The sequence below is a fragment of the Epinephelus fuscoguttatus genome, linkage group LG20 (assembly GCF_011397635.1).
Source record: "Epinephelus fuscoguttatus linkage group LG20, E.fuscoguttatus.final_Chr_v1".
NCBI lineage: Eukaryota > Metazoa > Chordata > Actinopteri > Perciformes > Serranidae > Epinephelus > Epinephelus fuscoguttatus.
In genome coordinates this window covers 31,940,542-32,012,630 of record NC_064771.1, presented here as the reverse complement: position 1 = coordinate 32,012,630, position 72,089 = coordinate 31,940,542, and the positions used below count along the sequence as shown (strand labels likewise).

Below are 72,089 nucleotides of genomic sequence, written 5' to 3'. Positions count from 1 at the left end.
CCCCCGTGCACACACACACAGACGACCAGGCAACACATCCACGACGAGTAATACAATGCACACTTCCTCTGTCCTCCGGCTTCACCCTCTGAGTTGTTATCCCATGATGCACGCCGAGCTGTGAGCTTTACACTGCAGCTGAGTGTGATGAGAAATTATTGCTGCTTCGAGGAACAGAAAATATGATTTTTATAATGTTTCTCAGTGTTTAAAGGTACTGTGTGTAATTTTTTTCTTATTCCCAATAGGTAAACAAGATGAAACGTAACTTAAAAACCAAGACTTTTCCCGACTTTCTTGTTTGCCATTAGCAGCCTGTGGACTTCTATACAAAGGACTCGCGCTGAATTATTTATGGAAAAGATGTGACGTTACGCACACTCCCGATTGCCTCTCTTCAGGCTACAACGCTAACAGTGGCAGTGGAGTGTGCTAACTTCAAAAAAAGACAAGCACCCTCCACAACACAGGGTCCACACATGCTACCGAGGTGGCCAATGGAGATGAACCTTCACTTAACACCCTGTAACTCGAATTCAGCCAAAGCAAGATCGAGAGCTGGGGGTCTGATCCCAAACTGCCCTCTCAACCGCCCCAAGTCCACCAGCCCACTGTGAACCCTGGGGCAAAGGTTTGCGCTGGCTGAATTTGAGTCGATACATCTCTAAAGTCTGAGCTACCGTCTGCTGTCCTTCAGGGGAAGTAGTGTCCTAGCAGCAGGGAGTGAGGCGGAGGGTCCTCGGGCTGTGTTAGCTAGCTCATTCTTGAGTGTGTCTCAAATCGTATACTTCCGTTAGCACACTTCAATGTAGTACACTATGTGCACTGTGTACTTCATGTGTGGTAAGTATTTCAACAGGGTAGTGTTGTCTCAAATCATGCACTGCCATTTTGCACTTTCCGCAAGTGACTTTTTTTTTTTAACTGCCTCTTCTTCTTTTTCATCGTCTTTTTAAACGGCAAATTGGAAACTGACAGTGACGCATTATCACCAATATTTGACTGCTGCATCAGCCCACACGTAAACCAAACTTATACCACAACACCACAACATCAGTGCTGGCCGCCGTGGCTAGAAGCAAGTTAGCTAGCAAGCAAGCGAATGCTAATGTTAACTAGCAAAACACCCTGGCGCAGACTATTAACTGGAGTTTGCCAGCGTGTTGCTCATATGGCATTTGAAGATAATTAAAAGTACGGCTTTCGATGTCCGTTTTTATGATCAAGATCTATTTGTAGCTTGTCATCATCTCGTTTTTGTCATGGAAAAAAGGTCGTTGACGACAAATTTTCGTCCCAGTCAACGAAATTAACACCGTCTGTTAGCCATGAGAGATGCAGTAGCAGCCAATAAGATATCCATAACCTGAGCTAATGTTAAGCCTAGTTCACATTACACGATTTTCACCGCAATTTTGACGTCGCAGAGGATCTTGAGAGCCACCTTGGGTCAAAGGTGAGTCGGCAGATAGTCTGCCACAACGAGTCCTCGTGTGTGAACAAGCCTACGAGCAAGTCGCCCCCTCGTCTGTGACTAGGGCTGGATATCTGGCATGTTAGGAAACTGGAGAAGTCTGACACGACTGACAAAGAGCATCAGCCAATGAGAGGCGGGATACGTCCCATGCCAGCACGCAGGAGGACGGAAGAAATGTGAGGAGGACAAGCCGCGGGGTTGCCAGGTCCGCTTATTAGCTGTGACTTGGGCTTGTTTTTTTGTAAAGTCACTTACAAATATTTGTAGTCGGGTTGCGTTTTTTTGGGCTTGTTTCTAAAGTGGAGTTGCTTATTTGGGCTTGCTCTCTAAACGTCACCTTTCTCTCTCTCTTTCTATATATATATATATATATATATATATATATATATCCGTCGCTTCTTTTGGGCTTGTGTCCATAGCCCAGTTTGCTTGTTTCTCTCCCAAGATCTGGCAAAACTGACAAGCCGGCAAGCAACGACAACAATGGCGGCGCTCTGAGGATCACGGGGAGTGCGTTGTGTTTGGACCCAGGCCCTGGAGGCAGTTTGGTGACGTCACCGCATTATCTGGGGCTCTGTCGGCGAGGGCTCGGTGGAGAAATCATGGTCAGACACAGGTCGTAACGCAGTTGGCAACAGAAACACATGTCGCCAGGTATGGACACAGATTACGATAGTCTCCGCGACGCAAGGGTGAAAATTGTGTAATGTGAACTAGCCTTAAGTTGCTAGCCGCCAATGTTTGTATGTGGAGCCCATGTGGGTGGTAAATAAGCTGGGAAAAAAAAGCCATATACAAGGTTGTCCACGGGTTCCATGTTGCGTTATGTCAGTTACCCACATGGGTGGGTTTAGCCAAGTGGGCCCCACATGGATTATGCTAGGGTTATCTGGGTACCAAGTGGATATGGGCCCAAAATGGGCATCTTATCTGGGGGCCACTTGTTAACCCATCCATGTGTGCAATTCGTAAGCTGATAATGTAATTTGCTAACGGTAAGCTACCTATCATGGAGCCAGTGATCCAAATGAAATCTAGGAACCTTGCACACAACAATGTTATCCTATATATGATGGAAATTTATTTTCCAGCTTTCTGTCACCAGGATGATGGTCCTGTGTTTGTCACTGTTTTGGCTGATGCCCTGGTGCTCTGTTACAGTTAGCTCGCAGAGCGCAAGTACCGTAGCAAAAGCAACAGGATGCCGACTGCAGGTCTTGTAACAGCCTCTGAAAGAGGTGACACTAGTAACAAAGAATTTCTGAAAGTTATACCAAAACCTTTAAATAAGCTGGAAAAAATACTACATCTGGGTGCAACAAATATTTAGATACTCTGTGTGTTTTCCTGTTAACCTCCTGCAGATTTTCCACCCAGCTGTTCCAGTCTAAATCCCAGCATGCCCAGATAAAACACAGCTGGTGAATAATGAATGGAATAGCAAATTGTGGCCTCTGCTGCCTTAATACAACTGTATGCAAGTAAAAGCAAGTGCTGCGCTGTAGTTCTCAAATCCTCTGCATCTCCCTAAAATTGCAGCCTGCCCTTGACAGAATGACAGGGTATTTAGTCGCATTCAACTGATGCCTGAGGCGTTCCTTTTCTCCCTTCCTTTTTTTTCCTTACTGTTGCACTCTCTGAGTTTCCATTCAGGTTTAATAAGTTCCTAATGAAAGAGGGCCGGCGGAAGCTGTTTGAGTCAATCTCCTCTGCACAGTTACAGATCATTGGATGTCCCATTTAGGGTGATTTAAATGTGTGCCATGGGACATATTCCAAAAAGCATTCACACAATGGCTTTCCATTTACTTCCCTGCTTCTCCTTGTCTATTATAGTAATGGAAGCGGGGGTGTCTCAGGCAACAGACAAAAGAAAGCACAATGCTTGAGCCCCCCCTCCTTCCTTGTAAATGGCATGATGGTTTTGAGTGTGCACCCTGGTGTCACTGTAAAATAAATATATAAAACTTCACGCTCAGTCGAGTAAGACAAAAACGACTGGTGCCAACTCTGCTGCATTTCACCACATTGCACCATGTGGAAAAATGTTTTCTGCTCTTTCATCAACAATGTACAGCTGGAATCAATGAGGAACGATAGAAAAATATGGAAATAGTTTGACGCTAATGAGTCCTCAGGATCTACAGGACAATATATTCTCTCCTTTGTTACTAACAGAAATAGTTCGTAGATGTAGCCGATACTTTAAGAACACTAAGACGGGGTGATAAAGGTTCAATTTTAGCCTGAGACTCTTTGAGAGTCTGAGGTCTAAAGTTCAATTCTCATACAGGGCTGGTGAATTTTAACCTCTCTAACTCCACTACGTCATCAAACCATGTGATGTTTGGTATTGCCGGATTCAGGAAGCTCTCGACTTTTCAATAATAGACATTGTTTTTCTTGTATTTATTATGTATTTCGCACCAGAGCAGCCTAAACACACAAAGTCCAAAATCGCGATGAGTGGGGACAAGTCATGTCATGCCGTTTTTCGACGGGAAAAGTTAAAGGATTACTCGCGATATTATGTGGAGCTGTTAGCAGGCATGTAGCTGTTTTATAAAAGGTAAGAGTCTCACTCCTACCAACATTTTTGGCTGAGATATACCATCTAGAAAGTGGGATCATAACTTTCACGTTTCATATGGCTTTATTTGGTGATATTTTATGGTGTTTCTGTGTCATAAACAACATCAGCTATCATAATCACACCTGATTTGAATAAGGTACAATGTCTGAAGCTGGCTGAGTGTTGTTTGATCACTGATAGTACTGTTTTGAATGACAAAATGACAAATGACTGACTTGTCATTTGGAGCTCCGCCTGGATCTTTTCATGGAAAAAACACTGTAGAATGGTCATACTTTGAGCAGTCTTCTTCAAATTTGAAACAAATGTTCATTGATAGTGTGCCTACAGTCCCACAGTGTCATTTACCTGCTCAGATGAAGCCACAGACAGTTATTCATCCTGAAAAACATTTTTTATTTTATTTTAGTTAAAATCTTCAGTTTTTTACTGACTTCAGAGGCCCATTACTCTGTCTCTGTATCACCTAGAGTGTTTCTGACACTTTCACAAGAACTTTCAGAGAGTTTTCTTTCTGGCAAGACCTCATGCATGCATGTAGTCAGAGCGGTTCAGAAGCTACAGTCATTTTAATTTGGGTATGTCATTTTAGGCGTTTTCGCTACAAAATGGAGGTGGAGTACAAGAGGTCCAGTGCCCAAATAGAAAGGTTAAATGTGCCCAGAGAAAAGCTTCTAGTGTGAAGGGTGCTTGGTGGCACCAATTAGAGTTTGAATCCTACTTACTACTCCTAATGCTGCACTGCTGCGGATATTTCACTCAAAATTTTATTGAAGCTCTGCTGCTCTTTGCTGCGGCCCTATGGCAGCACTCCACGGCCATGGACTGCCTTGTTGAAGTCCAACAGTCTGGTGTGTTTTGAGGTGCAGCACTCAGAAGAAAGAGGCAAGAACTGTATGATGCAGTATCTCAGGTTGCTGGGGACTAGTTGGAGGTTCAGAGGTTGAGGGTTCAATCCTTATCAAGGTCTACTGAATTTTTCATGTCTTTGTCTAAAGGTGTGAGTGAAAACCTTCAAGGGATAGACCCCAAGAGTCTCCAGCTCATTAGCTCAGGAAGTTAGAGGACGGGTTTGAAGGTTGGAGGATTGGGAATCCATTCTCAGGTGATCAGCTGATGTTTTTTATGAAGCTAATGTCTGAAAAAAAAATTAAAAGGTGTACGTAACAAAAACAAAGTGTCTCCAGCTTGATAGCTCAGGCTGTTAGAGGACAACTTGGAGCTTGTGAATCCAATCTATATATTAAGGCTAGTGTCCAAAGCAGAGTTGCTTGGTCGTTACCCAGGGCTTCCATGCAGGAGTCAGCAAACCAGTGGGTGATGTCACGGTGGCTATGTCCATTATCTTATTCAGTCTACGTTTACATGAAGAACATAGGACCCTGGGAAGAGAGTGATGACATGATTGCTAAAGCAGTCTGACACAAAGTGATGAGCAGACTCATGCTAGTTTCTTTAACTAAAGCATTCACATCAAAAATACATTTCCACTACTCTGCCTTCACATGCTCACATGATGGGAGCTGATGTGGAGACGTATGTTAGTCTCTGCAACTAAAAACAGAACAGCCTTTATATTTAGCCAAAGAAAAGTGTCACAGCATGTAGCCGGGCAGAACTCATAATTAAACTTGTTTACTCACTAATAAAAGGGAGCGAGCCCTCGACACAGTCGCATTAAATGTTACCACAGACTTTAAGTGCATTAAATGTTCCTCTTCTCCTGCTTAACATTTTCACACATAATTTCTTAATCATTTAGCGGGGCATGGGTCTGCACATGCAGGGTGTTACCATCCATTAGCTCTTCTGTCTAGACAGGACTTAAGGCTATTTGTGACCTGCTGGTCTCATACCACCAGTGATTCCTGGCAACACCCCCAGTTTCAGATCTGTATAACAGGATTAGAGCAACGCTGGAGGGACTCTGTGTATGTCACTTATCCACACAGGGGGTCAGTAGACGTGATTAAATAGCCACGGTGTCCTTGATGCTGCATGTACAGCAAGGTTATATAAGATAGAAGGCTGAATGAGATCTGTTATTAGTCTCTGTTTTTTATCGTCAAGTTTTATTCTCAACACACAGAACGAACAGTGAAGTGTTCCAGCACAAACTTAAGTCTAATTCATTCATAAAAACAACACGTATAGAATAGGAAACATGCCAGGTCTGAAAAATGAAGCCAAAGTGCCAAAAACTGCAGTTCCTCTGATGGCCACTTGAGGCTGGCTCCATAAGCGAGTCCCCATAGATACTCATATTAAAATGTCCAACTTAACAGCAGAATTAAACCTGTTTACAGCCTGGTACAAACAGGGTTTTGGTCTTTACAGCTAATTTCCCCAGTCATAACAACAGGGTGAATTTACATTTTATTTAGACTTAAAGTTATGCATAATGAAGGCCATGGCCGCTTTGACCGACAGGTGGTTGCTGTCCACTGACAAGCCACAACCACAACAACAATGTTGTTTAGGTAATGTAACCATGTAATAACCCAAGACTCAGAGTATAGCAGTGGCTGTCGCTACTTTAGTGTGTTTTCAGTCAACGCATTCTCACTCAGACCTCATCACATATCGATTGGTCATGGACTTTCCGCAAGGTACCCTGGGTGTGTTGGTTGTTGACGTTGTGGGATGCTGTGTCAAGTTCTGCCTGTTGCATGCATTGTCTTCTTTCAAAATACACTTCAGTTTTCACTGGAAATTCACCGTTTACATACAGTCTCATTCAAAATAAAAGCACTGTGTCAGTACAACAGCACAAACTGACTTTTTTCCCCCTCTTCAACAACAAACACATGGTTAAGTTGAGGAAAAAAGAACAGGGTTTGGTTTTAGAACCTTATGGGAGCCAACCACCACCTGCCCCACTCAGACTTTCATTGCCTTAACTTTCATCCTTGTCCCACCACATTTCCCCCTGACGCCACCAGGTGCCGTTAAACTATAACAGCAACTACCCGTGTATCATGTCAACTTTAAAGGACGCCTTTTTTAGTTGGTGTCTGACCCCGCAAGTCACTGACCAAACCCAGATTTCGATGACTTCGGAGTGAGACTGAGCTCTTTCAGTTTATGAAAGTTAACTGTAACCTTTTGTTTGCCTAAAAATGTCTTCTTCAGTGTTTGGGTTTACTAAAAGTCCTTCTAAGGAGTCAGATGTTCAGTTTTTCCAGTAAGTACATTTTGTTTTAGTGGCTTTAAGTCTGTTTTTCCAACAGTGAAAATTAGCATTAGCATTATTGCAGTTAACCATAGCTGTAAATGCACCGTGCTAGCCAAGCTAGCAGTTAGTGTTAGGGTTAGCTTTACCCTCACGTCCACATATTGTCACTTCTGGCTCAAAAATCAAAGAATTGAATGTGTTTTTGTTTGTATTTGTATGTAAGTATTACACAGAGTACTTCATACTGTGAACTTTTGCACATCCTCCTCTGCACTTGTAAAGCACCTTTCTAGTCTTCCGACCACTCAAAGTGATTTAATTTAACGCTACGGAGTCACATTCACCCATTCACACACACGGTCACAAACTGATGGCCAAGGCTACCATACAAGGTGCCACTGCTACTCAGTGGCCATTCACATGCACTCACACACTTTGTGGGGACATTTTGGGGTTCAGTATCTTGCCCAAGGATACTTTGACTGAAGGAGCTGGGGACTGAACCGCCGATCCTCCAATTAGTGGACAACGAGTCTACCTCTGAGCCACAGTCACCTCAAAGCAAGATGATGTCTCTTGACTTTTGCACATGTTTATTTGCACCAAAACACCAGGACAAATTCCTTGAAGTGCAAATCTACCTGGCAGTAAAACTGTCTCTGATTCTGATCTCTGCTGTAAAATCTTATTCTGCAAAGTAACTATAGATGTCAAATCAATGCAGTTAAAAGTACAACATTAGCCCCTGGATGTGTAGGGGAGCAGAGATATTGCATGCAAATATTCAAGTACCTGCAAGTACTTTAAAACTGTCCTAAAGGAAAGTACTTGAGTAAATACAGTAGTTTCCTTCCACCACTCCACCACCACATTGTTCCCACTTATGTCGGGAACACTGAGGATGTGATTTCTGACTCATGTGAAAGATCATTTGTATCTTATAAATGTTCTGAACTGTCAGAAGAAAAACTGACACAATCCACCACAAACACCCTCTCTATCTTTAAGGTCGTACTGTCTCTCCCCGCATGGCTTTTTGTTGACACTGCGTCCCGCCTGGCAGATCAAGATCGCAGCTCAGTCCAGTGTGGGGCCGCCGTGCTGTGACTCTCCCCTGGATACAGGACCAGCTGTAAATGGGCCGGTGTTGTTGAAGGTGGTTTTTTTTTTTTCCTTTCTCAGCCTTGTACAGATAGGAAGAACACGTGGGAGTGAGAGTGCACGTGAGCTGTGGAGCTCATGGCCAAACAAATCATCCTGGACTGACTGGTGGTGCTGGGAAGGTTTTTCTCTCTGCCTGGATGCAGTGATCACCGGCAGAGAGCGGCTAGTCATGTGTTTCGGTTTCCTGTTTCTTTTCTGAATTATTAGACAAAGAAGAGGTTTTTTTTAAATTAAATGTTTCACAAGATGTTTTATTATGGAACTACAGGTGCTGAATATTTGTGTGAAATTCAGGACTTGGAGGGAAGGTTGTAGATTCCCTGCAGGGAATTTGTCACTATTTCTATAATTTGGAGCTCGACAGACTTGACTCAAGGTCCTCTTACTTCCCTGTTGTACAGCTTTTGACTGCATCACACAGTCCTCAACTCAGATTGATTTTGCTCTTGGAAGTGTAGCTGTTCAGCATTTTGATGACTCTGAGCACCTCCGGTACTTCTTATCGATATTTTTGCTATGTTTTCTGTGCAACCTCTAACCTGAAATGTTTGAAGTTGAACTGAAATGACCATTAATTCAGTGTCTGTTTTGACTTGTGTGCTTATTTGGTTCAAATTGTACATACAAAAAACAAGAAATATAAGTTTTATGTGTTAGCCAGTGTCAAGTACTTGACTATTTCCCCCCAAAACTGTTGTGAGCATTTTTGAAATGTCCACAAAAGCAGGCTGGTAAAATTCAAAATATGTGTTACTTTTATTATTAGATGTATTCAGGTACATGGTTAAAATATTTTATAGTCTTTTGGTGGCAGCAAAACTTAAAGATTGTGACAGTCTTTGTGTTCCATAGGCCCCTTTATTGCCATTTTTCATCCATCTACCAGATGGAGACGAGCCAGGCCTCCGCAGACGAGCCAGGCCTCCGCAGATTCAATCAATTCAACCAGTGATCGGTGCACAATGCATGTTATGGGGTGCCGTTTGTAAAGCGGCTCACGCTGAAAATAACATCAACATTTTGCCACATTTAGCTTCAAACAATGTTTAAAAAAGTGCTGTGAATTTTTTAACGTCACCTTTTACCACATTTACAGCAATATTTGTTAACTTAGAAATATCAAATCAAATCAAATCAACTTTATTTATATGGCACTTTTCATACAACAGTAACACAAAGTGCCTCACAGAGGTTAAAAACAACAAAGATCCAAACAGAAAACAAAAAGAAAAGAGAAAACCCAACCCTCCCACCCAACAAAAAGTTATTTAGCTCATAAAATTGAGTTAGTAGCTAGGTAAGAATGATCTAAAACAGAGACATAAAATGCATCAAAACTAAAACCTATAGGCTAACTAAAATAACAAAAGATAAAGGTTAAATGAGATAAGAACGTAAAAAGAGGAAGGGTAAGAATATAAAAAATAAATAAAAAATAGATAATAGATGGATAAATCGGTTATAAGAGGAATTTAAAATAGATAAATAAAGAGATCAGTTAAAAGCCTGATTAAAAAGATGAGTCTTGAGCCTCTTTTTAAAAACATCAACAGTCTCTGCAGCATATATTAAATAGTTAAATCTAAATATTAAATGTGGCACCTAAATGTTAAATGTTAAATCTAAATATTAAATCTAAATCTAAATCTAAATGTTAATTCTAAATGCTAAATCTAAATCTAAATGTTAAATGTTAAATCTAAATGTTCTGGGTGAAACTAAATATTTAGCTAATATGCAAATTCACACTGCCGGTTACCGGAAGTACCAAAATAAAAGCTCGAGATGGTCAGACTGTGTTTATAGAATCAAATAACTAATTAAAACCAACTTATCAGGGGAAATGGACACTTGAACATACATTAGCGTGACAATAACTACCGAAAATAACAAAAAACATGTTTGGAGAAATTTTGGAGCAATTTTATTTGACGTGTACTTTGAGTTGTTATTGTCCCTTCGGAGGGAATCGCCTTGTTGTTAACAAATACTTCCGGGTAGAAAACCAGCAGAGTTTAGCTACATATGAATATCTCACATTTTTCACGTCACTATATCAGCGCTTAGACTAATCTGATGTTTGTAAAGTCTATAAACACAGCGATTGAACAAACATTACTATTTCTGTGTGCAGGTTTTGAAATTAATAACATGGTTATCGTAGATTAGCTGTTAGCCCCGTTAGCGGTGTCTGTAATGACTCTTAGTAACAAGACAAAATTGTAACGAAATTGTAAGTACAGTAACTTAAGATCTGAATTTGGTTCATAAACGTGGCTGCTGATTGGGTGACACCTCTGACACACCCGAAAACACTGAGAAAACAGGCTCAATCAAGAGGCTTTGAAAAGACACCTCAGAGCCTGTTGCAAGCTGTTTCAAATGTGTCATTCAACCCAAAAACTGAGGCAAAACCATGCAAAACATTTTGAGACTGAACGTACCTCCTAGCCTTTCTTAACCTAACCATGCATGTTTGGTGACCTCATCCAACCATGCCGCCACAACACAGTATGTGCCACGACAAATCTCTTTTAACGATGTAGGTAGGCTACAAGGCTATGAAGTGTTCCAGCCAGTAACGCACCAAAAATTTGGCACGTCCTCTACCAACACCAGCTCTTAAATACCAGTCAGCTGTTGCCATGGAAAACGCCTCCACACCGGCCTGAAGCTCAGATATCTGTTTACACTAATATGTCCAAAAACAGCTTTGGCTTTGTTTGAAAAATGGAAAAAAAGCTGCAGTATCATCAGACCTCCTTACACACAACGTGAAGACATGTAGAGGAAGATGACAGACTCACTCAGTTCAAGAATATCTGCGTTATGAATGCTCTTTGTGTTTGCACAATGGACTGCAAACTGTATTGTGCAGAAGAACCCAGGAATCTTGACCAAGGTTGTAAAGGGGAACCCATGCGGATCAGATCTGGTATTTGGGGCTTGGTCTCCCAAATGAGGTGCCCATAGTGGCCTTTTTGTTCATCTCCAGTATGCTCCGGTCCTCCACAAGCCGTCACAGCATTCCTTTTGTTGCTTTTTCATGTTATTTTATCAAAGATTTCACTGTTCCAGGGTCTGAAGTTGGCCAGACTGCCAGGCTGGCGCTCCAATCCAGGACCGGCATCATGCTCGGATAAAGAGGAGGGATTTTTTTTATTGAGGGTGAGCTGTTAAATCCCAGTCCTCCAGTGGCCATAACGACACAGGAACCATCAGAGCTGATATGACAACACGGAGTTCATTCCCACAAGGGGATGTGGTCATTCACTTGAGTCTATATCAACGTTAATTTGTTGGCTGTTAAATGATTCGGCACTTTTTCCATTTGCTCATGTTTTGGCCTCAGCTGCACTTTGTCAGCTCGTTTTAGAGTCTGGTGCCACAGCCTGTGCTGGATACTCCCGGTGCTCCTGAGGTAGACTGAGATAATGTTGAATGGACCGGCGACTCTAAAATGCTGGTTTACTTTATTTGACATGGTGGAGAGGAGGTTGTGTGGTCGGACTGTTGGAGTTTGGAGACACCTGCAGCTACCTGATGTCCTCCAGCATCCATTTTCTTCATGTATGTTTATGTTCTATGTATAATTTAGTTACCCTGATCGTCCATACTGTATTATCTTGGCCTATTCTATATTCTGTCCATCCAGGGTGAGGGGTCTCCTCTGTTGCCCCTCCTGAGGCGTCTTCATTTAGCATGCAGTGACTCACCGTCCTGATCTCTGAGTCCATCTTTAACTGCTCTAATTATTTATGTCCCCTGCCACCACATTAGATCATCCCATTACATTAAATCTAGCCCCATAGTCCAGAGTCAGCACATTCCCAGATCCGCCCACTGGCAGGGTGACACAAATAAACAGCTCTGATCTTGATATAGCACCTCACAACACGTCTGATCCACAGCTATCTGGGTTGCAGTTCTGAGGCCTGTCTGGTTTTAAACGGCAGTAATGGTCGGGATTAATCAGAGCTGGTGTTTTGTGGCCACTGGGCACTGATCGTGTAAACCCCCGCTGGCTGGCAAGCGCCAGATGGGTTTGGGGGTAATCCTATCGGGGGTAGACCCAAGATGGCGGTGTGGGAGTACGCTGGATTAATCAGACCAATCATCTGAATAAATGTTGGCATCCTACGCCTTTGCAAAGCATGCATATATTACATTTGTTATCATGAAGTGAATACATTGAAACTTTAACAATGCTGTGGTATAACTACCGTGTAGTTAAGTTTTGGCACAAAAGCCACTTGGTAAGGGTCAGAAAAACATGTTTTGGTTCAAAATACCCTGTTTGGGAGAGCTCAGCAGGAAAAGTAGTGATTGTCTCATGTTCTCATCCAGCTTGTCTCATATGGCCATTTAGTCAGTCGACTTTCAAGTCTACATTTGGCGTGCTAGGTACCTCCTGCATCTGTTGTCGACAACAGAATCAACAGATTCTGCTCCTTAGATGCAAAGTCTCTTTCAACATAAACTTACAATGGAGGTAAAACACCTCAAATTTATGTTTATTTCCTTGTGCAATAAAAGCACGTGGTTAGGTTTACAAAAAAACATATCATGGCCATGCTTAGAGATGATATGATATGTATAAGAGTGTAAAAATGTAACGTATCCGTGGTTTACAGAAGAGTACAATGCGAATCTTTTCTCCTGATGACTAGGCTGAATAATTGGTGCGAAATTACAACAAAAGAAAGTATGTTGTAAAACCTTAACCGGGATTTATATTTCTGTGTCGAATCAACGTCGCACCTACGCCATGCCTTGACGTGCACCTCGCTAGAAATGTTACTACATGTCACAGCGACACAGACCTCCTGTCTGTTTCTGTAAGCTGACACCATTTCCCTCAGTGGAAACAAAGCTTTTATTTACTTTAATTTCACAGATAAGAAACAATAAATTGTGAAGACAATAAAGCCTCCACAAAAATAGCATTTTAAGTCTTGTGTGTGATTTATCCTGGCTTCATATGAGCAGAGGAAATCTCTGCTAGTCACTAGGCTAATTTATACAATGTAAAATGCCATAGGCTTGTGCTAATAACGTTAGCATGTCGTGTTTGTTTGGAAAACATGTTTAGTGTTTTGTCAGTAATCTCTCAAGACAGACTCTGCAATTTACATTGTAGAATCTGTCGGCAGCCCTGTGTGAACTGGGGGGGGGGGGGCTTTGAGTCTGAACGATGCTGCACTTTAGCCAATCACAATGGAGGGGGCGTGACCGAGATACATACAGAAACAGCAAGTTCTGCGTCCATAGCGACCGCTCCACCCAAAACGCTGTTTCGTCAACGTGAAAAAAAAATTTTTTTCCAGTGGATGTCTGAGTTACAACATGATTGAGCTAACTGGAGTAGTTTCATGTCGTAATCCGACAACAGGAGGCTTTTAACAGATGACGTCCTGATGTTGGCTTTGCTAACTGTCACTGTTAGCAGCAGCTACTGATGCTTTCCCATAATTGAATAAATACCACACATATCAACACAAAACTACTTTGCAAACTCAATCATGTTGTAACTAAAATATCCGCTGGAAAAAATATTTTATTCAAGGGCCGTTTATTGAGTTATTACCTTATTTTTATACAGTCTATGGTTATTACAGACACTGCTAACGGCTAACGTTAACAGCTAACGGTTAGCCCAGCTAATCTACGATAACCATGTTAATGTGCACACGGAAATAGTAACGTTTGTTCAATCATTGTGTTTATAGACTTAAAGGGCCAGTGTGTAATATTTGGCATGGTTTATTGTCAAACCTGAATCTGAATCTGAATATTTCAACCATTAATATGTTTATACAAGTGTATAATTGCTATATATATATAGCAAGTGGTCGCCATCTTGCGCCGCCATATATGTACCGAGCGGACAATCCAGCCAGCCAGAGAATGCGTTTTGCGGAAGGAAGAAGGAGGAAACAGCAGAGAGTGTTAGTAGTTCGTCGATAGAGAGTAGTGGAAGTTTTTTTTAGTTATAAAGTTTGCGAATGGACCACACTTACCACGCAACAGGAGAGAATGAAACCGACCTGTCATCTGTGAGGAAAAGAAGACGCAACTTCACTCCTTGTGATGCACTCTCTGCTGCGCTTTTCCTCCTGATGATATATCTCCCCAGGGATGGTAGCAGTAGCACTGAATCCCATTCTGTGCAGCAAAATGGGAGCGAAGGATTCAGCCTCTCTTCTCGCCCGCTCAGTATCCAAGACATGGAGTTCCTCATCTGTATGCTCCGGCTCAAACAGGTATGGCTCTGGGTCTGTGTCCGCTACAAGAAACTCTTTAAAATCGCGTTCAAAGTCGTCCATTGCAGCTACTGTAGTCCGGAGATATCGCTAGGCTAAATAAACAGCTGAGCTCTGTTTACAGGCTACGCTGTCAGTCAGTGTGCGGGCTGGAGGTTGGTGGAGCAGAGAGGGGAGGAGGTACCTGCTAGGTACTGTAAGCGGGTATGTGTGTATGGAGTGTGTGCGTTACGCTAGAAGAGTCAGAGTTTGGGACGGAGTCTTTTACCCCCTGGAGTGTTACCGGGGTTTTTGGAGTGCTCAAATAAACTGGCCTTTTTCTCAAACGCTCCTCTGGTCTCCTGCTCGTGAGGGATTCATTACAATATCATAACATGGTTTAGATTTCTAAATAAACATTCACCTCGTCGCTAGATAGACCTACTCCTGAAAAACATGTTGTTGTTGGCCCTGCAATCTAGAATTTGACCACTGATGTCACTGTTTTCAGCGGTTTTCAACCCATTTTACACACTGGCCCTTTAACAAACATCAGATTAGTCTACACGGTGGTATATAGCTCAACTCTGCTGGTTTTCTACCCAAAGTATTTGTAAACAACACAGCGATTCCCTGGGGGCACCGCCGGAAGTGAAGGGCATGAGGCCCCTGCACTTCCGTCAGTCAAAAAACTCCGGGCTGTGCCTCCAGAGGTAAAGGAAGACATTTTTTTTTTTTACCAGTGGATTTCCAGATTGTTTTGTCGGTGAACCTTGTGAGTTGTAATGGAGCCAAACTTTGTAACGTTAGCTTTGTTAAATGTTGCTGTTGTCCCTGGCTTTATATGAGGAGAGGAAATGTCTGCTAGCTGCTAGGCTAATTTATACAATGTAAAATGCCATAGGCTTGTGCTAATAACGTTAGCATGTTGTATTTGTGGGGAAAATGTGTCTGTTTGTCTGTGAATGCTGCGAGTTATAGTGAAGCTGATTTATGTACTTGTGTTTGATATTGTCTCTATTAAGCCATGTTTAATGTGTGTTTAATGTGTGTTTAATGTGTGTTTTGAATCAACTAAACTTCACAGCACTTCACAGAAACGCTACCAGTGACCAGTATTTCAGAGGTGTAACTGCAGAGTGACACAGACACACCACCGCACAAGTATAAATCCACCTTTAGATGTAAAGAAGGTTTCAATTTCCAAGTCTTTATAATAATCCAAAACCAGATGTTTAAAATGACGCCATCATGAGAACTGCACACCAACAGAACACATGAAAAAGTTCTTCTTGAAAAGTGATTTGATCTGGACCCTCTGAGAGTCTGTGTGAAGGCATGAAATCATCTATGAAGTCATATTTAAATTCCCCCTGCAGCTGAACAAGTTTGGCCGTAAAGTCTAAATCACAGTAAATATGAGGCCCATAATTTCCTCATGGTTCCCATGAGCAATGAATCATCCTCGACTCTGACTTTGATTGTATTTATGAATATGATTAAATGTTCCCTGACCCCTGATGTGATACCCTTTCTTCACAAATAAAATGAAAATGATGACGACTTTTAGCCGACGTCGAAAGATGAATAAAACAGATGATTATATCCATGCGTTTGGGTGCGGGGGTCACCTCAGAGGTAAAGACGATTTCATACAACCACAGAAGCCCCACCCACTGTGACACCGTCTTTTTCACATCTAAGAAATACAGCCTGTGTGTTTGTTCACTCACAGCCCCGGGGGGTGAAAGACTGCACTCTGTGGTGGAGTCAAGCTTCAGTCCCTCCACATCCATTCAATCCTACAGGCTCGGCTCTAAATGAAGGCCAAGTGGCAGCTTTACGACCTTTCGGAAATAAAAGCTAAAGCAACTAATCCAGCCCTCCCACAAACATTGTCCCTTTTCAACCCACAAAGGACCTTCACTCTGCAGCATGTCCGGTACTAACAACAACTCTCCTCTGCACCACCACCATCCCGCCCTCCTCCCCTTACATCCACCTACATCCACAGCAATGTCAACAAGGTCGACTTCCTAGAAAGACTGTTGGTGTGAAACTTGAGACACTGTCATCAATACTATGAAAGAGGACGCAGAGGGTGAAAGAGCAAACAAAACAAGAGGTTGTCGATGACTTAACTGAGCAGATTAAATACGGACACAAAGAGGGAGATAAAGACGTAAAAAAAAATGTGGGAGAGGAAATACAGACACCAGGATTCCAGTATTGATCTGAGCTCCTTCGTCTAATCTCCCTGCCTGCTCAGTAACCTCCGCTGGATTGGACATCCAGCCACAGAAAGCAATCTGACCCCCACAGCTGCCCTCACAGGTCACCCTTTAGTGACTGCTGTCTCTGGGTTGCCATGGTGATGGAAAAATTATGTCTAGGCGCCGTTTGGACGCGTTTAAGAGGCTTGGATTTGTGCCCAGCGCCCTATTGCTGTTCACCATGGGGGCTGTATGGAGGCTGCAGCAGCAGCAGAGCGTTACGGCTCTGTGGTTATTTATCTGGATATTCTGTTACTTTTTTATGATTGTGAGAAGGCGGAGGAACGTTAGGGTTGTTTATGTCCCCCAGACCACTGATCAAAACCAGTGTTTGTGTTCCTGTTTTTAGTTGCACTATGGCTCTTTGAATATCAATGTGGACGAGTCCCTTCGTCAGTCTGTTCACCACTTTGATTCAGATTAAAATATCTCATCAACTACTGGATTTACTACCATGAAATGTTGTACATACATTCATGGTTCCCAGATGACGAATCCATCTAAGTTTGGTGATCCTCTGAGTTTTACTGTAGCCACCACCAGGCTCATATCTGACTCTGAATGACATGTCTGAACAAATATTGGATGGATAGTGATACATTTTAGACATTCATGTTCCCCCCAAGATAAATTGTTCAAACTTTGTTGACAATTCGACTTGTCTTCGCAAATGTCAATAACTTTATGACTTTTATTTATGATGAATACATACCTGCAAATCTAATGCCATTCCCACGAGCCTCAACTGTACTAATAGTGGTAATTAGCAAACGTTAATCCAAGATGGTGCTCATGGTAAACATTATACCTGCTAAATATCTGTATGTTAGCATTTACCTTTAAACACCAGTGCTTTCATAATGTCGTGTTATATTTGTCCTGGGAAGTTGGAATTTCTAGGTCCCTACTCAGAAATTTCAACTGGAACGCCCCCTGAAGTCGGATTTCCAACTTGAGAGCCCCGACCTCAAAATCCAACATGGCTGCTCCGCACATCAACAGTAAAGCGAGGCAAGGCAGCTTCATTTGTATAGCACATTTCATACACCAGTTCAATTCAAAATGCTTTACAGAGCAACAAAATATAAAAAGGTGCAAAGACAAAAAGATTATCTTAAATGTAATCTAAAATAAGTTTGCAGTTTGCAGGGGGGAGTAGGCAGTGTGAAAGAGTAATGTTTTTAGCTTCGACTTTAAAGTTGTCAGAGTTGTTTGTGCTGCATGATAACAAAGTGCTGCTTCACCATGTTTTGTTTTAACTCTTGGGACGGTCAGTAGGCTGGCCCAAGAGTTAAAACATTAAAATCCCAAAAGCTAATGCCAACAACATTAGCATGTTGTAATTGTGGGGAAAATGTATCCAGTAAACAACAAGTGCTTTGTCTGTGAATGCTGCGACGTATAGTGAGGCCAATTTGTGTACTTGTGTTTGAAACGGTTGCTGTTAAGCTGTGTTTAATGTGTGTTTAATGTGTGTTCTGCGTGTGTTGCACAAGTAGGCTATAAATGCTCACGTTGGCGTAGGCTCTGCATAGAACATGCCTCCGTCTGCTGTAATGACAAGAATTGTCTGTGGCCACGATCAGTTCAGGTGGCTGCCTGGTGGAGATCTGCACTCTACTGACTGCACTTTTCTAGTTGCATTATGTTTCCTGAGGAGAACAGGACGAATCATTAGGGTTGCTCATGTCCTTGGGTTGACTGATTGACTGACTAAGCCTGTCTTTGATTTATGTCACATGATTCCAGGGATAAACTGAGCTTTGTGCATCTAATCCTCTGACACACAGAATTCCCAGGGCTTCCCTCTTTCCTGTGTTTCCTGTAATGCCTCATTTCCGCTGCATAATTTGACTCAGCTCGACTCAGTTTACTTTTGGTATCAGGTCATTTTCTCTTTTCCACTGCAGACAGTATCTCCTCACATCTTCAGGTGATTACCATAATGATACCGGCTAAATCCTTTTATCGACAACAGTGGAACATCTACACTTTGTGAATTGTACGGCATAGTTTTGCCCGCTGCCACTTTGTGAAGTCTGGTTCAAGAGAATAAAAAATATTGCTTCGCCATTTAAAAATGACTGAATGAGCCCCACCTTTTAGTATCGGCTACGCTCGATTGGAACCCTGACCGGTGTGGTGCCAGGAACTAAACACAATTTTTGCGAATGGAAAACTAATAAAAAAGCGAGTCGAGCTGAGCTGAGCTGTACACACACACACACACAAGAGGCACTCGAGAAACACAGAGAATTACAGGGAGACTCCTCAGTGTGTGACAGAAACATGCAAACAAAAGAGCGTGCACGTGCAGCTCCCACAGGTTTCCTCCCCTCTGGATGGATCATGGCTCCAATTCAGCGAGTCAATCAAGTGTGCAGTACTGTCAGCACAACAGCACGTTTCCTCAGCTGCAACACAAGTGTCTTTTACACCTTCTACTCGGAGAATCTCTGTCGCAGTGTGTTTATCGTCGGTGGATTGATGCCTCCACATGCCCACAGTGTGTCTCAGCTGTTGAAAACACCACATCACGATGCTAATTTATTCAGAGACCAGCTGCTGTGTCAAGATGATTCTGCAAAAGACATCCTTGAAAGTTTTTAATGAGCTCAGTGATGTTAATAATGGGGACGGTGAGGTCACAGGAGTCGAGGTGTGTGCGTGTGTGTGCTTGCGTGGGCGTGTGGGTGTCTTTTCATATTATATGCGCATGCATTTATGTCTGTTTTGACATTCAGCATTTAAGAACACTCAGCGGGAGGCATCCGAGGAGGCAACAAGTCATTATCTCGTCATGTCGAGCAAGACAAATACGGCGCAGCAGGGGCACGCACACACACATTGATGGTAAGCAGGTCAACAATGTGCGACCTGTAGATTGGACCTTGTATTTGTTGCATAATATCATATTGACGTAGTGGGAAAATAAGTGGATTGAAACCCTCTAACACTTATAGAACTGCCATAAATAGCTTTAATGGTTTCTGCTGGTCATGAAATGACGCAACAGTAATAAGCTGTTACATGACACATCAGAAATAGTTTGTTTGGATGGCTTTAAATTCAAGTGTGAATGCAAAAACAGCTGCAACCTCTATTTCCACACACAGAGACGTGTTTGTGACGCAGAATTCTCAAAATAGTGAAGTAAAAATAATGAAAAATCAAAGGTCTGTTTGCATTTAACACACCAGGCATCCTTTACTGTATTTAAACACAGTTATGATCATAAAGATTGTGCTTATTTAGGGTCATTAAACATACAAACATGACTACAAACAACTCTGTTAAAGAGTTATTACTTCCAGCAGTAGTGCCTCTGACTTAAATTAAGTGTTCTCCACCCAGACTTATTGACTTCATCCTGTTTTGGTTTGTAAGACTGTGTATCAGACGTACAGTACAGCAAAGCTTCTACTGCTGAAGATGGCCTCAGGTGGTTCAGTCCCTCATGATCACTCCACAGGACTGAACCACCTCTGAACCTCCTCACCACTAATTGATGCAATTACAGTGTCAGCAGCTGGCAGACTAGGAGGTGGGAATCAAAGCAAATGGATTGTTTTGGTTGGTGTGGGGGAGGGGAGGAGGGGAGGAGGGGGAGGAGGAGAAGACTCTCCTTCTCTGTGAAAGCCTAATTTGCCAACTCAGGCTTTAATAGGTTTGAGGGTCACATCTGCAGACTGTAAGATTTGGATTCAAGTCATTTTATAATACAACAACAGTCTGCGTCAGATCTTTTGGTCACTGGAGGGGGGAGCAGAAACAGGCTTTAAGAAACAAAACTAATATCTACTCTCATCCTCATACGGTTTGTATGCTACCTAACAGATTAGTCTCCCTAACAGTCAGGTTAGATTAAGGAAAATAGTCATGGTTGAGCATCGTCACATTACGTAATTAACATAAAGTTACGTACCAACGTTAAGTTATGTAGGTTAGGTTTAGGAAAATAAGCTGGTTGGGCAGCGTTACATTACGTACTTAACGTAAAGTTACATATGTTATGGAAGTCAGGTTTAAAAAAATCATGTTGAGCATTGATACATTAAGTACGTAAACTAAAGTTACATACTTAATGTAATGTTACGTAGGTTAGGTTTAGGAAAAGAAATATAGTTTAGTATCGTCATATTACGTACTTAACATAAAGTTACGTACTTAACGTAATGTTATATTTGTTACGTTTAAGAAAGTAAAGTTACGTAGGTTAGGTTTGGAAAAATAAACAGGTTGGGCAACACCACATTACGTACTTTACATAAAGTTATGCATGTAAAAAAAATTACATTGAGTGTTACATTACGTACTTACTGTACCCTAAAGTTATGTACTTAACATAATGTTACGTAGGTTAGGTTTAGAAAAAAATTATGTTGAGCCTCATCACATAAAGAACTTAACCTAAAGTTTCGTACTTAACATAAAGTTACGTACTTAATGTTATTTTACATAGGTGTGGTTTATAAAAGTAACGTTAGGTAGGTTAGGTTTAGGAAAAGAAACATGGTTGGGCATCGACACATTATGTACTTAACGTAATGTCATATTTGTTATGTTTAAGGAAGTAAAGTTAGGTTAGGTTAGGAAAAATAAACAGGTTGGGCAACACCACATTACGTACTTTACATAAAGTTATGTATGTTATGTAAGTTAGGTTTCGGGAAAAAAATTGGTTGAGTGTTGTCACATTAAGTACTTACTGTACCCTAAGTTATGTACTTCACGTAATGTTACGTATGTTAGGTTAAGGAAACTATAGTTAAGAAGGTTAGGTTTAGGAAAAGAAACATGGTTGGACGTTGTCACATTACCTTTCTAACACAATGTTGTGTAGGTTTGGTTTACAAAAGTAAAGTTACGTAGGTTAGGTTTAGAAAAAAAATTATGTTACTTAACCTAAAGTTTCGTACTTAACATAATGTTATGTAGGTTTGGTTTAGGAAAAGAAACATGGTTGAGCATCGTCACATTACATAACATACAGTTATGTATTTATCGGTTAGATTTAGGAGAGAAAAGTTACATATAGTGAAGGTGGTGAAGTAGAAACATAATTCGGCTTCGTCCCATTAGACTTCACATGAAGTTAATTACTTAACATGACAACATACCCTGAAATTACTCAAACTTTTCATGATTTCACAATGTTACAAACACCAGTGTCTTGCATTGAAGTCCTGTGTTTGATTGACCATCTACCACCACAACTGCCTCTTTATGCGGACTTTACTCTTTATACTACTTCCTTCTTTACTCCCATCACTACATTGGTTGCGTGATCTCAGATAGAAAGGTATATGTATGAACAGTGAATGAGAACAGCCGACAACTTTTTGGCTGATATGATGTCGTTAATAGTAAAAAAAAGTTGCCTGTTTACACATTGAAAAAATATGAAGCAACATTATGATTCATTTGTAGTCCAATATTCACTCTCTTTTAGCTCTACTTTTGGTCACCACCAACTCCTGAGGAAAATATCTGACTTTTTCGCTGCTAAATGATTCAGTATGTTTACCAGCTAGTCTCTAACTTTGTTTGTCTGCAGTTTGGTGCTGGGTCTAGTGGGCTTATCAGAACTTTTTCACAAAAAACAACAGGAATAAGAGTGAACCAAAACAGTAAATTTGAGGGCTAGAAATCCAAAACAATGAACTAGTAGAGGAACTGAGGAAACAACAAGCCTCCCCCTTTGACATACACCATACCTACTTTTCCTTAGTCCAAATCTGTCTTGGAAACATTTCATGATTTGGCTCAATACTTTACTATTTTCCCCATTTCTTGGCCCCGAGCCTGAACTATAAAGATGTTCCTTCATTCACGTCCATAAACTACAAGGAAAGCGATCAGCGTTCTGTACAGTGTTTCGATTTATTAAGTCTTCAGTGTTACAAAAATGTACAATTTGTATAAACATTATTGTTCTAATAACTGAAACTTAACCTCTGTGGCCATGAAGGGAATGCACTTAGGATTACTGTTCCATGGCAATTAAATTTAATATTATTTGGTGCTCCTTCACCGCTGTTTCATTTCATATCATTTACAAAAACTGTCCAACACAAACACAAAAATGTGTAATAAATATTTCAGGGAAGCCTCCGTGGAACAAAAACAGCTATTTCAGTGGAGTCTGTGCACGTTGGTGAAGGATAACAAGGACATTAGGGACCTGCCACATGGATTTAAATGTGCTCATATATTAGTCAGTTAACAGGAAGATGTCTTGTTAGGATTCGTCTTTAAAACAAGTGTAGAAAAGCACTTAGTGAAGACTAACTGCTATCACAGTTCCCTTTAAATCTCTATCTTCTGAAGAGCAGCTGCAGGATCGCAGAACAAAGAATGTGTCAATACTGCTTCAGTTATTATGAGCAAATCCATTTCTCCTGACCCTGCGGCCGTCTGTAATTGTTGTTGTGTTGGCACAAATCGCTCCCCCATTAAAAGGGACCATTAAGCTTGGAAGTGTCTCAACCGTGGATAAATCTCCTCGTGTCTCCACAGCGTGAGCCAAGAGTTCATCTCTTCCTGCTCCTGTTGTGCTTCACCATCTTCTTCCTCTTCAGGATCATCTCGTACAGTTTCTCCAGGCCCGGCTGGAGCCCCTGGCCGTCCACTGCACTGCAGCTCTGCACGTGATGCAGCGTGTACATGCTCAGTTCGTGCACGGAGAGCAGCTTCTCCACCTCGCTGACAGACATGGCTGAATCCAGGTCCTGTTTGTTGGCCAGTATGAGCACGGGGACGCCCTGGTTCTCTGAGGTGCGGGTGATCTTGTGGAGCTCCACTTTGGCCTCCTCCATCCGCTCCAGCTCGGTGGAGTCCACCACAAACACCATCCCGTCTGTCCGCCGGGTGTAGGACTTCCACAGCGGGCGCAGCTTCTCCTGGCCGCCTACGTCCCACACCTGGAAGTTAATGGTCCGAGACGTCCCCACGGCCACCTTGATCTTCTCCGTGTTGAAGCCCTTGGTGGGGATCGTCTTCACGAACTCCTTCAGTTTGAGCCTGTAGAGCAGAGACGTCTTCCCCGCCGAGTCGAGCCCGATCACCACCACGTGCAAACACTGGAAGTTTGGCAGGAAGGATGTGTTCGGAGCGATATCAGTCAGCTGGTTCCCCATGGCTGCAGCCAGCAACTCACACCTACTTAGGTGAGGTGACAGATTCCTGATTTAATCCTTTTTCAGTCGAGTGGCATTTGTTCCTGGCGGGGTCAGACGGTGCTGGAGACCTCATCAAAACAAACACAGAGTTAACATTTAATGAGGAGACAATGGCGGCTTCAGGAATGTGACACCTAAAGAATGCAGAAGAGACATTTACGACAGTGATAATTATCAGCATCTGAGTGCTTGATGCAATTTCACTCAATCAGCGTGGCATTCCCTCAAAGTTATCACCTCACTGTGAGCACAAAGCATTTGCTCAGTGTGGCTGCACACTTGAGTAACTTCACATTCTGTTACATAAAACAATAAAGGTCTTGGCCACATTACAGAGCCTAACAGCAGCTAACTGGGTGGCTGAGGTTATCCACAGCCTAAATCCTCTTAACACTGCTAAACCTGAAGGGCTTTTCTTGGCGGGCAGATTGATTTCAGTGCAGCGGATAGATGATATGTATTCACTGTGTCTATGAGGACTGCTGCAGCAGCACTAATCCGGTTGTTGTTGACATCCTGATACTCATCAAACAGCTGCCTTTGGACAGAATACAGACACTGCGTGTTTGCAGGAAGACAGGCTATTTACTCACGAGGGGAAGCATTCATCGAGTGTTGTTTGTAAAGGAAAAATGCACAGTCATGTTCCTTGATTTTATGTTTTTATGACTTGGCTGGATGTTAGGAACAACCTCAGCCACCTTAGTTTCCCTCCTCTCCTGCAGGAAGCCCTCTAGTTTGCATTGCATGTTATTAATATACTGTTTCAAATGTTCAATTAAATTAAACAACTTCAAAATATCCTTTGAGGTGAACTTTAAGGGATAACCAAACACCATTAACACTACTAATATAAAATGCATGCAGAATATCACGCGCATAATAAACAGTCCTCCTCCTCTGTGCATTAAAAACAAAAGCCTTCATACCTTTTTAAACATGAGGAGGAATCATCATCATCATCATCCACAAGCGATGAACACATCCATAGTAAACAGATGATGTTTGTCCCGGCGGTCACATCCGCTCCTCTTCTGCTCCGGCAGCACTGAGGAGCTCCGGGGAGGCACGAGCGCACAACACCTAAAGCCCCGGTGACGTCACGGTCATCCTAAAAAGTTACTTCACGCCCCCTGCTGGTACAGAGGTGAACTGCACGGTGTGTATGAGCCCATCTCAAAACACAGAAATACTGTAGTATATAAATCCTGTCTTATATCATTAAATTACTGATGCATCAACATGTAAGCAGCTCTTTAATGCTGTATTTAGCAAAGTTATTTTTTTAATACTTTCATACTAACTTGGGGAGTTTAATCTACAACCATGGGCGGATTATGAGACAATGGGGTCATGAGCTCAGGCATGCAAAAAGCCCCACTAGGTTGTTTTAGGTCGTTTCGCCTCTTTTGTGGTCATGTTGCACCTCTTTGTCGACATGACACATCTCTCTGTGGATATGTATCTGCTTGTAAGTGTTCTGTGTGTCTTTATGGTCATTTTAAGTCTCTTCGTAGTCATTTGGAGTGTCTTTGTCAGTGGTTGTTTTGCACTTTTGTAGTTGTTTTGTGTCTTTGTAGTTGTTTTGTCAGACTTCGAGGTCATTTGGTGTGTCTTTATGGCCATTTTGTGTCTCTTTTTGGTCTTTTGTGTCTCTTTGTAGTTGTTTAGTGTCATTTTGTAGAACTTTTGTCAGACTTTGTGGTCATTTCTTGTGTCTCTTTGTAGTTGTTTTGTGTCTCCTTGTGGTCATTTCGTGTCTCTTTGTAGTTGTTTAGAGTCTTTTTGTAGTCTCTTTGTCAGACTTTGTGGTCGTTTTTGTCTCTTTGTAGTTGCTTTGTGTCTCCTTGTGGTTATTTTATGTCTCTTTGTAGTCATTTTGTGTCTCTTTGTAGTTGTTTAGAATCTTTTTATAGTCTTTTTGTCAGACTTTGTGGTCATTTTTGTGTCTCTTTGTAGTTGTTTTGTGTCTCCTTGTGGTCATTTTGAGTCTCTTTGTAGTCATTTTGTGTCTCTTTGTAATCATTTTGTGTCTCTTTGTAGTTGTTTAGAGTCTTTTTGTAGTCTTTTTGTCAGACTTTGTGGTCATTTCTTGTGTCTCTTTGTAGTTGTTTTGTGTCTCCTTGTGGTCATTTCGTGTCTCTGTAGTCATTTTGTGTCTCTTTGTAGTTGTTTAGAATCTTTTTATAGTCTTTTTGTCAGACTTTGTGGTCATTTTTGTGTCTCTTTGTAGTTGTTTTGTGTCTCCTTGTGGTCATTTTGAGTCTCTTTGTGGTCTTTTGTGTCTCTTTGTAATCATTTTGTGTGTCTTTGCAGTTGCTTTGTGTCTCTTTGTGGTCATTTTTTGAGTCTCTGTAGTTGTTTTGTGTCTCTCTGTGGTCATTTTGTGTCTCTGTGTAGTTGTTTAGTGTCATTTAATAGTCCTTTTGTCAGACTATGTGGTTATTTTTTGTGTCTCTTTATGGTAATTTTGAGTCTCTGCAGTTGTTTTGTGTGTCCTTGTGGTCATTTTGTGTCTCTTTGTAGTTGTATTGTGTGTTTTTGTAGTCCTTTTGTCAGACTATGTGGTCATTTTTTGTGTCTCTTTGTAGTTGTATTGTGTGTTTTTGTAGTCCTTTTGTGTCTCTTTGTAGTTGTTCAGAGTCTTTGTAGTCTTTTTGTCATTTTGTGTGTCTTTGCAGTTGTTTTGTGTCTCTTTGTGGTCATTTTTTGAGTCTGTAGTTGTTTTATGTCATTTAATAGTCATTTTGTCAGACTGTGGTCATTTTTGTGTCTCTTTGTAGTTGTATTGTGTCTTTTTGTAGTCCTTTTGTCAGACTGTGGTCATTTTTTCCTCTTTGTGGTAGTTTTGAGTCTGTAGTTGTTTTGTGTCTCTCTTTGGTCATTTTGAGACTTTGTGGTCATTTTTTGTGTCTTTGCAGTTGCTTTGTGTCTCTTTGTGGTCGTTCTTTGAGTCTCTGTAGTCGTTTTGTGTCTCTTTTTGGTTATTTGAAACTTTGTGGTCATTTTGTGTCTCTTTGTTTTCTGTCTTTGGTTGTTTATCCCCTTTCTCTAGTCCTCTGTTTCTCTTGTAGTTGTTTTGTGTCTCTCTCTAGCTGCTTTGTGTCTCTTTTAGTCATTTTGTATGTTTGTTTGTTTGTTTGTTTGTTAAGATCTTCATCAGCTGGGCCCTAAAGCACAGCTTTAAAAACATTTAATAACACACATTAAACCTTAGGGACCATGCAAATTAACATTTTAAAACATGCATTCAACATTACAATCAACACAATGGGAACATAAGACATATAGAATACATTTTGTGTCTCTTTGTAGTTGCTTTGCATACCTTTGCAGTTGTTTGGCATCTCTTGTGGTCGTTTAATATTTCTTTGTTGTCATTCTGAGTCTCTTCCTGGTCGGTACGGGGCTCTTCGAGTGACACTGCCAGAGGCCTCCCCTGAGCTCCTGGGCCTGTGCCTGGTAGGACTGTTCAGTAATCCATCCATATCTACAACAATGCATATCTTACAACTTAATTGTGTGTGTAACTATGAAAGTGCTGCAATACAAAGTTAAAGTTTTACATTTATCATGTATTTATTTATTTATTTTAGATATTTTTTTGAGCATTTTTAGCCTTTAATGGATAGGACAGACAAGTGTGAAAGGGGGAGCGAGAGAGGGAGTGACATGCAGCAAAGGGCCACAGGCTGGAGTCGAACCCAGGCCACTGCAGCAACAGCCTTGTACATGGGGTGCCTGCTCTACCACTAAGCCACCGACGCTCCTATCATGTATTTATTATTAGGATTTTGTTCCTGATTCATTCCCACATGAGGGTCTGCATTTTGTCCAGGTAGAGCTGATTTTAACATCTGAAATACTGTTTGGTACATTCATCTTTAACAATGCATACTGGATTTTAAAGTCAGCTGTAACAACTGATGAACCAGGTGAGAGTGGTTTCAAACGCACCACTCCGGAGACCAGTCTCTAGTGAAGGCAAACAAATCCAGCAGGGATGAGGCAGAGGCAGAGTCAATCAACAGGATAAATCCAAACAACCAAGAAAAGGACACTGGGAAACAAAAGACTGGAACGCTAGACACACAAGAAGACAAACTGCCATTAAGAGAAAACAAGACACACACTAAATACTCTGGTGAGGGGAAGGATAACGAGACACAGGTGAGGCTAATCAGGGCGGGACAGACAATCAGACACAGGTGAAGTCATCAAAAGGGAGGGGAAACACACAGGGGCAGGAAGTGAAGTGAACTGAAACGAGACGAGTAAAACAGGAAACAACATGAATGAAAGAGATAAAAAAATAACACAACCTCAGAAACTTGAGCTGTGACATCAACAATGTTTGATGTATAAAATCTTGATCTGAAAAGTTACCAGTTCAAACATATATCAAGCATATTCCTCAGTGGATAAATTAATGGACTCTTGCTCGGTAGACAATCATGTAATTTGCAAGAGTTATCCCCAGCTCTGCATCTTCTAACTTGTCCATGTTCTCAGTCTAACGGAGCTTTGGCTCCACCCTGTGTCCAGTCTCAAGAACTTCAAGAGCTGCAGCAAAATAAGGGTGTAAGAGGACATGAATTGTATTTACTGTATTACTATGTATATATTGATATTTGGAGCTCAAGTATATAAAGATAAGAACAACATTGTTGCTGTTGGATGTTTCACCCCAGAAGGACAAAGGTTTAAACTGTGTAAACCGTGTTTTGTTATCCGAGCTGCACTCATTTTGGTGTGGTTACAAAAGTTACGTTGCAAAACATGAATAGAAATTGTGACATATCTGGATACATAATGGTAGTGACTATCACAAAGTTATCATGGTTAAACTGGGCGAGTGTGTACACACCGTTTTGACTCATGCAGTGTCTACAAAAGTCACCAGTGGAAAATAAATATTAAAAACAGACAATCTACCATACAGGACTTTAAATGCCACAGTTTAATGAAGTGCAAATGACAAAAGATTATCAGAGATTAACATCTTATTTACACAATATATGGCATCCTGCCCAAAAACATTGTTAAGTGAGTCACATTTTTAAAGAAATTTACACATCTTCAAACAAAATACAGGCAGGTCTCAATCAAATATAAGCAATAAAACCTTCATTTAAGGATATAAGTATACTTGAATCATCTTGATCTTAAAATAATTAGATTGTAGTGATTGGTTAAAGTCTTGAGGTATGCTAAAACAACATACAGAATAAGATCAGTGGTGGAATGTAACTAAGTACATTTACTTACTATCTGCTGCTTGGTACTTTGTTTTGTTGCTCATCCACTTCAGTATTTCAACATTTGTTCATTGGTAGTTTTTCTTAAGTAAAAGACATGGATGAGTGGATAAGATGCATTTTTACAGTAGTTGTCATTCACAAAGTCACATCCCACACAGAGGAGGGAAAGGGTGCGATGCAGCCAGAATATTCATGATTTCACACTCCCACTTTGGTGTTTTTCATTTGGATTTCATCATCTCACAGGATGAGGGATTGTTGAGTTGGTGCCACAGTCAATGTACTCGAAGGTGTCCAGAGACAGCTGCTCCACATGAGAGAGATAGGAAATATTCATCGTCATTCTGGGGGGAGAAGATGAAAAAACATTATTAGAGACGGCGTGTTTTCACAGTTTTAAAGCTGCACTAAAAATATTTCTTATATTCATTATTCTTACAAAAGATCAAATGCTATGTGTAATATAGAGTGTTCCAGTGTCTTTTAATTGTTTTGGTTTTCCGACCTACAAAAAGAGCCAGATATTTTTATTTAGAGTTGGTTGAGACCAAAACAGAGCTAAAAGTACAGAAATGCAACTCTGCATGTATGCCAATATGTCTGCTTGGAGTGTTAATGACTGCTTTCTTCACCATAACAACTTTTAAAAAATGATAAGTCAATGTTGTGTTTTCAGATTGTTCTGCTGCCCCCAAGTGGCCAAGTTTTATCATAAGAACAAAATCCAACTGTTCTTTTAACCCCCGCAAAAATAAATACAATGGTATTATACTGCGAAAAATGTGGTTTGCAACATTTCATTGTGGCTTGTTTGCAGTATGTACAGTTGGCTGAAGAACAACCTGTTTACTGAAGCTTTTTTGTGACCTCTACTAGGTTTTGTATGTTTAATCAAAGTGTCCTCATGCAATGGTTTATATTTATATTATGTAAATGCATATGCCACGGTTTGTATACTATCTCACAAATAAGTGCTCCATGAATGGTGATGTTATGACATAGGTCAGGTTTAGGAAAGTAAAGTTACATACTTAGGATAGGTCAAAGAAAAGAAACATGGTTGAGCAAGATCACGTTTTGTACTTAATGTAAAGTTATGTACTCAACATAACATGCTTAATGTGAAGTTACAAAGGTTACATTTAGGCACGTCAATTTATATAGCTCAAGTTAAGGACAGGAAAGTTACAGAGGTTAGGTAAACAAAAGTAAAGTCACATAAATTAGGATCAAGACAGTAAAGTTATGTACTTAACATAACATACTCAACGTGAAGTTACATAGCTTACTTTTAGGCACGTCAAGTTTCGTAGATAAGGTTTAGGACAGTAAAGTGACGTAGGTTAGGTTACTGAAAGTAAAGTTACTTAGGTTAGGTTACTGAAAGTAAAGTTATGTTGGTTAGGTTAACAAAAGTAAAATACTTAGGTTAGGTTTAGGAAAATAAGTTACATAAGTTAGGATCAAGATAGTAAAGTTACGTAAGCTAATGAAAGTAACTTTACTTAGGTGAAGTTTAAGACAGTAAAGTTATATAAGGTTAGGTTTAGGAAAGTAAAGTTATGTAAGTTAGGTTAACAAAAGTAAAATACTTAGGTTAGGTTGAGGAAAGTAAAGTTATGTAAGTTAGGTCAACAAAAGTAAAATACTTAGGTTAGTTTTAGGGAGGTAAAGTTACGTAGGTTAGGTAAACTCAACTAAAGTTACATAAGTTAGGATCAAGATAGTAAAGTTACGTAAGCTAACGAAAGTAAGTTTACTTAGGTGAAGTTTAAGACAGTAAAGTTACGTAACGTTAGGTTTAGGACAGTAACGTTACGTAGTTTAAGTAAACTAAAGTTACATAGGTAAGGATCAAGACAGTAAAATTACATCAGTTAGATTTAGGAAAGTAAAGTTACTTAAGTTAATGAAAGTAAAATTACTTAGGTTAGGTTTAGGAAAGTAAACATGACGATGTACCTTTAAATAACTCAAAGTTCACATTGTTTTACACAGGAAACAAAAACAGGTCTCCTGGTGGACGGTCCTATTTGTTTGACCCATTCACCACACCAACCTGCCTCGTTATGTGGACTTTCCCTCTATATACCACTTCCTTTTTTACCACTGTCAGCGCATTGGTCACATGATCGCAAACTTCCCACTCAAGTGGGTTATATTGGAATTACTGGCTTGTTATTACGTGGGTTGCATACGAATTCTGTTGCACTGGTTTAATAAAAGCTGATTAGAAGTAACCTCGATGCAGACAGGTTCTGATGTTACCACTTGCATCTGCAAAATTAGTGTAATGTAATTAGGTAAGTAGTTGCACTGGGAAGTCCCTCGGTTAGTGCAGTTTGTGTTATACAAGGTTTGCTGTCCTTTCTTTTCATGTACTTACATCTTGAGTTCAAATGTGACTCACTCAGATGCTTCGGGGGAAACTCTTGACCACATTTGAGGTACAAAGCAGCTGGTCACAAGCAGAAAGTGTTTACAAAACAGAAGTGAATATTAAAAAGCCAGAGTTCGTTTTTGTGGTTAGAATCCACTTTTGGAGTCCAAAAACCAGAACTGAACTTTCATGTGTCTGTGTTATCGTGTCTTTTAGTTTTATCTGAAAAGAACATTTCAGATTTGAAGATCTGACCCTTTTTTTTAAGAGAACCTGTTTTGCGGCTGTGGTTTGTGACCCTGCCTTAAATACCCTGTGGTTTTGAGATATGCTGTGAAGTGGCTGCTGCCTCCTCTGCTGATCTTCAGATAGAAATCGAAACTTACTGCAGCTCCAGAAATAACGTGTGAATCTTGATAGAGCTCGACCTGCAGTAAGTGCTGAAAGAGATAAAAGCAGTTGACTTAGGGACCTGTGCTGAATTCAGACAATAATAACAGTATTATACCATCTTCACACAATATTTCACACTTACTATAAGCCTTTATCGGTGAGAGGCAGGTCAATTTGGATAGTGTACTGCAAAAGACGAAAGAGAAATTAATAGTAGGACAAATACATCAACAGTACATTTTGATGTGAATCATCCTGTGTGAAACTCACCGAATTCTGTGAGCGGGCCTTGAGGGCGGTCATGTTGGATATCTTGGTTTTGCCCACAACTGCTTCAGAGACCAGACCCTGAATGGTAAAGTCCACAACCTGAACTGGGACATAGTTCTCGTTGGAGATGTTGATGAGATTCTAGGAGAGGCAAAGACACACAGCTCATCAGGTGCAACAAACGCAACTTTCCATCATTAAAAACTCTCAGGGGAACTTTGTCCTTCATATAACAGCAGCTATCTGCAGCCTGTCATGTGAATGCAATTCAGGCTGTTCTCTGTAGACGGTGCTTTGACAAGTACAATAAAAAGGTGGTGGAAATTACACATATTACACTTTGTATTGCATGAATATACAGTATAATGAATGGTGTAGGAGAATATACAGTCTATCCTGCATCCTGTGCCTTTATTCATCCTGTGAATTTATGTAGCACAGTACAACAGTGAATTTCTTGCTGGATCATCTTTTCTTGTCATTGTTAGCTTCCTTGTTTGGTGGGTGCTAATTGCTTGGTACAACCACAGCATACAACACAAATACGGTCAAAAACTGCCTGCTTAGCTAGGCTACCTAGCTTTCAGTGGGGCTAGTTATACTGTTAGCTGCTTGCTGTATTAGCTTTTTTCTTCATCATGTTTTTTACATTTCAATTAGTTGCTGACTAATTTATATGGCACAGTACGACAAAGTGAATTACTAACATGTTGGAGCAACATTTTCTTTTACCTGTCAGGAAAATTTGACGATCATCGTTAGCTTATGAACTAGCTTAATTGACATAGTTAGCTTTCTTGTCATAGCTTTTTGGTGGGTACTGCTTAACTTCTATATAATATAATTTTTCTATGCGTTATTTTAAAAAGTTACACACATTACATATTTAAATATGTAGCCCAAAGTAGTTTAAACACAGTGTACACAAATTCCCCTACGGTCAAAAGATGACTGCTAAGCTAGGCTAGTTAGCTTAGCAGTCAGCGGGGCTATCTATAACGTTAGCTAATATGTACTCGCTGCATTAGCATATACTCGCTATGTTGTCAGTAGCTGTTTGGTGGATGCTAACTGCTTGATTTTAAGATGTTTTGTAGTTACTGCTAATTTTACTAGCTAACGTTATGTTTTATTTTCTCATAGGTTACGCATTTGTTCGGTATAAAAAAATCTTAGCTGTAATTTTGGCTACAGTAGGGCAAAGCACTGTACTGTTGTTTCTTCAGTGTTGTGAACTAGCACCCAAGGAATGAGTCAATGAGTTTTTTTAAATAGCTTTTTGGTTAGATGCCTGAAATAACGTCTGTGGTCAACTCAAGCTTGAGAGACTTTCACATTTTGTTCTATGATATAAAGTACGTCAGTAAATACCCACTCGTGAACTTTGAATATTCTATGCGTCTTGAAAAAGGCGATTGCGAACAAGTGGCTAAATGAGACTACAGAACGTCGTCACACCAAGCTACACCGAACACGGCTTTACAGTCTTGTTATGGTGGTGCGGTGAGGTCATGTGACCGTATGGTGTAGTTCGTATATAGCCTAACGTTAGCTTTTTACTTCTGGTGACTATAAGCTTAAAAAATCAGAAAAGTGGTGTTCAACTGTGAAGATTATCTCGCATCTAAAACGTGCAAGTATCATAAATGTTTGTTTGCCACAGACCCAGATAGCACATATACATCTGGCCAACGTCAGCCCGATATCAAGTTTAGATCATTAAGACGAAGCAGGAAAAGCGTTTGCTCATTGCCAATACGTCGCCAAGACGTCGGACTTTAGGCTAATTGAAAATGACCACCAGACGACGTTCAAACAATCAATAAAAGAAGCTGCGCTCAGTTGGTGCTCCTTCTATATTAATATTCATATGCTTCGTTAACTACAACCTTTATTCATTTAGGTCAGACCTTTCTACAAATATTTCACCATCCAATGTGAGAAATCAATGCTAACATTCAAAAATAGCTAATTGTTACCCTATTTTGTGTGTAAGTGTGGGCAATGAAGAGACAAAAGTCAATTTGAGAAGCTTATTTTCGGCAATAATCCAAATTCCAATGGAAAATCCCATAGGCTTTTGAAACAAGGGAACCAGTTCGATACTAACTTCTATGTTACCCTATAGAAAAATCCTTGCACAAGCTTATACTTCCTCTATTAAGTAATTTTTATACAACAGAGGTATATTTTCAACACGTCAACGCTGTTTTACAGATAAATGGTCAAAATGACATTTTTAAAATGTCAAAAGTCATTAATTGTAAAAACTAAATCAGTACTTGTCAGCCCTACTAATTAAATATTAAGACTTGCCAGAAGAGGTGGCACAGACTTGATTGTAACCGGCTCCACTCTTCACGCGGCTTCCTGTTACTTACTGTGACCTCCATTTCAACTGTATCTGGTGTGAAGTAAACCATGACTGACAGCACAGACACAGGTGTCAGGGTGACACTCCGGGGGAAAAGGAAGAAGAGGATCAGACAGCAAAGGAAGAGACACACTGCCATAGAGATGCAAACGTACAGCTTCCTGAAATGCAAACACCCAAAACAGTAAATGACACGGTGCAACCTTAACGAACATCTCTACATGTGCAAGAGACATAAACATAGTCAGACTAATACTGTGTATACAAAATCTTTTTTTATCAAATGACATTTAATCATACATCACTTACGTGCGTCTGGGTTTCAGCCTCACATCATTACATGGTATTACAGCAACAAGCTGGTCCTCATGGCCTGTCAGTACAAGAAAGAAACAGGGAAATAATCTCTTTCAGACGCCTTATTACCACAAAAATGATGTGAAAGTGTGGCTAAACAAAAGCTGCTGCACTTGACACAGCTGTGACTTTCGGGTTGCCTAAGTTCCCTTAGTTGCTGAAACAGCTACTTGAGGATGAGGGTCTCAGTTTGTTAAGGCACTGAAGTTGCTTAGAATTCAGTCAGAATTGTGAAAGTGGACAGAAAACCAACCTCTGGGAATTCGCCCGGTGCCACGACATGTGGGGCAGGTGTCTCCATTCATGGATCCGTACGGAGGGAAGTGCCTCAGTGTCCTTGCCCTCTCCATCCCTTTTGTTGGATCAGGCTCTTCTGTGTCTTTGCTGATTTTCACCGGTGTAACCATTTCACTTCAGCGAAAGAAAGAAATCCAGTCTAAAGAAGAAAAACAAGAGACAAAAATTTCTGGAATATCCACCTAAAACTCACACTCATCAAACAGTAATTACAGTGTGTAGACCATGGTGTAGACCTAGTGCAGCAGTAAAGAAAATGTTCTCGTCATGGTCTTTCCTGAATTGCTCTGGAGAGCTAGCAGAGTATTGTGCAGTGACCTATAAAGCCGGCCTTCCTCACAAACCTGTGACTTAGCCTTAGCCATTAACCAAAAAGTACCTACTGGCTCCTGCTTGTCATATAAAGAACGTGTTTTATGTGGGAGAACAGGGAACAGACACGGCTATCATTTTTCACTTTGAGCTGTCTAATTAGCAAAGCCTATGTATGTTTGTAGTTCATTCATTTTCCATAACGGCTTATCCTGTTAGGGGTCGGGGGGGTGTGAGGTGACAATAGCCATGATTCCATCAGCCCGTTTAGATGCGCATCTAGAAGTATTGCATCGGAAAATTATGAATTAAAATCAGATTCGCACAAACTAAAATACGCTCGCTTTAGCCGGGTTTTGGTTGATTCGAAAAAATGTTGATTCGCAAAACAGGGGATGGAAACAGTTACGTTCGAATTAAGTCTGACGTAGTGCACCTCTCTCCATGGTGATATCCACACTCCGGGTCGGGAAGGCGGTAATGCATTTACAAGCTGGTTGCCAACCGCCAGAAAAAGTAGAAGAAGAATATATATTATATATATTAAAGAAACTACAGTAGACATAAATTCTCTATAACAACCTTTAAATTAAGTTTAAGTTTATTTACTTTATTAATCCCCCTGAGGGGAAATTCAATGTTTTCACTCTTGCTTGTCAATTACACACAGTTCCGAAAGACACATGCACAAACAGGACCTATACATGCACAAAGTGGAGAGATCTCAGAGTGAGTGGGCTGCCCTTTGGTCAGGCACCCCGAGCGGTTGGGGGGTTCGGTGCCTTGCTCAAGGGCACCTCGGCAGTGCCCAGGAGTCCACGCTCCATATTTTGGTCCGGACGAGGACTCTAACAGGCAACCCTCCGGTTCCCAACCCAAGTCCCTATGGACTGAGCTACTGCCGCCCCAAATGGCCAATAAAGCTGATTCGTGGCCACATGTCAGGATGTCAGCAGAGTCCGCAGTGTGAGAGTGACAAAAAAACAGCCCCAATTACAATATTTTATGGTGCCATTTCAACTTGACATAACCCTGGAATATTGTTAGCACTAAGCATGACTGTTTTTACTTACGTAAAACTTTAAACAACCGAGTCTAAAAAATACTGCTACAAATAAAAGTCCTGACTTCAAAGGTTACAAACACAAGTGTTATCAGTAAAATGTACCTAAAGTACCGTAAAACTTCAATTAAGCGCCCAGTCCCTTTTACTAGCCCAGTGTAGCTGCACATTTTGACAAATAAAGGCCTGTCTCAATTAGAGGCCTGGTGTGGTTGCCAAACAGTTCATTTTTATACAAGTTTTTTGGCTACACACTTAAGCTAACGTTAGCAGTGGTTTGCAACTGGTCCAGCCATGAGGTCCAAATTTCTTCCTTTCTCATTAGCTCTGCGACCTGCAACTCACTTTTGTACCATGACCCACCTGTTGGGAACCACTGGCTCAGATCATACAAACAAATATAAATGTTTAAACTTTTGCCAGTATGGAGATGCTACACATCGTTAGCTTGATTCGATTCTCCATAATTCAATCGTTAAGTTATCGTTTATCGTTAGTTATTCCTTTAGTCTGTAAGTGTCCTCAGATCAAAATAATCAAAAGGGTTTTTCATAAAAATTAATCCAAGTTGTGAGTAGTTTTAACAGGATAAAGTGGTGTTGTGTCGGTATACTGGGTGCTGTAAAACGAGTGTCACAACTCTCTCTGATGTGCTGTCTGTCAGAGCTAGATCAGATGAATTATTTGTACTGATGTAATTCAAAGCCTAATTTTCATACAATAACAATTAAAGTTTTACATTATAAAGTAAAAGTACTCATTATGCAGTGTTGTCGATTATTATATTATTCTATTTTATTACTAATGTATACCATACATATAATAACATTTTAATGCTGTAGTTCATCAATCTGGAGCCAGTTTTAGATACTTGGCATACTACTGGGTAGTACTGCAGTAAAATAAGTTGCTTATATCTCTGTTTATGTTTCTAAGTAGAAAGTAATTATAAGTGTCACAAAATGTAGTGCAGTTAAAGGGTAATATTTCCCTCTGAAATGTAGTGAAGTAGAATTGTTAAGTAGCATTAAATGGATTAAATTGTCCCGTCTTGGATAAAACAGATACGTGCAGGGTTTCTAGCAGCATTTGCTGCAATGATGTCATAATTACCACTGTAATGTTCCCGATTTTGACTGGAGGTTGAGTTTATTCATCAAAGCACTGAATCATTTTGCTTTCACAATGTGCATCACTTGTAAAACCTGAGCTGAAGCTGGTGTAACACTTAAAAAACTACATTTCTCAGCAACCTAGTCATAAATACAGTGGAATTACTGCTAGTTTATTTCTTATTTAGTCAACTGCAGCTACACATAATCGGCTACCTTTATACTATGAACATTAAATATAGTTCATACATATATGAAGTATATAGTGTCGAAATTTGGATAAAATTAACCTTGTTGTTAATGTAAAATATAAGCAGTACAACTGACTTTCTAGACAGTGTCTGCATCATAAAAACACTGGGGACACGACCTTTTTCACTTTAAAGTATAATTTCTGTCTGAAAATGTGACACATTTTATGATTCTTCCAACATGAAGAAGCACTTATCCTGTAGTAAAACTAAAAAATCAGGATGACCAGTTACTGACTGTACAAACTCCAAATATATTCTCCTACATAGTGGAAAAAAGGATTACGTAACTGGATTACATGTCAAGTATGAGGTTGTTTTTCTCTGCTTTAGAGGTCACAAACTAATGAAAACAATGATCAAAATGTCTAAGTTTGATCAATATTCTGCAGTGGTGGGAGGTAACTAAATATATTTGCTTTATACCTGTCATTTATTTTTAAGAACAGGTTATTTCGTGATATTTAGGAGATTAGGAGTGAAATGTTTGGCATGTTTAGAGATATATGGTGTAAACCAAAACTACACACTTATTGTATCATAAAGAATAGTTTCAGTGTGGAACCTTATATGAAGTATAATCTTAACAAAAGGCAAAGATCCCTGTGTGCACAGCTGCGCTCAGGAACGTTACCATCAGCTATAGATACTGGGAGGTTTAACGCCGCCCCAGAGGAGGACAGAATTTGTTTGTTGTGTAATTTTGTGAGAATGGGGTTCGTTTCTTGTTTTGCTGTCCTGTTTATTTTCATTTCATTTATTTTATTTGTACAGGAAAGGATTTATAAGTAAAATTGTGTGTTACAGTTAAAGCTGGCCTGACTAAAAACTGTTTTTCATCCAGTTCCTGTTTTGCAACAAAATCATATTACAACGCAGAATAAAAACAGAAACAATCAACAGAGGCAAAACAACAAAACATAGGCAGCTACACAGACAGTGCAGAATGGAGGACAGAAGTGAAGTGGACAAAATGGGATATATATGAAATGTGTAATAGAGGTTAATGCTCTAATGTTGTGCGGGATCTTGTTACAGATCTTAGTGTAAGTGTGACAAATTGATCTGACCAGAATTGTTTTTCTAAGGTGGTGCAGGGATAAGTGCATGTGAAATCGATTAAGTGATGTGTTGCTGTCTTGTGCTGTGACGGGGAAGCAGAGCAGCATTCCTTATGAAGACATGAGGAATGTACTTTGCAGTGAGATGATCTCTATCTGCGTTGATATCTTTTGGCTGGATGATCATGAGAAACTGAAGTTTTGAGTCAGAAAGGAAACCTTTTTGTGGCTGCATTTCTTTGCCAGGCCTGAGATTGAGGGCAGAGTACTCTGTGTCTGGACTGAGCAGTTAAAGAGCGTCCAAGTGTGCATGACAAATAAAAATCAATCAATCAAGCAAATATACTTCTATGGGACTACAGAGGAAAATATTTAAAATATTTATATTCTTATACTCTATACTTGACAACTGTAGTTAGTTTGAGCCTGTTTTAATTTAAGGGTTATAAATAAGTTACTGTTTCATTAAAATGGGAAACAAGTTAAAGGACATTACATTAAAGTTAATTTATGGACTGTAAAGAATAAGTAGTAACAGGAATCTTGCTGCAGTTACTTTGTATTTGTGTTGACAGACTTCATTACCCATAATCCTTTGCTACCCATAATACTTAAGGAAAAGAGAAAAAAGGTTTTTAAGTTTAGCAAACAAGTCGTACTTGAGTTCACGAGATGGAATGTACCTTTGTTTCATGTTCAGTAAAGTCACGTTCATTCGTCATTTCCAAGCTAGACTGAATTACAACAGTAGTTTCTGGTTTAACTACAACAGTAAAACACTTAAACATTAATGCATCAGTAATAATTATAATAAAATAATATTATATACAACAGTACGATACATACAAAGGCATTGTCCGCCTTATTACTAATACAGTGACATTTCCAGTGCAGGACGTTTACTTGTAATGCTGCTGTATTGACACTTCTATATAAATATGATAAATAATCTGAGTACTTCCTCCTCTGTAGTGTATAAAATATTAATTTCAGAGTACATCAGGCTCTTAATGCTGCCCTTTGCGTTTTGTGGCACATTTATTTTTATATCTCAAACACAGATACCGTTAAATAAGAGTTATAACTTTCGATTCTCACATTTTAAGACTGAAAAAAAAAAGAAGAAAAATCAGGATTATAAGTGACTGATGACACAAACTGCAGATATATCTTGCTGCATAATGGAAAAAAATGTTATGTAAGTGGATTATAGGTCAGATATGAGGATGTGCTTCTCTGGTTAGACGTCACAAACTAATGAAAACAATGTTTAAAATGACTTGATCATTAATCTGCTGTGGTGGAATTTAACTAAATATATTTACTTTATACTACTACTGGACAACAAATCAAAGGAAAATATTTACAATATGTACATTCTTTTACTCAATTGCATTTATTTGACACTGTAGTTTCTAGTTTACAAACAAAACTAATAAAATATGATGCATTATATTTGATTAAACTGCCCAACAGCACATACAATAGTTGAAATTAGCTCCACCTCAACCAACTACAACAGTAAAACGCTTATACGTGAATGCATCACTAACAATAATCCAATAATATGATATATAACAGTGTGATACTAACAGGTTTAATGAGTAATACAGTGACATTTCCAATGCAGGATTTTTACTTGTAATGCTGTGTATGTATATTGCAGTATTGACACTTCTACATAAATAGGCTAAATAATCAGATTACTTCCTCCTCTTATTATTCTGTGTATAAAATATTAATGTGAGAGTATATCAGGCTCTTAATGCTGCCCTTTTGAATTTTGTGACGCACTTATTTACCGTTAAATTACATTTATAACTTTCATTTCTCACATTTTAAGACATTGTTTAGGAAACTGAGCTCACAAAGGATTCAGTTTATCACTAAAATCAGACCCCATGTTGCTCTAAATAAACTTGCAGGACATGTTTTGTTGGCTTCATCAGTTTCCTTGTTGCTCTCATGCAGCTGTCTGTTCCAGTAAAACACGCACAACATGCGGGGGAGAGCCTTTCCCGCATTACAGCAGCTGACAGGAAGGACTGAAATCAGCACTTACCTCACTTTAAACTCCAAATTAATCCGCTCCACCGTTTTTCTTTATATTTAAAGTTTATATAAGCTACATTGAGACCTGTCGAGACGAACTACCTCATGTGTGTACAAACAGAAAGTGGGAGGAACACTTCCTGCTTCTGTAGGTGACAGGTCGGTGCAGGCTGCAGATCACATGTGCAGCTTTTCATTAACTTGCCACCCTTTATACGAGACACACTTTATGCAACACATACTGTATTCACACGCAGTTTAAAATACATGCAACTCAAATGTAGGAAGCGTTATAGTTTAGCCAGTTTGACCACAAAATCTTATTTATTATAACATGGCCGGAGAACCCACAGGGGCACAAAAATCTGCTGCTGGGTCCCTCTTGGCCCCCACATACAACCTTAAAGGGAAATTTCGGTTTATTTCAACCTGTCTCCTTGTCTATTGTCCTAAATTTGTTTCAACTGACTAGTGACATGAAAATAATAGTTAGCATGTTAGCCGTTAGCCTAGATACAGCCGGGGCACATAGTAGCGTCAGACCTGTTAAAACGTAAGTGAACGGGCAACCTTCAAGTGCAAAGTTAGTCCACTAAACAAGCTTTTTTTCCACAAAGACCGCCTCATATCGTTAGGATAAATGTCAGAGAACATATAGAAAACGACATGTAAACGTGTTGTCTTACCTTACCGGTGTGCTGCCATGTTTGTTTACCATCTAGCTCTGCTTTCCAAAGCGCAGCCGAAATATATCTCGCCAGCTCTAGATAAAGCCCAGCTGGATACTACTCCAGGTGGAGGTGTCTCGTCCTCGGTCACATCCAGACCTTGAAAATAAGGCTGCAACCGGTCCCATTCCTTGCAACAGAGGCATTCCTCCTCTGTGGGCACTGGGGCACAGCATTCACAGGTACACCACCAATCTCCAGAGCTACGCAGCCTTGCAGCAACCATTCCTCCTCTCTCTCTCTCTCTCTCCTCCTCTTCTGTTCATCAATTTCACGAAGCTCTTCGTCAGTGTGTTCTGGCTCAAATAAATAAGGGCGGCCATCAAACTCTGCAAAATCAAATTCCTCCTCCACAAAGTCGAAGTCTGGCAAAAAGTCAGCCATTATTCTATAAATCTTTCATAAAATAAATGAATGAACTTTTCAGGCTACTGTCCGGTTCTGCCTTCCAGCTGTTTCTGCGAGATTTCGGGCACAGTATGAGATCACTGCTTGTTCTCGCGAGATATATTTCGGCCGCGCTTTGGAAAGCAGAGCTAAATGGTAAACAAACATGGCAGCACACCGGTAAGGTAAGACAACACGTTTACATGTCGTTTTCTATATGTTCTCTGACATTTATCCTAACGATATGAGGCGGTCTTTGTGGAAAAAAAGCTTGTTTAGTGGACTAACTTTGCACTTGAAGGTTGCCCGTTCACTTACGTTTTTTTTTTTTTTTTCTACTTGTCTGCATTGGTCTTCATAGCTTAGCGCCACAAAAGGATATAAGCTTCTTGTGAAGATTGATGCACTGTTAATCTTGCAGTCAAGTATTTTATACCCATAATGCGTGGTTGTGACCGTCACCCACCCTCCCTGGAGACTAGCCTAACAGCCTTTATTGGAAAAACTTCCTAATATGAGCCAGAGAGGGCCGTGATACACCAAAGTGTGTCAAGGGGAAAGTAAGGAAACAAGCAAGGGGGAGGGGGCAGGTGCTTAAGTTCTGAGTTATATAGTGACAGTGCATGCGGAGAAGAAGGAGGAAAAACAAACAAACAAATAAACAAACAAACAAACAAAAAAAACAGGGGAGAAACAGGCAGTGTAGCTGATGTATTGTGGCCTTGAGGTGGTTGTGCTCCATACAGATGATCAAAAATAAATCTACTATACTGTACTGAAAAACAAAAACAACAGAGAAGTCTATACTGAACACCAAAAATGTGAGAGTCTTGGTGGAGGGGGAAAGCCCGATTGTAGAGAAGAGTTGCCAGCGCGGTGTGGTAGGTTTGAGAAGCAAGTGGGCCCCTTTGGAGTGATCCCATCGGTTCTTTGCGATGCGTCACGGAGCTGAAGTATCGAACATGCATGCGTGTATTTGAACCCTCCCAATGTGTTTACGAAAACCATCACCAGGGTCCAGGGCCAGCCCTGCGGGGGAAGGGGGGCGGTATGGCACCCCAAGACTGCAGGAGCGCCCAGACCCCAAGACCAGGGAGCCGCAGAGGCTGCAGGACACCACGCAGGCCCAAGGACCCGGGGCGGCAATGGCCGGCACCCCCAGAGAGCCAGAGACACACCCCAGACAGGCGGGGCAGGAGGGCCCACCCACCCACCGCCCGACGCGGACAGGGGGGACCGGCCACGCCGCCCCAGGCCCAGGGAGCACGAGGAGACCCCACCCCCCCCAGGCACACAGGGCGAGCAGTCCAGACGCATCCGTCCCCAGGGGAAACCGCCCGGCCCCGCGATCCCCCACAGAGCCAGGGAGCAGGCCCGGATTCAAGGGGGAGAAGGTGCACCTAACACATGCTTAAGACCTTGAGTTCTGATGAACCGCTGTGGTATATTGTGGTGAGAGAGATAGAGGGATTATGCACCTTACAGTTGTTTTTTTAATTAATAGTTATCGAATACTGGATTAAAGTGCAACGTCTAAATTCCGTCTAAAAATAGACAGAATCCAGACGGTTGAAATTAGGTCTAAAAAATATCTAGACGTCTAATATCCGTCTATTGCTCAGTGGGTAAGTCTGTTAAAACAATGGGGAGGTGTGTGATTGTGTTCATGTGGCTTGACTCCTGGCTACATTAGCCGTTAGCTTGGAGAAAATGGTCCCTATGAAAGTGTATCGCTGAGAAGAAATGATCTGAATCACTCAGGGTCGGGGTTACGTTGTTCACCGAGTGATTTGTTCACAGAGTGATTCGTCACGCAGTAGGCAGTCCCTCCCTGCACCCTGGCTGCTTCGCGAGTCCCAAATGATTCATTGTTCACACGGACCCAATTGGCAGTTCCACTCCCGGCCTGCACGCTCGCTGCTGAGCTCAACTGAACTGAGAAATGAATGAATCGGCTCCGGAAGTGACTCAGTTCAGTATGTTCACTCAACAGATTCACGAACGAGACAACACTACTTGATAACATTCCTGTGTTTAAAGAGGAATGATTAAAAAAGAAATGTTCCTGATTTCAAAATGGTGCCTAAATATGTCCTTTAAAGGGCAAACCCATCTGCATCATTGTTTACTTTTTTTTTTATTTCAATTTTAAAAAAAATATTCAGTAGCTATTTAAAACAAATTATATGCCTTTTCTACATAAGCTATAAAATTTATAAATTAATTATAAAAACTATCCAATTAAATGATTAATTTTCTCTGATAATTTTTGTCAGATGATTGCTGGGTAATATGTATGTTGCTATCCAATGACAAGTCGCTTTTTGTGTCAAGACAACGCATTCACGATAGCGTGCACTAGGGCCCGTCGTGATAGTGCTTATTGAGGCCTGTTGTAACTTCCTTATGTTACTGCCTTTAACCACCAAAATCTAATCAGGATCATCATCAATCATCCTTGGGTCCAGGTGGAGACATTTATGCCAAATTTGAAGAAATTCCCTCGAGGTGTTTTTGAGATGTTCACAATAATGATACAGATGCAAGTTCATTGACGTTGACGTTTGACCACCAAAATCTTATTTCCTCCTTTGGTACAATGGGAGGTTTTTGCCATATTTAAAAAAAAATCATCAAGGCCTTCTTGAGATAGCATGTTTGGGAGAATGGGACGGACAGGCAGACAACTTGAAAACATAATGCTTCTGGCTGCAGCTATTGCCAGCGTGTAAGCATAAAAAAAAATAAGACTTTGACAGGAGTGTTGTGTCGTACACGAACGAATCATTCAAAAGAACGAATCTGTTGAGTGAACATACTGAACTGAATCACTTCTGGAACTGATTCGTTCATTTCTCAGTTCAGTTGAGCTCAGCAGCGAGTGTGTAGTCCGGGAGTGGAACTGCCGATTTGGTCCGTGTGAACGATGAATCACTCGTGAGTCGAGAGGCAGCCAGGGTGCAAGGAGGGACTGTCTACTGCGTGAATCATTTGGTGAACGAATCACTCAGCGAATGACGTAACCCCGATTCCCTGAGTGATTCAAATCATTTCTTCTCAGCGATACACTTTCATAGGGACCATTTTCTCCAAGCTAACGGCTAATGTAGCAAGGAGTTAAGCCACATGAACACAATCACACACCTCCCCATTGTTTTAACAGACTTAGTTTCCAGATAAACAAAGCAGCTGTGCGGAACTTTTTACCATTAATAAAACTGTCCCTAGTTCGTATCACCCCCCCTTGAAGATCCGCATATTTATTTGAACCCAACAGCAACAAAAAAGCCTTTCTTTATATGGCTATTTAGTGTAGCCTCACTCGGGTCGGACACACAGCGGAAGTCAGCAAACCAGAATACAGCACCCGAGGCGGAAGTGATTCTGCTCGCCCGCAGCTATTAAAACACAGAAGAAGGAGCGTGTTTACACTGTTTCTCGAGTAAGCAATACTCAACGGGCATTGCTGAACACATTACACCTAACAGTTTTACCAGATGTATCTGTGAGGACTTGGTTGTACTTTTGACGTCATAGCAGATAACGAAGGAGCATCATCTAAAATTATCTGTGACTGTGACCATGAACACAAATATACAGCAGGCAGTTGTCCTCAGTTTATAAGAAATTCAGAGCTACACCAGAGCACTTATGAACAGGTCTTACTTTACTACTAATTTGGGTGTAACGTTAGCATGTTAGCATGTTTCCACTAATTACTTGGACTGACCTGACGTTAGTTAATCCTCTCACTCTCCAAAACAAATGCATGCGGTAATTGCCGGTTGCAGTCAGAATTTTATGACACCAGGCTGTGGGTGTCATACCGCTTCGACCAAAGGGGAGCTATAATCAGCGAAAACGAAAAGTTCCGCACAGCTGCTTTAAAACGTTAGGCTGGCCAGTAATGAGACTCACGAGTGCAGGGCAGACGCAGCAGCAGCTCAGCCGTGTATCAGTTCAGTCAGTCGGACTACACAGTACACAGTCATGGCTCCTCCTGCCAAGCACTGAACGATTCGGTGAACGAATCTTTTGGACGAATCTTTTTAATGAACTGATTCTAGTGATTCAGTAACATCTAAAGAACTGCTTTGCCCATCACTATTTGATAGGTGCCATTCTCTAAAGAGTACTTTTACTTTTGATACTTTAAGGACAGTTTGCCATTAATACTTAGGCACTTTTACTTAAGTAATGGGATATTTTTTGACTGTGGTACTGCTACTTTTATTTAGGGATCGGAGTACTTCTTCCACCTTAGGTCTTTTGAGGCCACTGAGGGTCTTGGACTGCAGGGTAGTTGCCTGCTTAGTTATGTAACCTTGACATACTCAAAGGCTGTTAAAATGTCAACTCATTCTGTCAGAAATGCAGTATAATCAGAACTCCGTCAGTAACCTCTGTACTTCTGACACCATCTAGCTAATATAGTATGGACTGTATTACATATGAAGACATTCACTGTCAAGGGTGGGATGACCTACATTTAGACTTTAACAGAGAGGAGACGAGAGCGGTGTGCAAATAGTTTATTGGCGGATTGACAGTAGAAGGGAATTTAATGTATACACTCTGTGACAGAGGAATAATTTGACAAGCATAGCAGATATATTCAGAATTATTCTCTAGAGCATGATTCTTCAAAACATGGACAATTAACAACAGAAAGAAGACATGGTTCAAAAAATCCACACACTCACACACAAACACATAGGAGGAATAATTCAAAACAACAGACATTAACTTAAATCTGCACACTCACACCACAAATGTCAAATCACCACGTGTATATCTCAGTAAACTGATAATCATGACTCATAAAGGCAATGTAAGGAAATAAAACAGACTTGGTTCCACCGTGAGAGTGAGGAATGTGTTGTTAGAGACATCTCAGCTTGGGTTAGTGTTAAGATGACTGTGCCAGTTGGATGCAGGCAGGGCAAGAGGGAGGAAGGGCGGGGTGTTGATCGATGACGCAAAGCGGACATTTTCTACCGTGACTGTGCTAAGACCACGAGAACACGACTCATCTCTAAAGCCTCTACCTGTCATGCAGGTGTCTCCTAAAAAGCAGTAGAAAACATCCGAGTCTGAACAGTGATCCGTTCGGACAGTTTTTGTATACATTCCACATGTCAACGTCTAAAATAACAGTACTCTGATACAGAAAAAGATTGCATTGTTTAGGCAGATTTCACTACGATAAATCGAGAAAAGTCTTAAATATTTTGTTGTTCTCACTACCGCACCGCTGACCCTTAACACCCACGATACTCAGTAGCATCGCCTTGAACGAGAGCTGGCTCTCCATTTCTATCTTTTTGTGACATTCAACGATATTAATTTCCATTGCTGTATTTGTGAGAAGAATCTAGCCGAGCCCTGTCCTAAGACATTTATTTTTCAGCGCAGAGGAAGCAGCTACAACAGCCATACAGACACTACAGATGGAGAGCTGAAATGCAACACGTTTGTCCCGTCGAGACTACAGCTCCTGCTCCTTTTGACCGACACGTAAGGCTCTGTGGCCCCAGGTAAACAAGGCATGGCAAAGGTTCACTATTCATATCATTTACACGTGTGTATGTGGTTAATTTGTCAAAATGTCGAAGCTGGATTAAAGGCAAAGGCATTCCTTTCTCTCTAATGAACAAGAAATAAATGCTTTTATTTTTGTACCACGTTACAAGACACTGCTGTCTTATTATCATTAACTCTTGGTCCAAATAAACTAACCACCCTTTGGAAAAATCAATCGATTGCACAGATCATTAATAGCTTTACTTTTTCTCTTCTTTAAATAATTCAAAATAAATCCAGACACCGGAGACGGTGAGAGACACACAGGTCAGAATCTAAATATTCTCTTTACATCATGTTTCGAAGTCAAATAAATTCCTTTTTTGTTTTTTTACAGCCTCACAGTGGCCGTCAGCGTCTCCTCTCTCCCTCAGTGCTGAGTGTTGACAGCTTTGTTCTGGCTGTCCTCGGCCATCTGCACCAGCTCGTTGACGGTGTGCAGCAGGCTGTAGCCGTGCTTCCTCAGCAGCCGCTGGTTGAGCCGCTGGTCTCTGAAGCCCATCTCCAGCAGCATCGCCATCAGGGACGGGTCCTGTCTGGTAGCGGGGTCGATGCCTCGCTGTAGAGGAGGAGCAAAAGAGATGGTGAGAGGAGAGGGTGAGTGTTCCTGTGGCTGTGTTCTTTTGCCTCAAGTGATGACTTTATACCTCTACTCCACTACATTTATTTAACAACTTAAAGGGGAACTAATGTTTTTTTCAACCTGGGCCCTATTTTCCAATCTACTTTTGTCTAAATGAGTGATAGGATGTTCAGTATGTGACATTTCTCCAGTACGAAGCTAGGGCTGACCTGCCTGCAGCTCGTGAGCGCATGTTATATTAAATAATAGGGCACTCAGACAGCGTCAAAATACGTCCACTAAAAGTGCATTTTTTTCACACAGATAGGCTCGGATTGTTAGTATAATTATCCGACAACATAACGGAAAGGAGAAATGAAAGTCTGTCTTTACCTTTAGCTCGAGTCGGACATGTTCCTCTGCCTGTTGCTGCTCCCTCTCTCTCCTCGTCCGCTCTTCAGTTTCAATGAGCTCTACATCCGTGTACGTCCGTGTACTCCGTGTTCAAATAAATACGGGCGCTCATCAAATTCAAATGGCTCATCCAGATCCAGTTGGTCGAAATCGGGTAAAAATTCAGCCATGACTACTCCAAACAGAATAACTCCTCGCGTTTGTAAGGTCAGTCCAGCGGTAACTTCCTGCAACAACTGAAATCTGTTTTTTGACTTTTGATTTTTACCAGATTTTGACCAACTGGATCTGGATGAGCCATTTGAATTTGATGAGCACCCGTATTTATTTGAACACGGACGTACACGGACGCAGAGCTCATTGAAACTGAAGAGCGAGGAAGCGGAGGCAGCAACAGGCAGAAGAATGTCATAGCTAGACCAGCAGAACAGACTTTCATTTCTCCTTTCGTATGTTGTCGGATAATTATACTAACAATCGAGCCTATCTGTGTGAATGCACTTTGGGCGTGTTGGCTGTCTGAGTGCCCTATTATTTAATATAGCGCGTGCTCACGGGCTGCAGGCAGGTCAGCCCTAGCTTCGTACTGGAGAAATGTCACATACTGAACATCCTATCACTCATTTAGACAAAAGTAGATCGGAAGATAGGGCCCAGGTTGAAAAAAAATGAATTCCCCTTTAAGTTACTTTGCGGATTTAAATTAAAGGGATTGTTCGGATCCAGTGTTGTAAATTAGCTTTTTTGTCCACCTGCCACTGTGGTTGGTGGATTCCAAAATCTACCAGCCACTCAATAGATTACATTATTTTTTGGCTGGTGAGTAAAGCAGATCTAACAACCTACTTACATCAGGGGCCACATACAACCCAGTTTGATGACAAGTGGGCCGGACAGTGGTAAATAATTTCCAAATCCAATTATTCATATTTCCATAACATTATATGTATTTTATAACACCTTATTTTGACAACCATCCGTCACACATGCTTCCGCTAACTTTGCTAAGTCTGTCGCTAGCTCCCTCCGTCAGCTCGATCTGGGCTGTTTGAAGACATTATTCAATCTAACACATATTAATGCCAGTATATACAGTACAGGCCAAAAGTTTGGACACACCTTCTCATTCAATGCGTTTTCTTTATTTTCATGACTGTTTACATTGTAGATTCTCACTGAAGGCATCAAAACTATGAATGAACACATGTGGAGTTATGTACTTAACACAAAAAGGTGAAATAACTGAAAACATGTTTTATATTCTAGTTTCTTCAAAATAGCCACCCTTTGCTCTGATTACTGCTTTGCACACTCTTGGCATTCTCTCCATGAGCTTCAAGAGGTAGTCACCTGAAATGGTTTCCACTTCACAGGTGTGCCTTATCAGGGTTAATTAGTGGAATTTCTTGCTTTATCAATGGGGTTGGGACCATCAGTTGTGTTGTGCAGAAGTCAGGTTAATACACAGCCGACAGCCCTATTGGACAACTGTTAAAATTCATATTATGGCAAGAACCAATCAACTAACTAAAGAAAAACCAGTGGCCATCATTACTTTAAGAAATGAAGGTCAGTCAGTCCGGAAAATTGCAAAACTTTAAATGTGTCCCCAAGTGGAGTCGCAAAAACCATCAAGTGCTACAACGAAACTGGCACACATGAGGACCGACCCAGGAAAGGAAGACCAAGAGTCACCTCTGCTTCTGAGGATAAGTTCATCAGTCACCAGCCTCAGAAATCGCAAGTTAACAGCAGCTCAGATCAGAGACCAGATGAATGCCACACAGAGTTCTAGCAGCAGACCCATCTCTAGAACAACTGTTAAGAGGAGACTGCGCGAATCAGGCCTTCATGGTCAAATAGCTGCTAGGAAACCACTGCTAATGAGGCAACAAGCAGAAGAGATTTGTTTGGGCCAGAAACACAAGGAATGGACATTAGACCAGTGGAAATCTGTGCTTTGGTCTGATGAGTCCAAATTTGAGATCTTTGGTTCCAACCGCCGTGTCTTTGTGAGGCAGAAAAGGTGAGCGGATGGATTCCACATGCCTGGTTCCACTGTGAAGCATGGAGGAGGAGGTGTGATGGTGTGGGGTGTTTTGCTGGTGGCGCTGTTGGGGATTTATTCAAAATTGAAGGCACACTGAACCAGCATGGCTACCACAGCATCCTGCAGCGACATGCCATCCCATCCGGTTTGCGTTTAGTTGGACGATCATTTATTTTTCAACAGGACAATGACCCCAAACACACCTCCAGGCTGTGTAAGGGCTATTTGACCAAGAAGGAGAGTGATGGAGTGCTGCGGCAGATGACCTGGCCTCCACAGTCACCGGACCTGAACCCAGTCGAGATGGTTTGGGGTGAGCTGGACCGCAGAGTGAAGGCAAAGGGGCCAACAAGTGCTAAACACCTCTGGGAACTCCTTCAAGACTGTTGGAAAACCATTTCAGGTGACTACCTCTTGAAGCTCATGGAGAGAATGCCAAGAGTGTGCAAAGCAGTAATCAGAGCAAAGGGTGGCTATTTTGAAGAAACTAGAATATAAAACATGTTTTCAGTTATTTCACCTTTTTTTGTTAAGTACATAACTCCACATGTGTTCATTCATAGTTTTGATGCCTTCAGTGAGAATCTACAATGTAAATAGTCATGAAAATAAAGAAAACGCATTGAATGAGAAGGTGTGTCCAAACTTTTGGCCTGTACTGTATATGTTAGCTATAACTTCCCTGGACTCTGCAACACCGTCTCAGCTGTGACGAACACCTCAGTCTAGTTGGGACCACCCTCATCTCCCATCATGCCTGCTTAGTGCTGATCCAGTGTTTATTTAGTCGTGTAAAGTTTTCTATTATGTGCCGTATGTGACTTTGTATTCAAATGCAACAAAGCTGGCGAACAAGAATATCGACACCCCTGACGTACATGTTTTACCAGCATTCGGCTGATATCGAACCCACAGCCGCTGCGGTAAGGACACAGCCTGCTCCACCAGGTGAGCTAGAGGGCGCCCCAAAGTATTTCTACACTGTGGTATTACTATTTTTACTTAAATAAAAGATCTAAGCAAATAAACCTCATTGTAACTACAGTAAAAATACGTGTCAGGCAGCACTTGGTCAAAGACTATTCATCACTCAGACTGAGCTCATTCAACTGATTTTTTTTGGTTCCCTAACAAACTTGTCATGGTAGGAAGCACCAAGGTAACCATACTGACACAACTCAAAGAAAAATTAGGCAACAACAGTGAATGAGACTTCCTGTCTGACTGACTAACTACACAGACCAGTGCCTGCTGACAAAAACCAACAAACACATCATTCTTCAGATCTGAAATACATCTTTACCCTCACTGGATTAAACTGAGTTTCAACAGCTTCTTTTTACAGCACCTGGGCGTTGAGAACAACCTGCCAACACAACACTGATCACCCAATAAAGATGTTATGATGATGACCTTTGAGCTCTGACACAGATGTTTGTGTGCAGCTGACGACATTCACTCCCCTTTAGCTCTCTTATTGGTTCCTAGGTAATATCTGTATTTTTTTTAGCAGCTAAATGCTCCTATATGTTCACAAGCTAGCCACTAACTTTCTCTGCCTGCTGTTTGGTGCTGGGCAGGGAGTGTACAATGGGTTTATCAGAGCTTTATTGCTGGGAGCAGCTTACTGCTGCAGCTGGAAGTGTGAACCTGAGCAGTTAAGTTGTTAGAAAGACACTACAAGTTCTTTCGAGCTGAGGAGAGGCAGATTCAGATGATAATTGTCTGTGGGCTTGACATTAAAAGCTCCACCTTTCACAGAGAAATTTAAAACAGAGTTAACATAAAAATACTGATGATAGCAGCTTTAAATATTAGTGAACTGTAACCCTAAAGATAACGAAGTTATTGCAAAGTTAAAGCATATTTTTGAGGTTAGAGCTACAGTGGAATGCAACAGGACTCAACTCAACATGCTCATTAGATCCTTGATATCTCATTTTCCCCATTCCTTTGTCGAGACACCACTCTTCACCCCCTCCTGAGTTTATCTCTACAAATACTTTGATTTATTTACTCATGAGAATCATCAGCTTCCTTATTAAAAACTTCATGTTGCCACTGTAACTGTTTTCAAACTGTAGGAATAAGGGTCTGCGTGTGATGTACCTGTATTGAGCAGTTTGGTCCAGTGAAGAGAGCTTTATAAGCGGACGCTGCCACAGAGAGAGCCCCCTTGACGAGTCCCTCTGTGATGCCTCCTTGGCCCCTTGTATAAAGACAGGGATGTGGTTAAGCGGAGTTATATAACCGCACTGCAGAGGACAATGTGTTCCAGTCTGACTGGCTTAAAACAAGAAGTTCATAGATGTCAGAAAAGATAAATGTAGGTTAAGAAATGCATCACACAGAGTCAGTATGATACATGTGATTATACTGACTCTTTGCCAAAATCATGACACAAACAGACTCATACAGTCAAGACAAAAAAAACCTAAAGCAGGAGTTTCCTCCACAAAAATGAAATAAGAAGTTAACTCGTGTGGCACCTTGGCTGCAGAGCGTTGCTGGGTCTGGGGTTATATGTCTCAAAGGCACTGGATGCTGAGCCTGCTGATCGTGACAGACCAGATGAAACTGCAGAGCAGAAAAAAAAGGAGAAAAACAACACACACACGCAAACACACACATTACAGAAGGAACAGAGTTTTCTGCTGAGGCAACAAATCCTGAGAGCCTGTGTGCGATCTCACTTCCTGTCTTCTCACACAGGGCAAAATGTGTTTCCTCTCTGTGAGGCAACAAGTTAAACCATCAAAGTGCCAGTTTTATTAATGCGACACCTAAAAACACTGGTGAAGTTATTCTGACACAGCTTCTGAGTGATCAGACGCTCGAACAGTAAATGTCTAATGTGCAAAGAATGGCAGTGTGTGATATGATATCCATTGATTTAAATAGTTAAACTCACCATTTAGGTGGACTCTTGGTTGGTGCGGCTCGTATGGATCACAGGCTGGAGGACTGGGGTCCTCGGCCAGGTACAGTGCCTCAGACCTGAAACACACAGCAAACAAAAGAGAATTATAGCTGCTGCGCAGCGATGGGTCGGGTCCAGGCATTTTTAGGCAATTCTGAGCAACAAGCAGAAGAATTGGAAGACATTTAGGAATTTAGCAACGCAATCTGCCTTTTGCATCAGCTGAGGCTTGAACTCACAACCTCTGAAACTAAGGATCAGTTTCTATCTCACTGAGCTAATTAGTCAGTGACAATTCATGTGTAGCTTCACAAATTGACTAAGCCACACGTGCAGGTTTAGCAGCCGTCCATGCATGTTGGTAATTTATTTGTAACAGTGATTGATTTGCTCCGTAAGTGAAAAACTGACGTTTAACTAGTTGAGCTATGTGCAAAGTGAGAAGCATCAGATGGTTTCACACTGAAGTACTGACACTGGATCTTTGTGCAAAGTTTGGTTTATTTTCAAGCATGAGAAGGCAGATTTTCTAGCAGAAAAAAGATTTGAAGATGCTGCACAGTGATCAGTCACGCTCAGGCAATTTTAAGCAATAAGCTGGAGCACAAGAAGATGATTACATTACAATGTGGATTCTGCACCAGTTGAGGCTCGAATCCGCAACCCCTGGAACCTAAGACGGTCATCTACCGCTCTGAGCTAATTGGCAAGTAGCAACTCAACAGTGGCTTCACAAACTGAGTCAGCCATTCACTGTTGTGTAGAAAAGCAGCCGTCTGTGCAGGGAAAGGCAGATTTGAAACCACTGTAAAAAATTCAGTTATTAAGACAAAAATCTGAAAATACACATATTGCATCTAGACAGCATGGAGATGTTGGTAATTTGTTTGTAACAATGATTGATTTGCTCCATAAGTGAAAAACTGATGTTTAAAATTGGCATTTTTACATTGACTCCAATTGTTCACATTAGAGCAAAATTCAAAATGCTGTCAAAAATTCAGTTTTTGAGATAAAATTCTGAAATTTGCCTCACATCATCTACCATGACTCTAGAATTTTGTCATTTATTTCATGAACATTAAAGATGTGTTTAGCAAGAATTTGCATGTATACGTTTACAGTACCATTTACAGTCAAACATTTTGATGCACTGTAGGCTCAATTTTTGATAAATCAAAAATCTGAGAAACGTAGTTTTTGTCTGACAGTCTGAAGATGCTCTGTAGCAAGTTTGGTGTCAATTGAGCAAAAATTGTGGGAGGAGATAGGTTTAAGAAGTTTTACAGTTTTTGAAAAAAAAAACAGAGTGATGAACTTCATATTTTTTAATAGGTTTAAATGTACAAAAGTTTCTTCAGTATTGGGGCTACAGTTTGATGAAAGTTGTGAAGTTGTAGCACGTATGGTTGATTTGTTATGAATTTTCAAAGTTTTGAACTTTAGACGCTTGCTGTAGCGCCACCATCAGGACTATTGGCCTGAGTTTACAGCTGAGGATATCTGGCATGAGACTGGACCTTTGTGCAAAGTTTGGTGAGTTTTCACCCATGGGAAGTATGATTTCCTCAGAAGAAGAAAGAAGAAGAAGAAGAATACCTAGGATTACAATAGTGTCCTGGCAGCTTAGCTGCCCGGACCCTAATTAAAAACATATCAAGGCTGTAGCTGGGAGATTATCTCTAGGTTTTATCAAAATCCTAAATCCAGGAATCAGCCTGCCCTGTTTTTTTTTGTAATTCTCTTTTTTTTGGTTTATAAAAGCAACATGAACATATGTAATCCACAACCAGTTGAACATGACGACCTCAGTAAGCTTGAAAGCGTGAAAAAAAAAGTTTCATGTCGTATCCGACAACAGGAGGCTTTTGACAGATGACGTCCTGATGTTAGCTTTGCTGCTGCTGTTAGCTGTCCCTGTTAGCTGCAGCCACTGATGCTTTCTAGACATTGTGATTTCCCAAAACTGAATAAATACCACACATAGCAACACAAAACTGTTTTGCTAGCTCAATCATGTTGTAACTAAGATATCCACTGGAAAAAATATTTTATTCACAGACCGTTTATTGAGTTATTACCTTATTTTTATACAGTCTATGGTTACTACAGACACCGCTAACGGCTAACGTTAACAGCTAACGGTTAGCTCAGCTAATCTACGATAACCAAGTTAACATGCACACGGAAATAGTAACATTTGTTCAGTCATTGTGTTTATAGACTTAACAAACATCAGATTAGTCTACACGGTGATATAGCGACTTGAAAAATGTGACATTTATATATATATATATATACACACATATATAAACTCTGCTGGTTTTCTACCCTAAGTATTTGTAAACAACACGGCGACTCCCTGGGGGCACCGCCAGAAGTGAAGGGCATGAGCGATCGCCGAGGCCCCTGCACTTCCGTTAGTCAAAAAACTCCGGGCTCTGCCTCCAGAGGTAAAGGAAGAAAAAAAAAAGTTTTTTGTTTTTTGTTTTTTTAAACCGATGGATTTCCAGATTGGAGAAAAAATAACTTCATTCACTGGGCCGACTGCCGGCAACTTTTAAAGTGGAACGTTAACTTTCAATGTTACTCAATGCTTGAGCTGACGACATGAATCCATCAGCTCACCTTAAATTTCACTGTGACAACTGCATATATTCTAAATCCTCACTTTGAGGAAAAAAAGTGTCGTGGAGCGCTGTTCCTGTGGGCTACAACAACACTAAACCCCTGAGCTTGCCTGAGAAGGACTAAATGCACAAACCTGCTATTTTTAAATATCCCATGGAGAGAGACTCTCACTGCAGCCTGTTCTATTTTGGTCTGAAAATGTTGGCGTGCAACCTCGTTATGCGGACGATAAACAAGGTGCAGACTGATAAAGGAGGAAATACAGTGAGTGCTGGACGGAGCAGTGAGTGGCAACAACCCCATCCACATTTAAAATTTTGGGTCTAGATACCATGTCTGAAGGGTTACTTTTGGTTCCAAAGGCACCAAAAGTTGCTCTCCACATGGACTGTTTACCTGCTCCAGTGTGTTAGGTCAATTCCACTCTGACTACAAATAGAAACCAGGACACTTCCAATATCAAATTCTTGTCCTGCTAGCTACAGATTCTGTGCACATATGCATCTGAATCTGTTTATTGAGATGATCAAGATCATGTTCCAAGCTGTTCTCACCAGTAAAGGACCCTGATATCCTCTTGCAAAACATCAGTTACTGTTTTTACTGGGCTTTCATACAGATGCTGTTTTCCAAAATGTGCAACAAAAGGTGTTTCGATACCCGACAATTTTAGCAGGAAACATTTTCAAGCATGAGAAAATCAAATCTGGAATAAATCAATTAAATAAATCGCTCCACTTCTTTTACAGTTTCACAGTATTTTTGATGAAAAGGACTCTGAAACCCTAGAACAGGAAACGGACAAACCTCTAACCAGCTAAAGAAATATAATTAAAGTGTCTATAATCTCACTGCTCAGATGTTTGGTTTGTTTCATGCTGTCAGATTTCTGACGGATGATGTGAGTGATCTAACCTGGGTGAGTACAGGGCCGGTGGGGGCAGCAGGGGGTCGGGCAGCACCGGCGGTGGCACCACCTCAGGGGTGAGCGTCACAGCGTCCAGGGTTTGGGAGGCAAACAGCATCTGGTTCACACTGCTGTGGGTGGGAGGGAGGGGCGGAGGCCACGTGTTCACGGATGAATCCCCCGCATCCACCACCTCCGTCCTCTCCTGCGTCTCTCCCAGCGGTGCCGCCCCGCCTGCCTCGGAGTGGAAGTCTTCCTCTTCCTCCTGCTGCACGTCTGGGTCCTCTGAGGTCATGTTAGCAGCAGCAGCAGCAGTGTCAGGCTGCGACATGGCGGAGCTGTACATGGACTCACCAAGAGGCCGGCTGGTGTCAAAGCAGTCTGGGAGGACGATGATGTAATCGTCGCAGGAGGAGACTGAGGAGGTCTGGCTGCTGACCTGAGACACAGGAGGAGAAGATGGAGGCATTTATAGACTTTCTTACACACCAACAGCCTTATTATATCAGAATGAACATATACTGGTTTGGTTTTGTCTTCTGTTGCATCTTCCATTGCTTAATAATTTAGGATCCTTTAAACATAAGTGTTATAAGGGTTAAGTCCTCACCTCCTCCCAGTCTTCTCCTTTGGCTCCACCCTCCTCTTTCTCCTCTTGAATACGCCTCATGTTCTGCATGTCATTTAGTACCATGACCTCTTCGTCCTCGTTATCATGATGTGAACTGATATGCAGGTTTTCATTCGCTGGTTCCAGCACAATAACTGAAACAGAAAGCACCGAAATGAACATCTAAAAATGACGTACTCTTAAAGTTAGGTGTAGGTAAAGTGTAGGGTTAGCTAGCTAGCTACTGAAGATATAGCCTACTGAATGTATACACATGCTGCTTTTGCTTTTTAATGATTATAACAGTGGAACAAAGACTGACCCTGCTGTACAGGAACCAGTGAAGGGAAGCAGGGAAACTTTGCTGATAGTCAACCAGCTCTGTGTGTCATCACATGGAAGCCAAACACTGCTCAACTGCACACACTGCGATGCCACACAGCTGGTTCAATATCAGCAAAGTTTCCCTTTATATTCATTGTCTTGTGTGGCGATCAGCAGTGATGTGGTGGTTCACTTTTACACTGTGATCTGTAGCCTATAGTTCGGCTTTAGCTTCTAACTATCTTTGTCTTTTTAACCTGTTGTTGCTGCTGAGTCAGTTTGACATCCTGGATATATCCTTCAAACACAGACTGCAGACCCCTCTGTCTGCTTCTCTCTGGAATCACTCTTTCATTTGTACAAAAATATGATAATATTCCCTCAGGGAGTGCAGTTAGTTACAGTGTGGGTACTCTGACAGCTTGTGGGACCATTGCAAAGGGGCGGGGCTTAGTGAAAGGTCAATTGGAATTAAATATAATAACGGAAGTTGTCCTCTGACCTGGCCTTGTCTTCTCATGCTGGGTGATCTGGTTGAGGCCTGTGTTGAAAGGCAGAGCTGAGCTCTCAAGTCTAACAGCGCAGATCTCCTCATTTCCTTCTTGTACCGTTGCAATCTTCTCGACCTCTACAGCTCTCTCGAAGCAAAAGCTGGTGCCCCGGGAAACAACTGGAGTAAAATGGAACAAAAAAGTCATACAGCGACGTTTAAACACGAAACTAATTTACTGTATTTCTGCACACAAGTATGTAATGACAGAGAGTGATTAAATGGAGTGACAGTGGTTCCTCACCCTGTGGTTTGTGGCTGCTGTGCTGGGCTCTGCGCAGAGGTCTGTGATCAGGGGCCTCCTCCAGGGTGAGGGAGCGGATGACCGTCTCGCAGAGGAACTGGGCTCCACTGATCTCCTCCTCTCTGTCCTCCTCCTGGGTCACAGGCTCCAGCAGCTCCCTCTGCTGCCTCAGTTTCACTCCTACAAAAAAGGGATAAAAACTGATGCAGCAGAAGCCCAGATACCCCCCTTGTTTTTCCCCACACATTCTTTTTCATTGTGAAAACCTGGTGTCTACATTACCCACAATCCAACGTCAAGTGACTATCTGAAGACAGAGCTGCCCTTTAACATTTAAAAAAACATGTCTGCAGTGAGAGTTCACTCAACATTAAGAGTTAATTCCTAGTCGACCAATAGTCGTCATTCAGGGCCATTAGTCGACAAGTCGCCCGCATGTTTACGATATTAATGTAATGATTAAATGATATATTTTGGTGGTTTGAGTTGAAGGTGTGAGAAAGAATAGTATCAGTAACATTGTTAACACTGTGCTACATTACAGAGAAATACAAACCGTACTAATGAACCTTCATTAATATAGGCCTATATTTTATCTACAAGTGCACGTCACACACTGAGCGAGCCGCCTGTTAATGACGCTGTGGGCTAATGGGCATGTAGCTACTTCCATGTTTCAGATGATACGTCATGTTTGTAGTCGACCAATGAAGATGAGTTTACATATCACCTTGGGTTCGTCCTTCACCGTGGACACTTCCTGTGTCTGTCCTTTCAAATTAAATCCCCACATGGCCCAGTCATATAGGTTTTGATTTATTTTGAGGTGCAGCTCCTAATAAAGTTTCACGTTTGTTTTGTTCTGCGACCCAGCAACCAATGAAAACTTGCAGACTAATGACCTTTCTGTTTGACGTCTGGTCGTCTATTAGAGGGTAGTCCTACTATTTTCACGTTTTTGCGTCCAGGTAAAGTGCTCGTTTTCGCCACCGACCGATGCTGACTGAGTCTGGTGTGTTCGTCAAAAAAGGATCGTACTCCTTAACAAAAAGGTCTCTCTCTGTAGGGACCCTTAAGTTGCATCTTCTTGTCCAGAAACAGCCGACATCACATTCATACTATGAAGCACACACACTCGTCTGGAAGCTTACCAAAAAGTTTCCTGACTCCTGTGACCTCTGCGTCTTCTTTCATTTGTGAAATGATTGCCTTCTCAAGCACTGGTGCATCATGGGGCAGAGGGGATATGCAGGGAGTCAGATCTATGAATGAACACGACGCAGTTTACACACCTAGACTTAGAATGGGTTTTTTTTTGCATCTTCAAGCCAAAGACAATTTGGATGTAACACGTGTAGCCCTAATTTTTCCTACACAAGGAAGGAAATTTTGGAAGAAGAAAATCGTTTTAAGCATCTTCTATTTCTTACCCACAGGAGTGTTGTTAGGAACCTTCTCCAACTCTTGTACAATATTTATATCCAACAACTCAAATGACAGAAGATCCTGAAACAAACAGAAGACATGCAGGAAGTGTGAATGCTGTTCTGCTGATAACTGATCACTTCACAGTAGGTTTTCTTTAGATGTGTCTGAGTGTGCACCTGTGCAGTCAGCAGGTCGACTGAGGGGAAGTAGAAGTCCTCATGGTTCACGTCTACAGACAAGCCGGGGCCGCTGTCCTTGGATCTTACCTCCTTCTCCTTCCCTGCAGGCCTCGCCTCCTCCTTCTGCAGCACACACAAGAACGCCATCATGAGAGTCACTACAGTGTGCACTCAAAGGTGAGTTCCACCGTTAACATTATAAGAGTTAACACACAAGTACGGTGTCTCTATAAACGTCCCTGTTTATGTATTGTTTTTCAGTATTGACCTGGAACCAGGACTTACTGTAATAATGTGTCTCATAATGCCATACTCATGTTCAACTTTTAACCTTAAATAATTTATATAGCTTTTTCCCAAAAAAGGCATTTGTGCTGGAAGCAGTACCCAGATCCTTTATTTAAAGTGTCAGTTCACCCCAAAATCAAACATACATATTTCTCCTCTTAGCTGTAGTGCTGTTTATCAGTCTAGATTGTCGTGGTGTGAGTTGCAGAGTGTTGGAGATGTCTGCCTTCTCTCCAGTATAATGGAACTAGATGGCACTCAGCTTGTGGTGCTCAACAGTAATGTCTCTTTCCAGAAATCATGACCTGGTTACTCAAGATAATCCACAGACCTCGTTGAGAGCAGTTTCATGTAGGAACTGTTTTCTTTCTACTGAACTAAACCTGCCAACGGTATTACTGCACAGAAGGACGTGTGCATCTACTCATGGGCAAGAGGCACGTGCTCGTGACAGTGTGAGATGTAAACATAAATGGCGTCCTCCTCAGCTGAGCTGTAACGTTAGCTTGCTCAGTAGCGCTAGGTGAGCTAGCAGTAGATGCACTCTTCCTTCTGTGCAGTGATCCAGTTGGCAGATTCATATCATGTTGAGTTTTTCAAACGTATTTTTTTGGCACTTTGAGCACCACAAGCTGAGTGCCATCTAGATTCATTATATTGGAGAGAAGGCAGCCATCTCTAGGGCCGATATCTCCAACACTCAGCAACTCACACCAAAACTATCTAGATTGATAAACAGCACTACAGGTGAGAGGAAAAATATGTGTTTTTGATTTTGGGGTGAACTGTCCCTTTAAATAAAGGATCTAAGCACTTCTTCCAGCACAAATGTCTTTTCTGAAGACAACAAGAAAGCAGCTTAAACATTTCATCTTAACAGTTTGACATGAATATGACAGTATGAGACAGTAACTACAGTCTGTGTGAGTCCTGGGTAGTAATGCAGGAAAATGACCCGCGTGTAAAATTATTAGTCCATTTAAATTAACGTATTAATACAACAATGTGCAAATACTACTTTACAAGTGAAAGCCCTGCCCTCAAAATTCTAATAGTATCAGAAGTAAAAGTACTCATTCTGCAGTATAATGACATGAATATGAGTATGCAGTGTTTTCATGTTGTAGCTGGTTGAGGTGGAGATCATTTTAACTACTTTACATAAAAGTCAGGTAGTTTTTTCCAGTGGTTTCCAACCTATGAGTCAGGACCCTTTAAAAGGGATAAATCTGAGAGGTTGTAAAATTATTTAATGTAATAAGAAAGAAAAAAAAACAAAGTTCTGTTTACATTGTTTTGGACTTTTTATCGATATCTTTGTTTTTTTTGTGTGAAATATCTGATAATTTTACCTCTTTGGGCCTCAAAAGACCAACAAGCCAAAACGTTGGAAACCACTGGTTTTATTTTAGCAATTTGTTGTATTTTACAGGATCACCAGGGTTTTTTTAAGTGAAATCTTAAAGGTATACTATGCAGAATTTTACTTCAAAAAAGAAAGAAAAAAACAATGTATAGACTCATACAGATGGATTCCCTCTCAATCATCAGTTATGAGCTACTAGAAGTGATAACTCTGCCCTCTGTGTGATTTTCCTTCTCACATTGCTGTGGTCAGGACATGTTGGGCGTGTAGCCCCCAGCCAATAAGAGCGTGCAGGTGAGGTTGGGTGGAGATCAAGTAATAGCAGCATGTATCCAAGAGGAAACAACAAAAAAAATCTAATTTAACGAGGTAAAATCCAAGCAGACAAAGCTCGTTCCAAAACCAGATTGAATCTGGGGTTGGTTTTACTTTCACTTTCACTGGCGAGCTCTAAAGGACAGGACAGGGATGAGGTGCAACATGGAGTTGGCCTGTTTTCTGTTGGACAGGTAGGTGCCAGCAGTTAGCTTATAGCTTGCCAGGTATCAGCTTTCCCACATAGCTACCATTGACATCATCCATTTGTTTGTGGACTCCCATTGTAAAGCCTCAAGTTTGACCTTTTCTGCTGTCACCATCTTGGATTTTTGGTGCTGTGGAGGAGCGGGGGTGGATCTGACTATAAGCCCTTTTCACACAGTGAAGAGCCCCACTGTGGGATTTTAAATAGCATGCTGGCGTCCAGGAAGCAAGAGAGGTGTGACGGGCGTGACATGTAACACAACAGCGTCAGCCTCTAGAGCGGCGTATAACAACGCGTCGGCAGCGCTTTATACATAATAACATGGCATTAACATGGCAATAACGATCATTTACCATCACTGTTATATGGCAGTCAACCTCATCTTCTGCTCAAAGGTTAAGGAGCTCCCTTCCTCATTCTTTTCCCAATTTGCTGACAATTTTGGATTGTGTCCTTTTTCTTTGAGTTAGCTACTAATCGCTGCTAATCTCCAGGCGGCAGGTTGTACACACAACACCTCGTTAAAACGTCATGACCTGCCAGCTGTGCCTTTTTACACAGACATAGATTTGGCGCTGTTAGTACCTCTGATGCCGGCTTAAAGGCGAGACAACTCTGTCTCCCCCCTATTCTGTAACTGTACAGTTTACGCAGAACAGCCACGTTGTAAAACAGCATGACATTGCCATCTTGAATGGGCAGTGTAAAAGGGGCTACAGACTGTGGTGATGACTAATAGACAGCCTGTCACTGAGCGCTATAGAGACCAAAACCATTTTTTGGACAGGGCTGTTAACGTGTTGCAAAGTTGGGCATGTTAACATGGGGGTCTGTGGGGATCGACTCACTTCTGGAGCCAGCCTCAAGTGACCATTAGAAGAACTGCAGTTTTCCACACTGGCTTTGTTTTTCAGCCCTGACTTTGCAACTTGCTTTTCCATTAAGCCCAGTTCAGAGCAAAGATTCGCCACGAGATGAGTTGAAACAGGCAGCTACTTGCAATGTGGCGTTCTGCAACATTCTAAAAACCTGCTGGTTCACACCAATGCAACTAGATGAGACGGTGTATCATCTCTATGCAACAACTCTGTGTACTTCTGTTCTGATTTCCTGTTTTTCAGTCTTATTTTGTGGCAAGCTAACAGGCTGTCTGCGCTCATTCTGACACAACTGGTGGACTTCACTACAAGCTGATTGGCTGTTGAAACAGGTGACGTGCTTTATGTTCTAAAACCAGCCGCCACAGTTGACGAGCTGCGTTGCAGGTGACATCATCAGCCGGTTTGAGTCGAGCTCAACCGGCCGGTTCACACCACTGCAACTTTTCTCTGCAACGTTCTAAAACAGTTTCGTCTCGTCGTGAATCTTTGGTCTGAACTGGACATTACAACAAGCGGGCCGAGTTTGAAGGTTGTGTTTACAAACAGGGACCAACATTCCTGCATAGTATACCTTTAATCTGTAAAATAACTTTATAATGAAGTGCAGTATAAAGTACAATATTCCCTCTGAGATGTACTGAAGTATAAAGTAAAATGGATAAACTCAAGTAAAGTACAAGTACCTCAAAACTGTACTCATGTACAGCACTTGAGTAAATCTACTTAGTTACTCAGGTATCAAAAATAAAGCAGTAATCTAACAGCACGTGTCAACAGTTGATGTTCTCACTGCAGCTGTACAGGGTGTCATTGGATATCAGACTTGCCAGTCGTTTGCTCAGATGCCCCAGCGCATTGCGGCCGTCACCGGGGTCGACCACGATGCTGCACCAGACACGCGGGCCAAACTGACACCCGCAGTGCGCCAGCCGCCAGTGGGAGGTGTACGTCCCCTCCATCACGGGAGCGACAAAGGCCACACTGACCACTCCCACTTGTCCGGGCAGCAGCAAGGGGACCGGCACCTCCCTCTTCTCCTCTGACGCCAGGCCGAGGTTTCCCCACATGAACACTAGCTGGGTGCACGTACACACATACACAAAACACAAAATAGGAATACACATGCGAAAAAGCACAAAGACGAGAGCATGCAGTCACGCAGCAGAAAAATAATACACACCCATGTGAGGGATCCACACACACGCACACACACACACACACACATACACACACACACACACGCACACACACACACACACACACACACACACACACATTCGACCAACGACAAAGACTTAAAAACTTAAACCACAACACAGAATTAACTGAATTCAAATCATAAACATCTCAGACGAGAAGGGCATTAGTTATATTAGGCTGGGTAAGAAATCTTAGCTGGTGTTAGTGGATAAGAAGTAGGCAATGAGCTGAGTGGGGACTCAAAGTGGAAGTGAAGCGGGGGGGCAAAGAGAGAGTGGAGCCTGTCCTCTCGGCGGGTGGGAGGGGTACCTTAGTCTCTGAGGTCCAGCTGATAGTGCCCGAGTTCCTCATCTTCCAGTATTTGATGAACTTGGTGCCAGGCTCCAGACGGGTGCCGTCCGGCAGATTTTCATCCAGAAACAAGGCAGCCATAGTGGGAACCAAGGACGTGTGCGAGACCCCGGGACCCCTAGTTTCAAGTGTACAGAGCATTGTTGAAAATAGCCCTGGTTTCTTATAATACCCATCTCTTTTTGTTCTCTACGAATCAAAAAAGCAGGACCCCAGATTTTTTTTTTTTTTTTTTTTGGATTTTTTTTGCAGCTCAAAAGCAATTTTTCTTAGAAAATCTATGAAGCAGCAGCAGCAGTTTTCACATTGAGGTAGTTCCAACATTTTCCACCACCCCAGAGCAGCCAGCGATACACTCATACAGACTAGATTACAAAGATGGCATATTTTGATTTCTTTTCTTGGAAAAAAAAGACTTTATTGCATCCATGCTGGGTTTCGAGGTACCCAGCACTGTCGGACGCCCTTCCGAGGTGGCGCTTACTCTGGACTGGAGGCCTGGGGATCAGGGACCGGGGCGGGGATGGGACCTTGGGCTGGGGCTGGACCTGAGGCTGTATCTGAGGCAGCAGGGGGAGGCAGGGCTGGGACCTGGGTGGACGCGGAGGCCATGTTTGTCAGGTTGGCTCTGCCTGAGGTAGAGGGCCCGCTCCACTGCAGCCCCCTCTTCTCCAGTCTCAGTTTCTTCTTGATTTCCTTCACTTCAGCTCTTAGCTGCCTCCTTTCAGCTTTGAGGCGCTGTCTCTCGGCCTTGCGCACTGTCCTGTCTCCTCGCCTTGGGAACCTGGTTTGAAATGTCATCAGGAACACCTATTTGTTGACTATCAAAAGTTTATTTTCCAAGAACAACACACATACACACTCACAATGCATTGATTACAGTAATCTAGCTGCTAAAACATTTTGTGCAGTCCTGCATATTTATGTTTTTCCTCCATTAATGCAGAAGAAGTGATAGCAAAAAGGGCTAGCACTGGTGCAAGTTTTAAAAATGTCTTATTGTTTCAAGAGGAGGGAAGATTGATCTTCGGTCTTGCGGGTTTACCTCAACTCTCCCGACATTCCATGCTCAGGGATGGAGAGAGGTGTCTTGGTTCTCACGAGGTTGTGGCTGGGGTCATGGCTATGTCTGCACATCTCACACAGGATGCAGGACGGGCACACACTGGCGGGGAACAAGCCGACAGAAACCTCAATATGGATACTCAAGAAGCTGCTTTAACAACACAGAACATTCAGGAAAAGCATGTCATAGGATAAAGACGTGTGAAAAACGCGTGCCAAGCTTAAAGGGACCCTATTTGTTCATGTTTTTGTGTTTAAGTGACTAATGGGAACAACTGTTTTTGAAATTGGTCCAGTATTGAGTTTACATCCACTTAAAGTTTTTGTTGTTGCCACTGACAGGCTCCTTTTTGATTAACCAGAAACAGCGTTGAATTCGCTACCCCCAAACCTACCAGACTCCATTAAAAAAAACAGTAATTTTACAATCGTATAACACACTTCAATCAAAGTCGACACAAACAAAATAAAACTCACAACAGCCCTCTAGATTCGTCTTTCCACTGTTCCAACAATCACCAACTCTGGTTTGGTTGAAATTCACCTTTAATTCACCTACTTAGATGTGACAATATGCTGCCTCTATATATGCTTAAATCACCATTTATTTGAATGGAGTCTGGTAGGTAAGGTGGTGTCAATTTTGGGGCTGTTTCCGGTTAAAAAAAAAAGGATCCTTCTCTTTGACAAAAAGGTCCATCTCTGTAGGGATCCTTTTTATAATGTTGTCAGACACCTATAATAACAATTTGAGCCTGTCAGTGGCAAAAATAAGCACTTTGACATAAATTGACGGTGCACAAATGCCCCATGTGGTTACAATGCAGCCTCTTTAACAGCTGCCCACTCTCACTCAATACTGGATCAATTTCAGAAATTGTTGTCTCCATTAGTTACTTAGACATAAAAACAATGGGAAAAAGAGTCCAAGTTAAAATACCAAAGTTACCCTTTAATCTCATTCTGTATCTCACATGTTCCTACCTGCACTTGTAGGCCCCTTCAGAGGTGAGTTTGTTGCAGCTGCTGCAGTTTGGCGTGTAGCCAAGGGATCCATTTGAGGTGGAGGGTCCCGGCCTGGGCCCTATAGGGCCGCCGCTGGCCCCGCTGGCCCCGCTGGCTTCAAGGGGCCCATCAGATGACTTGTGGGTGCAACACTGGCCAGAGAAGTCACTGCACATCCTTTCCACCACCTCTTTCACCACCTCGTCTTTGAACTATGAAGAAAAAGAGTAGATTTATGTGAGTGGAAGTTAAATCTGCCTCTTTAATCAGAGACAATAATATAAATGAATCAATAAACGTGACAAAAAATAAATTAAATCTCACCTTCTCCATGTACGATCTAAACCACATGGGAGGCGGCTCATCTTCTGGCTTGTTCCCCTTGTTGTCCTTTACTGGGACCTGTATCGAAATACAATAGATATACAGAGTATGTAGTGATTTACTGTGGCTCATTAACGCTAACACCACTGTAAACATTGAGCTCCTTACAGCTTCTCTCTCCGGAGTGACCTGCGTGCCTTTGTCCACCGTCTTGACCCTGGATGGATAAGGAGGAGCGGGCCGGAGGTCTCCTTTCAGCTCCTTCACCTCCGTCTTCAGCGGACCTCCGCAGGCCTGTCCTTTCATCTTGTACACGTTCATGTGCAACTGGTTCCCCTGCTTCTCTGCACTCTGTGTGGAAAACAAGCATTAGACACATCCCAACAGGAGGCTGAGACAAAATGTAAATAACAGCGTGACACATTCAAGAAAACAATGTATGACCTGTAACACACGTTTGCTATGTGTTTCCCTCAGTTTATTAAGTACAGCTGTAACTATGTGAATGCTGCTGCACTGGAACAAGAACATATTTGTACCGTGTTTACGTCTTAAGTACAGTCACACAGCACATGCCTTGTAAATGAGGATACTGTCTGACTCTTCCCACAGTCTGCACGCGGAGTACAAGCCTTAACCCTCGGGCAGACGACACAGGATGCCCAAAATTGAACTGAATCGTTTTAAAAATTAATTTGTGCCGACCTCAGTTAAGATTCTGTTGCTGGATGTTTCGGGGTTGTGTTGTGCTTATGGTGCTCTGTAGTGTGCTGGTGTTACGTGCATTACCGTTATGTGTAGTGTGTGTTTTTATGGTGTGTGCTTTTCATTTCTTCTGGACTATTACTGTAAGGCAAAAATATTTGTGCAGCTCCTGAGTCCAAGACGAATTCCCCTGCAGGGACAATAAAGGTTATCGTATCGTATCGATGTATGAGGTCGTGTTTTGTCATGTGCTGACAGTCACATAATGAGAAATATTCTCTTTTCTATCTTTATTTATGCAGCGAAATTCTGCATGATCTCTGCACTTATCCCTCTGTAGTGAGATCGACTTGTGGTAAATGTCTGTCTTCACTCTTCCACAGAAATCCAGCAGTGTCTCAGTACCTTGATGGCTTCTTCATATTCATCTGAAATAAAAAACAAATCAATAGTAAGTTACTCAGTGTGCAATTTCTTGCACGAAGTCCATCTCACACGCTCATGTGCAGTAAAAGTATAAGTATTGAATATTATTTCATTCTTCATCTTTTCTGCTTTCAGCTGCTGTAACAGTGACATTTCCCACTTGAATTAAAAACGTACTGTATAATCATTTCTACAGTGCAGTTACAGTTGTAACCTTATTTAACTCTTTATCTCACTTGTTTTTTGCTTAAAATCTAATTCGGAGACGTCACAAAATTAAGATAAACAAACAAAAAGTATTTTTCTCACCTTGACTGTTGATGCAAATCTGAAATAGAAGAGTGAAAGAGATCAGAATGAGACAATAAATTTACAGTCAACCAAAACATCTGTATAATTTTGCCATGAATGTAAAAAAAAACAGTGGCGGAAGAAGCACTTGGATCAATACCAGAGTGTAAATATTAGGTACAAGTACAAGTCCTGCATTTAAACCTTAACCTGAGGGCGGATATGAGGTTCCTAACAGTTGTTTGGTGCTTTATCTGTGTAAATATTCTGAGGGAAAATGTTGCTAGTGACAGATATTTGATCAAAGTATTGCTAGTAGCAAGCAATAAAGCTGTCACTATTTAACTGGGGCAAAGAAACACCACCAACAAAGGGCTGATGGCTGACAACTGTGGCAGAAACTACAAGAAGCACCACTAGAAAGAAAATGGGAGAAATGGACTCTATACAAGACTCAAAGAATGACAGTGGACTGAAATAATAATTAAGAGAGACACTGATCCTTAAGGCTGTAAAGTGTTTTTATATTACACATAAGGCAGCTTTTGTTTCGTTAGCTCTTATTATTATTTTATTATTTTATTATGCTGTTGTAACTGACATGTCAATGTCACATGTCAAAGATTGAAGTGGAAAAAAAACTTCACTTGAAGGTACTGTATGTAGCTCAAACACAGACGCTTTGGGAGAGTGGTTTAGTCCGACTACAAACCCACAGCTTCGGTATTTGACGACCTAAGAATGAGACTCAACAGGCAACTATCTCTCTCCAGAGTTACACACAACACCTGTTAGTAAAAGTACATAAACAGTGTACACAAACGCTGCATAGAAATGTTTGAGAGTGACTTGCTTTGCTAAAAAAATGTGAATCATCTGCTTCTAACTTTAGAGAATATCAGTTTTTATCAGTTTTTAATGTAGCGTAGACCAGACTTGTGTCATCGTGTATACATATGTACATCTCACACGACACTCTAAGGAACTCTATCTTCCATATTGTCAGACTCCACTGAAACACAGGACCATCTCTTCTTCCATCACTACAATCATCATCTAAGTTATTTTGGTGCACAATCTTCTGTATGTCAGTGTCACAGTGTGTCTTAGCCTCTTAGCTGGTCTTTGTGATCATGTGTAGCAGCTGTTTTTACATTTTATGGTTTATTTCTAGTTTATATTAACACACTTTTTGGCTTTTCTTTGTCGTAATCTTATGTTGTGTTTTATATGACTTGTTTTAGAACTTTTTTCTACTGCTTGTCTTCGCCAGAGATTTTTAATCTCAGGAGTTTTTACTGGTTAAATAAATAAGAAATAAAAATAAATAACAGTTAATCAAAAAATATCTTAAAATGACACTAACTTACAAAGATTATTAACACTTTACTGATTCATTTGTAATTTGTTTGTGTTGTAAATTGTTCATCTCTAATAGTTTTATATTAAGTCTTAGTCTGGAACTCTTATTCTTTTATGCAGTCTTTGTTTTTATCTTGTTCTTTTTATGTGTAATTATTGTTATCCTTATAAGCTTTTTATGCCTTCTAACCTCTCCTGCACAATATTTAAACTTTTAATTTCTTTTTTTCCTGTATTTTCTGTACATGTATGAGCAAATTAATGCAACTAAACTATACCAAGAGGACCAGAATGACCCATTACTGGATGTTAATTAAATATATATATATATATATTACTATGTATATTTACAACTGGGTAACTTGATCCAGACTAACACATCATATATTTTCTGATTATATTTTGTATTTATTATCTGAATATACAATTTAACTGGTGACAAATGCTGCCAAATAACTGTTAAAAGCACTACACTGGCTTCCACAGTCTAGTGGAGTACAAGTATGACGTAGCAACGCTGTAAATAATCAAACACAGTAATTAATGTGCTTAGTAACCACACACACACACACACACACACACACACACACACACACACACACAGAGAGAGAGTTGTGAACACTCCCTTACCTCTTCATTGTCCTCGTCAAAGTATTTGACTTGAAAGTGGTTGATCCCAAAAGACGCTTTGATCTGGAACATAACATTAAAGAGTTGATCATCAGATGTACAGGTGACATTAAGGTATTTCAACAGAACTTTTTCCTGCTCTCACGTGTTATGAAAACATGAATAATGGCTCGTGGTGAAATACCTTCACAGTGCAGCTAGCTGCTGTACAAACACATTATAAGGAGGTGAACAGGTACACGGTGTATACAGAGAGCTGCCCGGATTATAAAACACCGTTAATGTACATTTGGTGTCGCGAGCACCGACTGTCCTTCAGGTGGTCTATTGTTTACGTGTCTAGGCCATGTCTGGGCCTGCTTTCACCAAACTGCGCCAGCGTTTAGCCAGCACCGTCAGCTAGCAGCTTACCCAAGCTTCAACGGACTCCCACTCCAGTTTGTCCAAATCCTGAGCCAGAAATCTCTTCACGTTGCCCCGGAAGTTGACTTTAATCGTCACAGGCAGCCCCATGTCAGCCGTTTATGAGCATATAGTGGCGATCATTTGCGGTGACACCGGCCTGTTTGATCCCTGTTGCCCTCGACTGTCTTTTCTTGTTTACATCGTCAGCTGCGTCTAGAAAAATACGGTGACGTTTTCGCGCATGCGCACTCGAAGCATTGCTTTCCTTACTTTTTTTTTTTTACTTATTTTATTTTTTATATCGTTTACTTTTATAAGTTGCGATTTATACACGTTTATTTATTCTTTCATTTATCATTGTTTTATTTTAGATTTTACTTTATTTTTTACTACTCGGATACAGAAGGATTTTAATTCTGTATTTAACCCAGACATTTTAATTACAATTCAATGATTCAACCT

At 41.3% G+C, this 72,089-nt stretch overlaps 3 protein-coding genes across 3 annotated transcripts; all 3 read right to left on the bottom strand.

Moving 5' to 3' along the window:
- Nucleotides 1-22,788: 22,788 nt before the first annotated feature.
- arl4d (ADP-ribosylation factor-like 4D) lies at nucleotides 22,789-25,187 on the bottom strand. The gene is made up of 2 exons (XM_049564481.1): nucleotides 25,035-25,187; nucleotides 22,789-24,173 (listed from the first exon to the last, which is right to left on the bottom strand). The coding sequence occupies exon 2, from the start codon at nucleotides 24,061-24,063 to the stop codon at nucleotides 23,458-23,460; it is 606 nt and encodes a 201-aa protein (XP_049420438.1). The 5' UTR covers nucleotides 24,064-24,173; nucleotides 25,035-25,187; the 3' UTR covers nucleotides 22,789-23,457.
- A 3,863-nt stretch (nucleotides 25,188-29,050) lies between these two features.
- Nucleotides 29,051-41,456, bottom strand: tmem106a (transmembrane protein 106A). The gene is made up of 8 exons (XM_049564474.1): nucleotides 41,299-41,456; nucleotides 35,394-35,576; nucleotides 35,093-35,156; nucleotides 34,791-34,944; nucleotides 32,410-32,550; nucleotides 32,282-32,325; nucleotides 32,133-32,186; nucleotides 29,051-29,710 (listed from the first exon to the last, which is right to left on the bottom strand). Exons 2-8 carry the CDS (start codon nucleotides 35,545-35,547, stop codon nucleotides 29,602-29,604), a joined length of 720 nt encoding a protein of 239 aa, XP_049420431.1. The 5' UTR covers nucleotides 35,548-35,576; nucleotides 41,299-41,456; the 3' UTR covers nucleotides 29,051-29,601.
- Nucleotides 41,457-46,920: 5,464 nt separating this feature from the next.
- Nucleotides 46,921-71,849, bottom strand: nbr1a (NBR1 autophagy cargo receptor a). The gene is made up of 22 exons (XM_049564436.1): nucleotides 71,634-71,849; nucleotides 71,223-71,285; nucleotides 69,249-69,267; nucleotides 68,919-68,941; nucleotides 67,977-68,159; nucleotides 67,809-67,886; nucleotides 67,464-67,696; nucleotides 66,460-66,579; nucleotides 65,899-66,198; nucleotides 65,373-65,532; nucleotides 64,691-64,939; nucleotides 60,803-60,928; nucleotides 60,629-60,704; nucleotides 60,350-60,460; nucleotides 59,199-59,378; nucleotides 58,907-59,074; nucleotides 58,081-58,235; nucleotides 57,479-57,909; nucleotides 53,924-54,009; nucleotides 53,502-53,589; nucleotides 53,122-53,221; nucleotides 46,921-48,545 (listed from the first exon to the last, which is right to left on the bottom strand). Exons 1-22 carry the CDS (start codon nucleotides 71,733-71,735, stop codon nucleotides 48,357-48,359), a joined length of 3,240 nt encoding a protein of 1,079 aa, XP_049420393.1. The 5' UTR covers nucleotides 71,736-71,849; the 3' UTR covers nucleotides 46,921-48,356.
- Between the last annotated feature and the right edge of the window lie 240 nt (nucleotides 71,850-72,089).

Bases quoted from the DNA above. Each gene is read 5' to 3' on its own strand.
- tmem106a (XM_049564474.1), bottom strand. From the start codon at position 35,547: ATGGTTACACCGGTGAAAATCAGCAAAGACACAGAAGAGCCTGATCCA. The intron at 32,326-32,409 runs GTGAGTTTCACA...CGTCTTTTGCAG, and splicing joins AGGCCCGCTCACAGAATTCG to TACACTATCCAAATTGACCT. The intron at 32,187-32,281 runs GTAAGTGTGAAA...TATCTCTTTCAG, and splicing joins CTCACCGATAAAGGCTTATA to CACTTACTGCAGGTCGAGCT.
- arl4d (XM_049564481.1), bottom strand. From the start codon at position 24,063: ATGGGGAACCAGCTGACTGATATCGCTCCGAACACATCCTTCCTGCCA.
- nbr1a (XM_049564436.1), bottom strand. From the start codon at position 71,735: ATGGGGCTGCCTGTGACGATTAAAGTCAACTTCCGGGGCAACGTGAAG. The intron at 68,160-68,918 runs GTACTGAGACAC...TTTTCCACACAG, and splicing joins AATATGAAGAAGCCATCAAG to AGTGCAGAGAAGCAGGGGAA. The intron at 66,199-66,459 runs GTAAACCCGCAA...ATTTCAAACCAG, and splicing joins GGAATGTCGGGAGAGTTGAG to GTTCCCAAGGCGAGGAGACA.